This window comes from Solanum dulcamara, chromosome 6 (assembly GCF_947179165.1).
Source record: "Solanum dulcamara chromosome 6, daSolDulc1.2, whole genome shotgun sequence".
Classification (NCBI taxonomy): Eukaryota; Viridiplantae; Streptophyta; class Magnoliopsida; order Solanales; family Solanaceae; genus Solanum; species Solanum dulcamara.
The window spans coordinates 38,131,738-38,203,826 of NC_077242.1; the positions used below are offsets into that span (position 1 = coordinate 38,131,738).

The 72,089-nt window shown below is 34.8% G+C and overlaps 2 protein-coding genes, 1 long non-coding RNA gene and 1 other non-coding gene across 17 annotated transcripts; 1 reads left to right on the plus strand and 3 right to left on the minus strand.

Annotated features, from left to right (window-relative positions):
* The first annotated feature begins 14,125 nt into the window (after positions 1-14,125).
* LOC129893491 (thioredoxin-like 2, chloroplastic) lies at positions 14,126-20,208 on the plus strand. Its single transcript, XM_055969031.1, has 4 exons — positions 14,126-14,655; positions 16,479-16,659; positions 19,013-19,179; positions 19,817-20,208. Exons 1-4 carry the CDS (start codon positions 14,452-14,454, stop codon positions 19,952-19,954), a joined length of 690 nt encoding a protein of 229 aa, XP_055825006.1. The 5' UTR covers positions 14,126-14,451; the 3' UTR covers positions 19,955-20,208.
* Positions 18,410-18,625, minus strand: LOC129893698 (small nucleolar RNA U3). The gene has a single exon (XR_008767576.1). It is a non-coding gene; the product is annotated as a small nucleolar RNA U3 (small nucleolar RNA).
* An 8,209-nt stretch (positions 20,209-28,417) lies between the features above and the next one.
* LOC129893492 (uncharacterized) lies at positions 28,418-32,666 on the minus strand. 7 transcript variants are annotated; one of them, XR_008767492.1, is made up of 4 exons: positions 32,585-32,666; positions 31,762-31,817; positions 31,214-31,645; positions 28,418-31,078 (listed from the first exon to the last, which is right to left on the minus strand). It is a non-coding gene; the product is annotated as an uncharacterized LOC129893492 (long non-coding RNA). The 7 variants fall into 7 exon arrangements; XR_008767491.1 differs by having other exon boundaries at positions 31,762-31,895; positions 32,585-32,619; XR_008767496.1 differs by lacking the exon at positions 32,585-32,666 and having other exon boundaries at positions 28,418-30,390; positions 30,985-31,078; positions 31,762-32,544.
* A 12,092-nt stretch (positions 32,667-44,758) lies between these two features.
* Positions 44,759-48,878, minus strand: LOC129893493 (uncharacterized). 8 transcript variants are annotated; one of them, XR_008767499.1, is made up of 6 exons: positions 48,690-48,878; positions 48,555-48,615; positions 45,651-45,707; positions 45,207-45,563; positions 45,056-45,115; positions 44,759-44,989 (listed from the first exon to the last, which is right to left on the minus strand). XR_008767499.1 is itself a non-coding variant. In XM_055969034.1 (4 exons), the coding sequence occupies exons 1-4, from the start codon at positions 48,758-48,760 to the stop codon at positions 44,906-44,908; spliced, it is 231 nt and encodes a 76-aa protein (XP_055825009.1). In that variant the 5' UTR covers positions 48,761-48,878; the 3' UTR covers positions 44,759-44,905. The 8 variants fall into 8 exon arrangements, 3 of the variants coding, with proteins under 3 accessions (XP_055825009.1, XP_055825008.1, XP_055825007.1); XR_008767501.1 differs by lacking the exon at positions 48,555-48,615; XR_008767498.1 differs by lacking the exon at positions 45,207-45,563.
* Positions 48,879-72,089: the final 23,211 nt, after the last annotated feature.

A 72,089-nucleotide genomic window follows, 5' to 3' on the forward strand; every position in this document is an offset into this window, starting at 1 on the left:
TTGATAATATTGTTCCCCCTAACTTTGCCTATAAATAGCCTTGATATTGTGTAATTGAATACACAACTCTCTCAATTCTCTCTTTCCCATTCTGTCTTCCTTTTTTATCTTTTGCCTACTCTTATAATTTAATTACTTGTATAATACGTTATCAGCACGAGATTTCATTATCTTGAGCTATTTAAAACAAGTAAAGAGGGTAAAAAAATTTATTTTTCTAAAATATCTCATTTTTCTAAACTTGAATTTGTTGCCGTGGATATATCAGGCAATGGCTACTCCTCATAGGCTCTAGATGCTGAAATACACCTGGATTCGATGGGTCCAATAGACACCATCAAAGATGATAACCAGACATCTAGCCAGAACCATTTCAAAGCTATGATATTTCTCCGCCACCATCTTGATGAATGGTTAAAAATTCAATACCTCACAATTAAAGACCCCTTTAAACTGTGGAAAAAATTGAAAGAAAGATATGACCACCTGAAGTTGGTCATTCTTCCACAGGGCGCGTCATGATTGATTCAATTTGAGGTTAGTAGACCTTAAAAGTATAACTGAATATAATTCTTCCATATATAGAATTATATCACAGTTAAATTTATGTGGAGAAGAGGTCACTGGAAATGATAAGTTTAAAAAAATATACTTCACATTCCCTCACGCGAATATGCTCATACAGCAGCAATATTGTGGAATGGATTTTAAAAAATATTCTGAATTACTTTTACATCTTTTTTTTGCTGAACAACATAATGACCTATTAATGAAAAATCATGAAAATTGACTTGTTGGTTTTATGCCACTCCCAAAAGTGAACCAGAAAAATTATAACCAACGAGAAAAAGGTTGTGGCCCCAATCGTGGTCATGGTCGTAAAAGAAATTATAATCATGATGGTCGTCTTGCACCAAAGAATAACCACCAATATAAAAAGAAGGGTGAAAATATGAAACTATGCAAAAGAAAATTCAGAAAGTGTATGTTATAGATGTGGAAGAATATAGATGTGGAAGAATGGGGCACTGGTCACGTACATGTCGATCCTCAAAGCATCTGATTCAGCTTTATCAAGCATTCTTGAAAAAGGGTGAGAATAATTCAAAGGCAAATTTTATCTATGAAGATAATATTGAGTCTATGCATCTGGATGTAGCTGATTTCTTTGAAATTCCTGAAGGAAAAATGATTACCGATGAGCCCGCTATAATTTAGACAATTTTCTTTTCCATTTGTTTATGCTAGTTGGTATTTTTGTATTTGCTAGTTGGTATTTTTATGTTTATGCTAGTTGGTATTTTATGTTTTTCTAATCCCTGTAAATAAATAAAGTTTGTCTAATAGATTTGTTTAATAGTAATATTTACTTTATTTATGTCTTCTTTTTGAAGAAAATATAAATATTGCTCAAATTTTATTTGGATCAATAATTAATCATGAAGATATTTGTATGATTGATAGCGGAACAACATATGACATATTCAAAGATAAGAAATATTTTTCTTACTTGCTTAGAAAGAAAGTAAATGTTACAATAATTTTTGGTAATTCGAAATTGATTGAAGGCTCCGGAAGAGTTATTATATTTCTGCCTAAGGGGACAAGACTTGTTATAGAAGATGCGTTGTTCTCTTCTAAATCCACAAGAAACTTGTTAAGTTTCAAAGATATCCGCCGAAATGGATATCATGTTGAGACACTAAATAAAATGAATATTGAATACATTGGTATAACCAAGAGTGTCACAGACTAGAAATATATTTTGGAGAAATTATCAATCTTGTCTTCTGACCTATATTATGCAGAATTACCAACTAATTTAAATATTTTTGTGCTATGGCATGACCGAATTGGTCATCCTGGATCAATAATGATGAGACGAATTCTTGAAAATTCAACTGGACATCCATTAAAGAGCTTGAAGATTCTTATAAATGATGAATTTTCATGTGTTATTTGTTATCAAGGCAAGTTAATTGCTAGACCATCATCACTGAAGGTTGGCATCGAATCTCCTGACTTTTTAGAAGGTATACATGAGGATATATGTGGACCTATTTATCCACCTAGTGGATTGTTTAAATATTTTATGGTCCTAATAGATACATCTTCAAGATAGTCTCATGTGTGTCACTTATCATCTCGCAACCTGGCGTTTGCGAAGTTATTGGCACAAATGATAAGATTAAGGACGCAATTCTCAGATTATCCTATTAAGGCTATTCGCCTTAATAATGCTGGAGAATTTAGATCTCAGGCTTTTGATAATTACTACTTATCAGTTGGGATAAGAATTGAACATCATGTTGTTCATGTTCAGACTTAAAGTGGCCTCGTAGAGTCATTTTTTAATCGCCTACAATTGATAGCAAGACCACTACTTATGAAAATAAAATTGTCCACTATTGTTTAGGGTCATGCTAACTTACATGCACTAGCACTCATTCGTCTCAGACCAACTAATTATAATAATTACTCTCCGTCACAATTAGTATTTTGTCATAAGCCAAATATAGCTCATCTGCAATTTTTGATTGTGCGGTTTACGTGCCTGTAGCATCACCACAATGCACTAAGATGGTCCCTCAACAAAGGTTAGGCATATACGTTGGGTTTGACTCATCCTCTATAATTTGCTACCTTGAATAGTTAATCAGAGATTTATTTATTGCTCGATTTACAGATTATCGGTTTGAAGAAACGAATTTTCCATAATTAGGAAAAGAGAAAAAGGAACTCAAAAGGGAAATTGAGTGAAAAGTTTTATCACTATCTCATTTTGATCCACGTTTTCCTATATGTGAGCAGGAGGTCTAGAAGATCATCCACTTATAAAAAATAGCAAATCAAATGCTAGATGCATTTACTGATTTGAAATAGATAATGTCACGCCCCGAGAGGGTACCCTAGGCGTGGCCGGCACTCAGAAACCATCTCTGGCTTCCGAGAGAACCACTTGGTCTCATTACTCATTTGTTCATCAGCGGAAGACTTAATAATACTAATGTGGGATTGTCATAATCAAAGGAAAAATATATAATTCTTAGAAGAAGTAGTTTCTAAGGAGAACTACTCCGATTACATCATCAGACTCTGTCTATGAAGCCTCTAATACTCTTAGATGGTGCCAATGACATGTCCATGGCTACCTCAAAAGAAACATCACACTCAACAATAATAAAAGGATAAGGAGTTCCTTCGAATACAAGAAGGACTCACCAAATAGCTGAAAAGAAATGATCTTCAACGATGCGCCTGTTGAGGATCTCTAACACCTGTATCTGCATCATAAAACGATGCAGGTCGAATGACGTCAGTACGTGGAATGTACGAGTATGTAAAATGGCAGGAAGGTAAGGACAGATATCAAGAAACTCCTCTCAAGAAAACTCAGCTCAGAACTCAACATCATCTCAACATGAATATGTAATGCAAGTTTAAAATATAATAATAAAAATAATAGTAATAAGCAATGCTTACTCAGTTGGGAGTTTCTCTAACCGACAACCATCACTTATGAGCTAGCGATGATACAACGAAGCGATGTCGTTGCCACATCCATCCAATACCTTGCCAGGGTAAAGGACATCACCATCTTGGATCCATTCATCAAAGTCCTCTTTTTGGGACTTAAGAGGCATAGCCTCCATCCTACGCTGGCTACGTAGTTCTGGGGTTTGAGTCAATTAAACTCTTACCCAACTCGGTGCTCAATACTACTCCCAAAATATGTGCTCATATTAAACTTATCATCTAGTCTCATTGGACTTTAATTTAAATCATCAAACTCATCTCATTTCATGTTCATCAATCATTATACTTCCAAAAACATCATTTACATCTCATCAAAACATCTTGCTCAAAATATCATTTTTCTCAAATTCATTCAAATTCAACTCTTTTACTCTTTCAAAACTCAATAAAATACATATATAGTATTAATTCATATAACTCTCTTTTTATCAATAAAAATAATAAAAAGCCAACATCTTTACTCAAAACATATGTAAAAATATTCATGAACATCAAATCAATTAGAATTCATGGGAAAGTAGCCATGAACAATAATTCCAATAATATGAGAGATAACAATAATAATAATATTAATGCATAAATATATCAAACTCAATAGAAGAAGAATTAATTCATCTAGAATTCAAGATTTGAATAAAACTCAACTATAACTCAATTATAATAAATTTAAATATTGGGCGCATGGACGAACTCAATCCAATGCTATGAAAGCCTTACATACCTTAAATCCGAAGGTTTACTCCGAATTGGAATACTCTTGGATCCCTAGCCTTTTCTTCTCGCCGGAGCGTTTTGTGTACTACCCGAAGTATAAGAATAACCGGAGTAGTATTTTTATACTACTAAAACTAAAACTATATTTGAGAAGAAGTATATAGAGAGAAGAAATGCTTAGGAAAGCTTGATGAATAAAATGAGGAAATAAGGTGGGTATTTATAGGTGGGAAAGAGGGACCTAACAATAAATAAAATAATTATAAAGAAAATCTGAAAATTTAATGGAATATATTGATGTCATGGATGATGTTAAATGGAGGATAATTTATGTCATGCATGATGTCAAATGCATCTAGATATTTCCATGGTAGGTAAGATGAGTTCTTTTTAACAGAATACTCATTTTCGAAGCTACGTTTGAATAAGATAAATTCCTTATTAGGATTTGGTTTGTTCATAAGAATTGTAGTTATAGAAGTCTAGTTTCATATCGTTCAAGAATCAACCAATTTGGAGCAACCTACAGTGAGATATGAATTTTCTTCTATCAACACTCAATTTCGTCACAGCACTATATCTTGCAAAGATTAATTTATTTGACCTACTTATACTCCGAATTTGAAGTTATGTTCTTCATGAAAGTTGTAGGTAAGGATGTTGTGATTACCCAGAAATTTGAATCACCTAATTTGGACCAACCTATGAAAAGTTATGCCCAAAATACAGAGGCTGTATTATTTTTGTCGAGAATTGAAATACCGACATACAACATTTTAGGGGTTGTTACAATATCTCCCCCTTGGGATCATTCGTCTTCGAATGAAGATGAAAATAGGAGACATAAAGAATGAATATCATCAATACATCAACTCCGATACTCAAATGTTTAATGACTCAAACTCAAGAATAAACATCGACTCAAAGGTAGAAGTAAGGAATATTACCTTGAATATCGTCATCAGAAGGCATAAATAGATGAGGATAGTTAGCCTTCATATCTTCTTCAGCTTCCCATGTAGCCTCTTCAACAAATTGATTTCGCCATAGGACTTTGACAGATGCCACTTCCTTAGTTCTTAATTTGCGAACCTGACGATCAAGAATTTAAACTGGAATCTCTTCATAACTCAAACTCTCTTTCACCCCAATGCTCTCAGCTGGGACAACAAGTGAAGGATCTCCCAAACACTTCTTAAGCATAGAGATGTGAAACACGGGATGAATAGCAGCTAATTCTGGAGGCAACTCTAATTCATAGGCTACGTTACCTACCCTCCTCATAATCTGATAAGGACCAATGTAGCGGGGACTAAGCTTCCCTTTCTTTCCAAATCTCATCACACCCTTCATGGGTGAAACTTTCAAGTATACCCAATCGTACACTTCGAACTCTAAATCTCTTCTTCTAACATCAGTGTAGGATTTTTGGCGACTTTGAGCAGTCCTCAACCTCTCTTGTATGGTTTTCACCTTCTCCATAGCTTGGTGAACCAAGTCTGGTCCAATCAACTCAGCTTCACCAACTTCAAACCAACCAATTGGTGATCTACATCTCCTCCCATACAGAGCTTCATAAGGAGCCATTTGAATACTCGAATGGAAACTATTATTGTATGCAAACTCAATAAGAGGTAAATGATCATCCCAATTACCTTTGAAGTCAATGACACAGGCTCTTAACATATCCTCCAAAGTCTGTATCGTACGCTCTGCCTGGCCATCTGTTTGCGGATGAAAAGCAGTACTAAGGTTCACTCTTGAACCCAAGCCCTTCTGAAATGACTTCCAAAACTGAGCAGTAAATTGAGCTCCCCTATCAGAGATGATAGACAAAGGAACTCCATGCAGTCTAACAATCTCTCTAAGATACAGTTTGGCATAATCCTCTGCAGTGTTCGTAGTCTTAACCGGCAAGAAATGGGCCGATTTGGTCATCCTATCCACAATCACCCAAATAGAGTCATGTTGTTTGCGGGTTCGTGGTAAACCGGTAATGAAGTCCATATTGATCATTTCCCACTTCCATTCCGGTATCTCTATATTCTGAGCCACTCCACAAGGCCTTTGGTGCTCAACTTTAACTTGTTGGCAATTTGGGCACTTGGACACAAACTCTGCTATATCTCTCTTCATTCCACTCCACCAGTATACTTCTCTCAAGTCATGATACATCTTTGTTGAACCTGGATGGATGGAATACTTAGAATTATGGGCTTCTTTCATGATTCTCTCCCTAATACCATCAACACTTGGAACACATAATCTTTCTTGATATCTCAACACTCCATCTCCCCCTTTGGTAAAAGCCATTACCTTCTGCTTGTGAACCTCATCCTTCAGTTGAAGAAGAATAGGGTCCTGATCTTGCTTTTCTTTCACCTCTGCAACTAGAGATGATTCGGCTCCATTTCGTACTATTGTACCACCCTCACTAGAGTCAATAAGTTGAACTCCCAAACGCGCAAGTCTATGCACTTCCTTTGCCAACTCCTTCTTTTCCTCTTCCACATGAGTTGTACTTCCCATAGATAACCTGCTAAGAGCATCAGCAACTACATTTGCTTTACCTGGGTGGTAGAGAATGCTCATGTCATAATCCTTGAGCAACTCTAGCCATCTCCTTTGCCTCAAATTCAGCTCCTTCTGGCTGAATACATACTGCAAGCTCTTATGGTCTGTGAACACATCCACATGTACACCATAAAGATAGTGACGCCAAATCTTAAGAGCAAATACCACAGCTGCCAACTCAAGGTCATGAGTGGGGTAGTTCCTCTCATGAGTCTTAAGCTGCCTGGAGGCATAGGCAATGACCTTACCTTTCTGCATCAATACACATCCCAACCCAACTCTTGAAGCATCACAATAGATTACAAAACCATCCATTCCTTCGGGTAGGGATAGTACTGGAGCAGTAGTCAATCTAGCTTTCAACTTTTGAAAACTTTTCTCACAAGCATCAGACCATTGAAACTTAGCCTTCTTCTGAGTCAGCTTAGTCAATGGTGAGGATATGGATGAAAATCCCTCAACAAACCTCCTGTAGTAACCAGCCAAACCTAAGAAACTCCTTATGTCGGTTAGAGAGGTGGGTCGGGGCCAGTTCTTAACTGCCTCAATCTTTTGAGTATCAACTTGGATTCCATCCCCAGATATAATATGACCTAGGAATGCTACAGACTCAAGCCAAAACTCACACTTTGAAAACTTAGCATACAACTCCTTCTCCTTAAGAGTTTGAAGGACAATCTTAAGGTGATTAGCATGCTCACTCTTACTTCTAGAGTAGACCAAAATATCATCGATGAAGACAATTACAAACGTATCTAGGTATGGCTTGAATACTCGGTTCATGAGGTCCATAAAAGCTGCTGGAGCATTTGTCAATCCAAAGGACATAACAAGAAACTCAAAATAACCATAGCGGGTTCGAAAAGCCGTCTTCGGGATGTCACATTCTCTCACTTTCAACTAGTGATAGCCTGATCTGAGGTCTATCTTAGAGAAACATGTGGCACCCTGAAGTTGGTCAAATAAATCATCTATTCTGGGGAGAGGGTACTTGTTTTTAATGGTGACCTTGTTTAGTTGTCGGTAATCAATGCACATTCTAAGGGACCCATCTTTTTTTCGCACGAATAGGACAGGACCGCCCCAGGGTGAGACACTTGGCCTAATAAACCCCCTATCTAGGAGGTCTTTCAGTTGTTCTTTCAACTCTTTCAACTCAGCAGGAGCCATCCTATAAGGAGGAATAGAGATAGGTTGTGTATCAGGAAGGATATCAATACCAAAGTTTATCTCTCTATCAGGAGGAATTCCGGGTAGATCCTCAGGAAAGACTTCAGGAAACTCATTCACAATGGGAACTGACTCAAGAGATGGAGTCTGATCATTAATATTTTTGACTCGAACTATATGATATATACATCCCTTAGAGATTAATTTTCTGGCCTTAAGGTAGGAAATAAATTTACCCCTAGGCACTACAGAATTCCCCTTCCACTCTAAGATAGGCTCGTTTGGAAATTGAAACTTGACAATTCGGGTCCTACAATCAACCGAAGCATAACAAGAATAAAGCCAGTCCATACCAAGAATCACATCAAAATCAACCATGTCCAACTCAACTAAGTCAGCCATGGTATCCCTATGATAGATTGACACAGTACAATTTCTATAGACCCTCTCAGCTAAGATAGAATCACCAACAGGAGTAGACACACTGAAAGGCTCAAGAAGACACTCAGGAAGGATCTCAAATTTACTAGCCAAGTAAGGAGTCACAAAAGATAATGTAGCACCTGGATCAAGTAATGCATACACATCAAAAGAAAGGACTCGAAGCATACCAGTAACAACATCGGGTGCGTTTTCTTGGTCTTGGCGACTACCCATAGCATACAGGCGGTTGGTTCCCCCACCTGCACTTGAAGCTGCACCTCTATGATTACCTCTATTCTGTGGAGCTGCAGAAGAAAACTGAGCTCTACTACTTCCATCTCCCTGCCTTTTTGAAGGACACTCATTCTGGAAGTGACCTATCTTTCCACATCCGTAGCAAGCATTGGTGCCCACACGACACTCTCCCAAATGGAGCCTCCCACATCTAACACATGGTGGTTTTCCTCTAGAACCTTGAGCCATACTTAATTGGGACTGGGAACCTTGAGATCGAAAGTTTTGGTGACTTAGCGATCTCTGATCATACCTGGTATTAGGTGTAAAAGCATTTGTTGGGGAAGGTGCATAATTGGAAGACCTTTTCTGAAAGAAAGACTTGTTACCCTTCCCTTGCTTCTGCTCATTCTCATGCCCAGCAGACTTAGCCTTCTTGCTTAGGTGTTCTTCTCGGTCCTTTTTCTTGTCATCCTCAACCTGCTGAGCATACACCATCAATCTACAAAAATCCATGTCAGAAATCATTAGCATTGCCTTACATTCTTTCTTTACATGTTTGCCTAGGCCAGAGACAAACTTCCTCATCTTAGACCTCATATGAGGAATCATTTCTGGGGCATATTTGGACAATTGAATAAACTTCAAACTATACTCTTTCACAGTCATACTCTCTTGCTTGAGGTTCACAAACTCCTCGATTTTTGCTTCACATAGCTCTTGGGGAAAAAAGTTATCAAGAAATGCTCTTTCAAACTCATCCCAAAGAGCAGGCTCTGCATCTTCACCTCTACTTTCTTCCCACTGGTTATACCAGACATTTGCGACATCCTTGAGTTGATAAGACACCAACTCAACACCCTCAATCTCTATAGCATGCATCGCTTTTAGTATCTTCCACATCTCATCAATGAAATTTTGGGGGTCTTCATCAACGTTAGAACCCGTGAAGACCGGTGGATTCATTCTCAGAAAATCTCTGATCCTCGTGGCAGCAGACGGCTCTTGATAACTAGAGCTAGGAGTTGGTGAACTCTGGCTACTATTTCGAGCAGCCACCAACTGGGTGAGCATAGCAATTGCTCCTCGAAAATCATCCTCAGAAGTAGGAGTGGTCTGAACAGTAGGTACTTGGGGTACCTCAGTAGACCTTGCAGGTCGGCCCCTAGTTCTCCGTGGAGGCATCACTGACTGTGGAACCTCAGTGCTGGGAGCGTTCCTCTGACTAGCTGAACGTTTAGGAGGCATGTCTGAAACGTGTAAACGCACGAATTAGAAGGAAAGCTTTTATAGAGTTAAACTCTATCGCACGAACTCAGATTATGAAAGAAGTGAAATAATTCCTAATGTCCTATAGCTTCCTGATTATAAGTGTGGTGCACGACACACCTATAAACAAGACTCTACTAGACACGGCTTCATAGACACCCTAGGACTCTTGAACTCTGTGCTCTGATACCAAGTTTGTCACGCCCCGAGAGGGTACCCTAGGCATGGCCGGCACTCAGAAACCATCTCTGGCTTCCGAGAGAACCACTTGGTCTCATTACTCATTTGTTCATCAGCGGAAGACTTAATAATACTAATGTGGGATTGTCATAATCAAAGGAAAAATATATAATTCTTAGAAGAAGTAGTTTCTAAGGAGAACTACTCCGATTACATCATCAGACTCTGTCTATGAAGCCTCTAATACTCTTAGATGGTGCCAATGACATGTCCATGGCTACCTCAAAAGAAACATCACACTCAACAATAATAAAAGGATAAGGAGTTCCTTCGAATACAAGAAGGACTCACCAAATAGCTGAAAAGAAATGATCTTCAACGATGCGCCTGTTGAGGATCTCTAACACCTGTATCTGCATCATAAAACGATGCAGGTCGAATGACGTCAGTACGTGGAATGTACGAGTATGTAAAATGGCAGGAAGGTAAGGACAGATATCAAGAAACTCCTCTCAAGAAAACTCAGCTCAGAACTCAACATCATCTCAACATGAATATGTAATGCAAGTTTAAAATATAATAATAAAAATAATAGTAATAAGCAATGCTTACTCAGTTGGGAGTTTCTCTAACCGACAACCATCACTTATGAGCTAGCGATGATACAACGAAGCGATGTCGTTGCCACATCCATCCAATACCTTGCCAGGGTAAAGGACATCACCATCTTGGATCCATTCATCAAAGTCCTCTTTTTGGGACTTAAGAGGCATAGCCTCCATCCTACGCTGGCTACGTAGTTCTGGGGTTTGAGTCAATTAAACTCTTACCCAACTCGGTGCTCAATACTACTCCCAAAATATGTGCTCATATTAAACTTATCATCTAGTCTCATTGGACTTTAATTTAAATCATCAAACTCATCTCATTTCATGTTCATCAATCATTATACTTCCAAAAACATCATTTACATCTCATCAAAACATCTTGCTCAAAATATCATTTTTCTCAAATTCATTCAAATTCAACTCTTTTACTCTTTCAAAACTCAATAAAATACATATATAGTATTAATTCATATAACTCTCTTTTTATCAATAAAAATAATAAAAAGCCAACATTTTTACTCAAAACATATGTAAAAATATTCATGAACATCAAATCAATTAGAATTCATGGGAAAGTAGCCATGAACAATAATTCCAATAATATGAGAGATAACAATAATAATAATATTAATGCATAAATATATCAAACTCAATAAAGAAGAATTAATTCATCTAGAATTCAAGATTTGAATAAAACTCAACTATAACTCAATTATAATAAATTTAAATATTGGGCGCATGGACGAACTCAATCCAATGCTATGAAAGCCTTACATACCTTAAATCCGAAGGTTTACTCCGAATTGGAATACTCTTGGATCCCTAGCCTTTTCTTCTCGCCGGAGCGTTTTGTGTACTACCCGGAGTATAAGAATAACCGGAGTAGTATTTTTATACTACTAAAACTAAAACTATATTTGAGAAGAAGTATATAGAGAGAAGAAATGCTTAGGAAAGCTTGATGAATAAAATGAGGAAATAAGGTGGGTATTTATAGGTGGGAAAGAGGGACCTAACAATAAATAAAATAATTATAAAGAAAAATCTAAAAATTTAATGGAATATATTGATGTCATGGATGATGTTAAATGGAGGACAATTTATGTCATGCATGATGTCAAATGCATCTAGATGTTTCCATGGTAGGTAAGATGAGTTCTTTTTAACAGAATACTCATTTTCGAAGCTACGTTTGAATAAGATAAATTCCTTATTAGGATTTGGTTTGTTCATAAGAATTGTAGATATGGAAGTCTAGTTTCATATCGTTCAAGAATCAACCAATTTGGAGCAACCTACAGTGAGATATGAATTTTCTTCTATCAACACTCAATTTCGTCACAGCACTATATCTTGCAAAGATTAATTTATTTGACCTACTTATACTCCGAATTTGAAGTTATGTTCTTCATGAAAGTTGTAGGTAAGGATGTTGTGATTACCCAGAAATTTGAATCACCTAATTTGGACCAACCTATGAAAAGTTATGCCCAAAATACATAGGCTGTATTATTTTTGTCGAGAATTGAAATACCGACATACAACATTTTAGGGGTTGTTACAGATAATTTAGTCACATATTCCTGCAGTAAATGTGTCTATCTGGATTGACATTCCAAAAGGACCATCTACTAGTTTCATAGCTTCTGAATTCCAAACACGCTTGAAATGTGGTATACCATTGGGTTCAAAAAAAATCAAGAAAAAGAAGCGCGAGAAATGAGAAAGATGACACTATAAAAAAAATTCCTAAAGAAGCTCAAGATCTGATTAATCCTGATATTCCTGAAGAAATCAGTGAATCCGAGACTCAAGTGAATGAAGAACTTTCAATGAGTTCTACTGATGATGGGATAAATTTAGATCAATCGAAAATTATTGTGGATAATATTTTTGCATATAATATTGCAATTAATCTTATGCAAGATAGTGAGAATCTTAAGCTTAAATCTGTCGAAGAATGTCGACGAAGATGTGATTGGCCAAAGTGGCAAGAGGCAATTCAATCAGAATTAGACTCACTTGCTAAACGTGAAATTTTTGGACCAATAGTCCAAACCCTTGATGATATAAAACCAATTGCCCGTAAATGGATTTTTGTTCGAAAACAAAATGAGAGAAATAAAATTGTAAGATACAAGACATGCCTTGTTTCAAAGAATTCTCTCAAAGACCCAGTGTCGACTATGAAGAAACATTTTCACCTGTTATGGATGTGATAACTTTTCAATATCTCATTAGTTTAGTTGTACATGAGAATCTTGAAATGCATCTATTAGATATGGTTACATCTTATCTTTATGGTTCACTTGATAATGAAATTTATATTAAAATCTCAAAAGGATTAAAATTACCTGAAGCATGTAATTCTAAGTCTCGGGGGATGTTCTCAATCAGATTACAAAGATCATTGTATGATCTAAAACAATCAAGGTGTATGTGGTATAATCGCCTTAGTGAGTACTTGATAAATAAAGGTTATATAAATGATGTTATTTTTTCTTGTATTTTTATTAAGAAAATGAAATTAGAGTTTGTTATACTCGTCATTTATGTTGATGACATTAATCACATTGCAACCTCTGAAGAGGTCCAAAAGGCAATTGAATAGCTAAAGAAAGAATTTAAGATGAAAGATGTTGGAAAGACAAAAATTTGTCTCAATTTACAAATTGAACATTTTGAAGACGGGGTCTTCATCTACCAATCTGCCTACAGTGAGAAAATTTTAAAATAATTTTACATGGACAAAGCACATCCTTTAAGTACTCTCATGGTTGTTAGATCACTTGAAGTGAATAAAGATTCGTTCCAATAAGGTTTTTAATGAGACAGTAAGCAATGCATATTGAGAATAACTATATATATATATATATATATATATATATTTGCTCTTTCATTAAAACTTTTCTTTACATGGACATCCAAGAGGGAGTATTATAATATAAAATGAGTGGATGATCCATTTTAAAATGGGACCCACTAACCTTTTTCTTCGGCCAATGATCTTTCTACTTAATGGGCAATTTAATCATTTGCTCCATCTTACCCTTTGTAACTTCGGCTATAAATATCCTTGATATTGTGTAATTGAATACACAGCTCTCTCAATTCTCTCTTTCCCTTTCTGTCTTCCTTTTTTATCCTTTGTTTACTCTTATAATTTGATTACTTTTATAACAACTAATATATTATATTCACCAATATTCTTATACACCTTATCTAACCACCACTCATGTACTAACTTCACACCAACACCAAGTTATCAATCTTCCTAAGGACATTTCCAAGTAGAATAATAAAAAGAACCTACTTGGTCAAGTAACCATCAAAGTATGGATAAAAAAAGAAACAAAAAAGAAATATCTATGTAGATTGTTCTCTTCGTAAAATTTGGTTCACACAAATTATTCACATGCATTCGCTCCTTTTATGTTTATGGGTGTGTGGTCAAGCCTTTGCAAGTAGTTGAACAGTAATACACCATTTCACACAGTAATGCTAATATCTCTTCAGAGGAAAAATCAAACATCAACTAGCCCTTCAATTCAATGGATTTCGTTTTCCAAATTACTGAGTTTCCATTGATATAACTTCAGCTGTACTCAATCTTGTTTTTGTATACATAGGGAACTAAGATTCCCCAAAAAGAAAAAGCAAAGCAAGATTCAGAAGAAGAAAGAAACATTTAAAAGATCTTTACTTCTTTTTTTTTCTGAACTTGTGTTCTAAGGCTGATTTAATGGGTTTTTCTTTTAACTCTTTACGTTTTTCTTCTTCTCCCAATTCTTCATTGTTAACTTCATTCTCTTCGTGTTTGAATTCTACCCAATCAAATCAGAGGTTGCATAAAAGGGGTGTTTCTTTTTCTGATTCTCCATCAACTTCTGTAGAATTTAGTTCCAGAATTGCCTTCACGCCCAACAAGCGATTTCCTGCTATTAAGGTAAAGATTCCACCGTTTACTGAATTTTCCCTTTAAATTGAGGATATTGTTTACGGGTGGACACTAGTTCTGCTTAACTCATTCGAGTTTTGAGGTCTTTTAAGCTTCAAATTTCTTTGAAAGTTGTTCAGTTAGCACTTGTGGGGGGGTATCGTGTTGTCTTTTTCCTTCTCTTGAACACCTAATTGTATTCAAACATTGACATTAGGTATCTTTTTGTTATGCTGATTTAAAATAATAATCACTAAATTAGGAGTCGAGGTGCATAGGATTAGTCGGATAAGTTAGAAGACAAGGTTTCAGATTGTATAGTCAAACTGCACGCAAGCTGGACACCGCTGCTATCCTAATACACGAACATGCCTATGATTAATCATCACTTAGTTATCAGGGACTTGTGTAATTCATCAACTTTGTCATTTAGCATAATGTTCTCTAGACTTCATGTTTCTTGATTAATGAAAGGACAGGGTTTACCAAGTTGAATATGTTTTGAGAATGGAACACTCTACTGAATGCTAGTAAAGCAGTGAAGTTATAGCATGGGTGGGCGACTAACTTTAGCATCAACATTCATAGCGGATCAAATTTTTGAATGACAGAACTGACTAACTTTCTGCTAAGTGCTTTTTGTCATGTGAACTAGTTCTTATTTCATAGGTTAATGCATCACTGTAGCATTGACTTACTACATTAACCAAATGGGTGCACCCCTGCCGTAAAAAGTGAACATTCATAACTGTCTTTTGCTACTTCTTCTTCTATCCTGTGATAGATTCTTTTTTTTTTTTTTTGAGAAAAGGTTAGTTAGATTCTGGATTCTTGAAAGATCCAGGAGATAAAGTTTTTACTGGTGAGGTTTGAAGTATTTTTCCCAGACAAGTTCAGATTAGAATGACTATTGGAAATTGACTTTGAGTAAATTAGCTAAGATCTTTTGTTATACTGGCTGAAAAAGGGAATTGAAAAGGTTGGGTTGGAAGAAGAGCTCCTTTAGTAAGGATCAAACTCATTCTTGGGAGTGTTGATGATGAGTCAGACATTGGTCTGCATTGATAATACGTATGGAAGGCATGCACTAGTAACCATGGCATGCTGTAAATGACCCTCTCTAGTATTTATGTGCGTTGTTTTTGAATTTCCAAACTGATCAAACTTAACTGGTTTACGTGTGGGCTTCCTTGTGCCCAAAGCTTAAAATGGAGAACTTGAGATCATCTCTCCTAGTTCATTGAATATTCTGGCTGGTCTGAAGCAGTTACTTATGAAATTGGCTAAAGGTAGCAGCCTTAGATGCCAAACCCAATTTGCATCCTTAATGATACTAAGAGTGGTTTCTGGTCATGCGGTACAGTGGAGGCACATTTGACTTGATGTTTGCTATCATATATCTAATTCTTCTGCATTTGACTATGCCATCTACTTTTCGCATTATGATCATCGAATAGGTCTTTAGTTTTCAAAATTAACTGGTGGGTAAGAGGGGACAATTAATACCTCCTCTAAGGTTACTATCTAGGTTCTCAGTTCTGCTCAAACAATCTTATTTATTTGCTAGACCATCATATAATGATCAAAAGATAACTCATTTAGAACAGTGACAACACGTTTCTTTATCATAGTAACTTTGATGTAGTGTGTTTCTATTTCTTTTGAGACTTTGATGGACTGGTTTGAGCAGTTTTTTTTTTTTTTTTTTTTTTTGTATTTTATGAATAAGTAAATGATGTCATCTTCATGAGGACTTCTATCTTGCCACATACATGTCAAATCCCTAAAAGTATTCTTTACACATTTTGTATCTTTTGTTCAATGCTTTTTAGGCACACGCTACCGCTACACGAACTGAGGAACCAAAATGGTGGGAACGAAATGCAGGGCCTAACATGCTTGATATTCATTCGACACAAGAATTCTTGGATGCTCTGTGTCAGGCTGGAGATAGACTTGTTATTGTAGAATTCTATGGAACATGGTGTGCTTCCTGCAAAGCACTATTTCCCAAGTTAAGCACTTCTTGCTGCACTTGTTACAAAAACCTATAATTTTACGCCACCGTTGTTATTTCTAATGTAAAGAGAAAGTTTAAAGAAGATAGTTCATCTGTTTTAACAGCTTTTAAGATTCTTGTGGTAGCTGTCTACTCATATTGTTGGAGTCCCACCTAGGTTGTGCCAAGGGCTAATTAGTCTCCTTATATGGTCTTGGCAATCCTCCCCTCATGAGTTATCTTTTGAAGTTGATTTAAGCCCGTCCATTTCTTTATTATGGTATCAAAGTAGGGCCCATTTTAATTCTCGTTCACGATGTTGGGCCCACAAGTTAATATTGTCTATGCTCAAAATATCAATCCGTGAACATGCGCGGGGGGGTTGCAGAAGCGCCACATCGACCAATAATGGGGTGGTCTATCTCTTTATATTGTTTGGGCAATCCTCACCTCTTGAGCTACTTTTGGGGTTGAGTGCCTAGGTCCATTTCTTATCGTGGTATCAGAGTCGGGCCATCCCAATTCATTGTTTTCGAATCCAGCCTTGGGCATGCAGGGAAGTCACACATCAGTGAGGCCATGGGCTATTTTGTCTCCTTATATGGTCTTGGACAATTCTCCCCTCGTGAGCTAGCTTTTGGTGTTAAGTAGGTCCAAAGTCCATTTCTTTATCACATATGAACTGGAATTATTACAATCTGCTCATATGTCCATTTAGAATATAATTCCCTGACACTAACTTGGTTGTGGTGCTCTGTAGTTAGAGGGAAAAGAATCATTCTCCTTACAAGTTTTTTTCTCTAGTGGGTTTTGTTTTTCTTCATCTGGTAAGATTTGTGTTCAGTATAGCAGATTGTGCTAGTAGATTCTGGACAATATTCCAGTAGCCATAAGTGTGGAAAAAAACAAAGGTACCTAAACATGTAGGGGCACTATAACAACTCTGAAAATGATTCAGCTTCATTTACAAGATCCATTCTGCACCACAAATAAAAACAAAAAGTGCAGTTTTCCTTCAGCTTTTGAATAGAGTTGTATTTCCCTTGTGGGTTTTGTGCCTAAACTCGGCCCTTTACGATAATATAAAATTTCTGGGGAAAGCTATTTCTTTACATCTAAAGTTATTGATCGCAATATCCAATTAAAGTTAGCACTGTTTCCATAGTGTCCTGTTTAACCAGTTAAATTTTTCTTCACTCACTCTCTCTTATATTTGTTCTCATAAGATCTCAAATTTAAAGTCTATAACAGATTTTGGTGCTCCCAAAACAAAATCATCATTTAATATGCATAGAATTACATTTCCATATTGATTGTCTAAACAGAAGAAGAGACTATTCCAGCATGTCTCTGATTTTAGTTACTGAGAGCTTGCATATTCTAATATAGCAGACAGAATATTAGAAGGAAGTAAAATATTTCTTGCCACTAAAATCGATTCTTGATACATATAATATAAAGGATTGTGCAAAAGCATAACAAGTTTCAAACACCATCATGTTTCTTGACTTTTAATAGTGGTCCATTTCCCTATATAGTTTGGCTGAGCTACAAGAACAGGATGATGACTTTTGAATCAGCTTCTTTAAGGGTGTATTCAGTATGAAGGAAAATGTTTTCTTAGAAATATTTTATAGGAAAATAAGTGGGTTTCATACTTATTTTCTTTTGTTTAGTATGTGAAGATACTATAAAATCATTTATATATAGTCTAGACAAATTCTGAGAGATGAGGGTTGGGTTGGGGGTGTGGGGTGGTGGGGATGTCTGTCAGACAGCCATTAGACCATCCCGGCACCATGATCGGAGCTGAGAACGATCATCTAAGTCACCATGACCCAAAGAAGGGCATGGTTGCTGTTAATCAAGCTCTGGTCAAATGGCCACGATTCATCCACCAGACATAGTTTCTTGTCTCCTTAGAAATCAAGGATACAGTGGTACGAGCCTATAGAACAGATCCTGCTCAAGTAAGGTGGGAATGGGGGCTATGAGGAATGGGGGTGAAGATTTGGGGTGTTGGAAGGTGGGGAGGGCATAATTAATGTCAAATCCCACTTCCCTATTTCTATTAAGTAAGTTATTTTCCTCTTTTTTAAGCAACTTATTTTCCTAGAAAAAATATTTTTCAAATATTTTAACCAACCTAACATGAGAAATCGGAAAACATTTTCCTCCATTAAAAGGACGATCTCCTTACCCAAGTCTTTTGCATTCCATATATAGTTTCCTGTGCTACTGATGATTTTCATGATTACTTGAGTTGAACAATTGTTGAATCTGTTTTCAAGCCATTTTAAAAAGATAACTGGTCTTTACGATTGCTCTCTCCATTTCTAGAATTTGACATTACATTTTTCACTTTGCAGTTCTGCAGAACAGCCCAGGAACACCCCGAAATCATGTTTCTGAAAGTCAATTTTGATGCAAATAAGTCAATGTGCAAAGCTTTGAATGTAAAAGTCCTCCCATATTTCCATTTCTACCGCGGAGCTGATGGACAGCTAGAGTCCTTCTCTTGCTCACTGGCGAAAGTAAGTTGTCTGATAATTAGCTATCTTGTTCTTCGATTTCTGTGATTATCTATTATTTCGTGTAGTTTGTTTGTAGTACTATTTGTTATAGTACTAGTATGTTACTATCTGTTGTTTTTGTTACTATCTATTTTCTATTATACTTCCATTATGTCTTTTCCTAGTTTGTCTTTATCTTGAGCCGGGGGTCTATTGTCTATTGTACTTCCATTATGTCTTTTCCTAGTTTGTCTTTGTCTTGAGCCGGGGGTCTATTGGAAACATCTTCACTACATCACCTCTGAGGTAGAGGTAAGGTTTGCGTACACACTATTCTCCCCAGACCCCACTTTGTGGGACTACACTGGATATGTTGTTGTTACTAGTTTCACTTGATCATGACTGACAGAGTGAATTACCAGGTTGAAGGAAATCTTGAGACTTATCTTTGTCTTTTTTAAATGCTTTTTATTGTTTCATTTTGGATGGAGTATGAATCTACCTCTATCACTCAAGAATTTGAATAGAACCATTATTTTCCGTCCATGTTTACTAATAAATCTTAGGTTATGCATGGCAAATTATTGGCAGTCCTTTGAGGCTAACCAACATTAGCTTCTCCATATGGATAACCTTGTTGTGGTAATCTTTTATGCAGTTCCAGAAGATAAAAGATGCAATCCAATTACATAACACAGACCGCTGCAGTATTGGCCCGCCAATAGGAGTGGGAGACCTCACACTTGAACTCCTTTCTGGGACAAAGGATATATCCGCTGCAGCTTCTTCTACTTAGAGTTGCTTGTGTGTTTCAATCTCTATATTAATAGCTTGCGTTCGAGCAACCACGAAAGATATTTACGATGGTTTCTATGTATGGTCATTGTCACTTTTTGGTTGCTACGTACATTTTGCACCACTCTAGTTAATGATGTAATTATATGCTCCATTCTTTGATACCATTGATACTTGCAGCTTATATGGGATTATTCAATGTAATTTTGTTCATTATGTGGACCATTTGAGTCAAAAGCACTACTTCTTGTCATTCATGATTCTTCTCAATCTGGGTTCATGCTATAGTGATACACTGATGGGTGTAATGTACTCAATCAAGACTTGAAACTAAATTGGAAGGTCTTATGAATTTGTACAATCAGTTAGTTACAAGTTTGGGAATGAAATACACCAAATCCTAGATTGACTACCTAATGCAATGGATAAAAAGAATTAAGGAGAAGAGAAAGGAGAAATAAGTAGAGGAAAGGAGGCAGGGAAGAAGATAGCTGATGGAGAGGGAGGGGGGGAGAGAAAAGACTAATTATGAGAATGAACACGTGCCTCTCACGTGCCACTAATTAGATTGGTTCATGATAGTGGACAGGAGGCAGATTCTGAATTTGAACTTTATGAGTTCAGTTTTAAAGATTTTTAGCATTAATTTTATTATATTTTTAAAGTTATAGATTCATTTCTACTATATTTATTGTAATTGTAGTGGATTTTTTTATGGATAAATTTATACTCTATGCCGAAGTGCTAGTTCATATGAATCTGATATCAACGAGCTGCATTCTCCCTGCTAGTGGGTACCATTAATGATTTGCTTTTAATTTATGGGCAATCTGCAGATAGCTTTTACGGTTCCCCCGCTTTTATTTCATGCCAGATTTATTAATTAAGATGAATGTACTCCTGTGTCGACTAACACATTCATTTTTTTATTTTTTATTTTATAAAATAAATAAACGAGACTAACACATTTATGCTCGAGTTAACTTTGCTTTTTTTTCTCATCATAAGAGAGCCTAATGGATGATCGCATGCAACACACACACACAGAGAGAGCAAAGGGCTAACTGTATTTTTGGTAAAATAAAGTTCGTCACATCTGAATTTCTTTACTGAGCAATAATCAGTTAAAAATATTCAAAGGAAAGGTAACGAATAATTTGCAATATGGTTACTTTTATAAACTAGGCGTGGGATGCCCCGTGCAAGGCACGAGTACAAGAAATTTAGATCGACTGCTTATTAGTACCAATTCATACTTTATAAAAAACTGAATTTCATTTCATGAGTCCAGATTGAAATATAACTGAAATTGGCCGAACAAAAAAGTTAAGAGACGAATAAACTTATCATAGAAATATGTTTCTTTTTTTCTAAATATGAATACCAAATACTGAAACACACATAGCAAGCAAGCATGCCACAGGATACTCGGGTAGTAGAATATTCTTGCTTGCAGGCAGAGCTTAAGTTGTGTTTCTAGAGAACACATTGTTATCTCCTCTATTAAAATTAGTAAATCAGAAACAGTAAAGGGTTAATTGTGTGACTTATGTTGTCTAGGTATACACCAAAGCTCGACGGTTCAAACATATCAAATCTACTGATTGACCGAGTATATCTGATATATGTTCACTATGGAAAGTTCAAAAGAAAACCTACTTATCCAGATGCAATTAATCCTTACTTACGAATCACACAGTTTTTCATGCATATGTTTTTAACAATAGTCATTCCCCATTCATGTGGGGATTGTTGGTTTTAAATGAAGTGTGAGTGGGAAAGAATGAAAAAGAAAAATTGGGAAATGTGGGAAAACCAAATGAAGGAAAATGAAAAGTCATTTCTTCCTCATTGGTAGAAGAAAGGAAATGTTTTATCCTAATATAAGGAAACACTTCCTTTAACTCATAAAAGGTTAAGCAGAGGGTGCCCCTTCGCGCCGTCGTCATCGTTGCTGCTTGGCTCGGCTTTGGCTTTGGAAAATGATTGATTGATAATTTTTTAGATAATTTATTTATCAATCTCATTAATTAATTTTCTTTTTCTTTAACATTAATCTGTGATTATTTATTAATTAATTAATTCATAGAATTAATTTGAATTAATTAAATAGCGAAATTAATAACGAAATTAACTAATTCTTGAAACTGTGTTAATTTGAAATCGCAGATTCGGAAAGAATCTGTTCCTTCTGAATAGATATTTCCCTTTGCAGAAAGGACCTATTCCTTCCAAAAAAATACTTCCCTTCCTAAAAGAAACTTTGCACCATATTGGCTATAAGATAGAGAGGCCTCCTCTTAGTTTTGAACATCGAAATTTCTTCCTCTTCTGCATATATTTTCTTACAAACAAAGTTGTGTCTTTGTGTGATTACGTTGTTGCTTTCTGAATTCACTAAAATTGAAAAAGTTTGAGGCACCGCTACTTCTTTAATGTTCTATCTGTTTTATTCCGGGAGAAAATAATACATAACCCTGTTTAAAGTGAGGGATTAAATTTCTTAAGGACACACAGTGAATTCTGTGGACTCAGATACTTTTTTTTCTTTACATCTTTACTGTTTCTGATTTACTAACTTTAATATAGGAAATAACAAGCTTAAGGAATTTAACATTTTTTCCTATATCTGACAGTTTTGGAGATTAAAACTTTTATAGTTTTCTACTCTGTCTGAATCTAATATTGATTCAAAGAATATAAAAAACTTCATCAGTACTCAAGATTCATTCAGCTAACGATTGGAAGAATATAAAAACTTTGTCGTTAAACTAGAAAGAAATTGTATATTTCTGTTTCATCTTATATTCTGTTTGGGGGGGAGGATACTAAAATCGAAACACTTTCTACTCCAGTGATTAATTTGGTTCGAAGAAATAAAATCTTCATCAAGTTAACTAAGTTTTTATTTTTCTCAGTTTGAAGAATATAAGAACTTCATCGAATTGAACAAAAATTCATATTTCGTTATTCTGTTGTTTAACACTACTTTTATTTTGTCAAACAGAATGGGAGATACAAATGTATCAAGTTTCGAAGCAAACACAATGCCTTCAACCAGTAGAACACCAATTTCTACAGCAATGGCTAATGTAGAAAAGCCTGGAAAGTTCACCGGTATTGGCAGCAGAAGATGTTATTCTATCTGACTACACCCAGTCTACAACGGTTTATCAATGAAGATGTTCTGTGGTAGAGGAAAGAACTCCTGAAAACAAAAAGTTAATTGTGACCAAGGCATGGAAACATTCTGATTTCCTTTGCAAGAACTACATACTCAATGGATTGGAAGATGATTTGTATAACATCTTTAGTATTTGTAAAACCTCTAAAGAACCCGGGTATGCTTTTGAGAAGAAATACAAAACTGAAGATGCAAGCTTAAAGAAGTTTGTAGCTGTAAAATTTTTGGACTATAAGATGGTTGATATCAAGATTGTCATGTCTCAAGTCCAACAACTACAAGTCATTATTCATAATCTCCTGGAAGAAGGTATGATCAAGTTCAATAGTTTTATTATTAAAATTGTTGAATGTGTTGTTGATTTTAAATTATCCACTGCAGGTATGATCATAAATAGGACATTTCAAGTAGCGATATTGATCGAGAAACTGCCTCCTTCATGGAAAGACTTCAAAAATTACTTGAAGCACAAGCGAAAGGAGATGACTCTTTAAGACTTGACTGTTCGTCTCAGGATCGAGGAAGAAAATAAGGCTGCCAAAAAGAAGGCTAGAGGAAACTCAACAAATATGGGAGCAAATATTGTTAAGAATGGTTTAAATAAATCAAAAAAGAAGAAAAAACCTTCCGGACCGAAGAACTATCCTAGTAAAAAAAGTTCAAAGTAGACTGCCACAAGTGTGAAAAAACTAGACATAAGGCTGTGGAATGTCGTGCTCCCAAGAAAAAAAAGAAGAGAGGTCAAGCTAATATGGTTGATACAAATGGAGATGTTGAAAACTTGTGTGCAATGCTGACCGAATGCAACCTAGTAGGAAATTCTAAAAAATGGTGGCTTGATTCAGGAGCCACGTCACATGTTTGTGCGATCCGAAAAGCCTTCGCTACTTATTCTCCTGTTGCTCCTGATGAGACTATCTATATGAAAAATTCTGCAACGGCTAAGGTTGAAGCATATGGTAGAGTATTCTTGAAAATGACATCCGACAAGGTGGTGACGTTAAACAAAGTTTTTCATGTTCCAGAAATGAGAAAGAACTTGGTTTCAGCCGGTCTTCTAATCAAAAATGGATTCAAGTACGTTCTGGTTTCAGACAAAGTAGTAATTAGTAAGAATTAAATGTATTTAGGAAAAGGTTATCTCACTGAGGGCTTTTTCAAACTGAATGTAATGGTTGTTGATAATAATAAAGTTCAAGCATCTTCTTACTTACTTGAGTCAAATAATTTATGTCATTCACGCTTAGGACATGTCAATTATAAAACCTTGTGAAAACTGATCAACTTAAATGAATTGCCTAACTTTGAGTGTAATAAATTAAAATATCAAGTGTGTGTTAAATCTAAGTATGCTAAGCATCCTTATAAATCTGTTGAAAGAAATTTCAGTCCCTTAGAATTGGTTCACACAGACATTTGTGATATGAAGTCAACACCAACTCGTGATGGAAAAAAGTATTTTATAACTTTTATTGACGATTGCACTAGATATTGTTATGTTTATTTGTTGAATAGTAAGAATGAAGCAATAGAAGCATTTAGACACTACAAAACTAAAGTTGAGAATCAGTTGGATAAAAAGATAAAAATGATAAAAAGTGATAGAGGTGGAGAGTATGAATCTCCTTTCGCATAAATATGTTTGAAAAATGGAACCATCCATCAAACTACTTCCCCTTACTCACCTCTATCTAACGGAATTGCAAAAAGAAAAAACTGAACTTTAAAGGAAATGATGAATGTTTTACTTATAAATTCAGGTTTACCACAGAACTTATGGGGGGAAGCCATCCTTACAGCAAATCGATACTCAATAAAGTTTTCCACATCAAAACACAGTATATTCCATATGAAAAATAGAAAGGAAGAAAACCAAATTTGAAATATTTCAAAGTGTGCGTGTGTCTAGCCAAAATTCAAGTTCCTAAACTTAAAACGGTAACAATAAAACCTAAGACTGTGGACTGTATTTTCATTGGATATGCTACAAATAGTAAAGCATGTCGATTTTTAGTTCACTAGTCCAAAAATTTGGATATTCATAATAATACGATAATAGAATTAGATAACGATGAGTTCTTTAAACATATCTAGTGATCTATCTGTATAAAACTAGACTTGAATTGTCTAGTGACAGGTCTAAACGACCTCGAGAAGAACCAAAAGAGAATGTGCCTAATAATCATAATCTAAGATGTAGTAAACATCAAAGGACATCTACTTCATTTGGATATGATTTTGTAAGATTTCTTGTTAAATAAGAGTCTCAAACATTCAAAGAAGTTATGTTCGCTGCGGACTCATCCTTTTGGAAAGAGGCTGTCAATAGTGAGATTGATTCAATCTTGAGTAACCATACTTGGGAATTGGTTGATCTTCCTCCAGAAAACAAATCTTTGGGTTCAAAATGGATTTTCAAAAGAAAAATGAAAGTTGATGGAACTATTGACAAATACAAGGCAAGACTTGTCATCAAAGGGTTTAGACAGAAAGGAGGCCTTGATTATTTTGATACATACTCACCTGTGACTATGATTACATTCATTCGGATGTTAATTACACTAGCTGCAGTATATGATCTTGAAATCCATCAAATTGATGTAAAAACAGTTTTCTTAAATGGAGAATTGGAGGAAGAAATTTACATGAAACAATCCGAGGATTTTGTTGTTCCTGATAAAGAAAAGAAAGTGTGCAAATTTGTTAAGTCACTTTATGAATTAAAACAAGCACCCAAACAATGGCATGTGAAATTTGACCAAACCATATTGGCAAAGAGATTTAAGATTAATGAGTATGATAAATATGCTTACATTAAAGACACTCCAAACAAAGTTGACATTGTTTGTTTATAAACTGATGATATGCTAATAATAAGTAACAACATTGCAAACATAAATGCTACTAAGCGTATGCTTTCTAGTAAATTTGATATGAAAGATCTAGGAGTTGTTGTTTTGATATTGGGAATTAAGATTCACAAAACTCCTCAAGGTCTAGCATTGTCTCAAACTCATTATATCCAAAAGGTACTTGAAAAATACAAGTAAACTTCAAAAGTGCAAAAACACCAATTGATGTGAACCTTGATCTTGCTAAGAATAAAGGTGAAAGTCATGCTCAATTGGATTATGCAAGAGTGTTAGGAAGTTTAATGTACATCATGAACTATACACGGCCAACATAGCTTGTGTTATAAGTAAATTGAGTCGATACACATGAAATTCCAACCAAAATCATTGGATGGCAATGAAATGAGTTTTGGGGTATTTAGAATACACTCAAAACTTTGCTTTGCATTGTAATAAGTATCCAACAGTTGTTGAAGGATATAGTGATGCAAATTGGATTACTGGATCAACTAAAACTAAGTCCACAAGTGGATATGTTTTCACCATTAGTGGAGGAGCGATATCTTGAAAATCATCCAAACAAACATGTATAACTCGCTCTACAATGGGGTCTGAGTTCATAACCTTAGACAAGGTTGGTGAAGAAGCAGAATGGCTTCAAAATTTCTTAGAAGATACTCCATTTTGGCCCAAACCAATGGCTCTTATATGCATACATTGTGATAGTCAAACTACAATAGAAAGAGCTGGGAGTGCTATGTATAACGGTAAGTCTCGTCACATACGACGAAGACATAATACCGTTAGGCAACTACTCTCTAGTAGAATTATCACAATTGACTATGTAAAGTCAAATGATAATGTGTCGGATCCACTTACATAAAGCCTAACTCGAGAGGGAGTTGAGAGATCATCAAAGGGAATGGGACTATGGCCGAGGACAAATCATCGTGGCGGTAAGTCTACCTAGAAGACTAGAAATTCCAAGATCTAAGTTCAAGGAGATCAAACAAAGTCATTGATGACGGTTCAACATTGTCAAAATATTTTTTTATGATCCATTCTCATGATGCGACAATGTTCAGTAACAAGAATAAGGCATTAGGATCTTTTAATGATATCTAAGTTTGATATAGGACATATCAAATGGTGTTTCTACAGGATAACACATTTAGATATCACCTATGTAAGTGTGAAGTGTAAGCCACTTCAAGGAAAATTTGATAAGACCAGTTTTCTACGCACTTATGAACTAGGAAGTGTTCATGGCTGAAACGAATAAAAAAATGAAAATCAGAACCAGTTAAAGGGTTAATTGTGTGACTTATGTTGTCTAAGTATACACCAAAGCTCGACTGTTCAAAGATAACAAATCTACCGATTGATTGAGTATATCCGATATATGTTCAGTATGGAAAGTTCAAAGGAAAACCTACTTATCCAGATGCAATTAATCCTTACTTACGAATCACACAATTTTTCATGCATATGTTTTTTAACAATAGCCATTCTCCATTCATGTGAGAAATTGTTGGATTTAAGTGAAGTGTGAATGGAAAAAAATGAGAAAGAAGAATTGAAAAATGTGGGGAACCAAATGAAGGAAAAATGAAAAGTCATTTCTTCCTCATTGGTAGAAGAAAGGAAATATTTTGTCCTTATATAAGAAAACACTTCCTTTAACTCATAAAGGGTTAAATAGAAGTTGCCCCTCGCATCGTCGTCGTCACTTGGCTCGGCTTTGGCTTTGTATTTGGATTTGACAAATAATGTGATTGATAATTTTTTAAACAAAATTTATTTATCAATCTCATTAATTAATTTTCTTTTTCTTTAACATTAATCCGTTGATTATTTATTAATTAATTAATTCATAAATTAATTTGAATTAATTAAATAGCGAAATTAATAACATAATTAACTAATTCGCAAAATGGTATTAGTTTAAAATTGCGAATTTGGAAAAGACCTATTCCTTCTGAACAGATATTTCCCTTCGCAAAAAGGACTTGTTCCTTCCGAACAGACACTTCCCTCAGTTGGCTATAAATAGAGAGGCCTACTATCATTTTTGAACATCGAAACTTCTCCCTTCTACATATATTTTCTTACAAATAAAGTTGTCTTTGTGTGATTACGCTGCTGCTTTCTGAGTTCGCTGAAATTGAAGAAGTTTGAGGTACCACTACTTTTTTAATATTCTTTCCATTTTATCCTGGGAGGAAATAATCCATAACTTTAAGTACAATGAGGGGATTAAATTCCTTAAGGACACAATGAATTTTGTGGACTCGGATACTGTTTTTTTCTTTACATCTTTACTATTTCTGATTTACTAACTTTAATACAGGAGATAACAAACATTAAGTCAGATGACAACATTTGAACCTACAACAATACATACACAAGTTAATAAACCATACTCCAATAGGGAAATGAAAATTCCATTTCAAAACCAAGCTAAAATAAGAACATAACATTAGTATAGGTAATACTCGTCAGTTAGGAAAATAAAGCCAGCATCTCAACGCAGTTTACCGTGTACAACTACTCCTAAACTTTCTCATTGAGATGCAACACGACATAGTAACAAGTTCAAATATCCTAGACCATTCATAGATGTGGAATGAATATTTAAGCTAATTTTTACCAGCTTTCAATTTCTTGATTGAGAGTATTGGATGTTGAAACTTCATTGTTCTTTACTGCAAGAAAAACAAAATGGTGTAGAAATGGAGTGCAGCCAAACTTACACTATCACTCTAGTTAAAGCTAAATGTTAGAAGTCTTGTTTTTGAATTAGAAAATACTAAAAGTAAATGAGAAGCGAAATTTCTTTCACCTTGCGATACACGTTCTCATTGCAGGCCATGAAAAGTAAGATGGTATAGTAATGGAAGTCCAACCAAACTTACACTATCACTCCAGTTAAAGCCAAAGGTTAGAAATCTTGTTCCGGAATTAGATATACTAAAAGTAATGAGAGGCGAAAGTTTTTTCACCTTGCCATATAAGTTCTCATACCAGAGTCATGCCAGACTGGACATTTTTGTCTCTTTCGGGTGAAATAGCAGCTGCTGTAGGAAAGAAAACCTTTCATCAAGCCTTTAATCTATCAAAAAAATAAGCTAACATGATGTATCCCTTTAAGCATAGGGGAGTGTTCTTACTTGAAAGCTTTAGACCCTGGGAACAATGATCAATCTGACTCAGTTCCAAGTTCGTTGGGCCAATTGATAGGCTTATCTATGCTTTTTGATTAATTCGGCTCAATAATCTGTCGTCTAGCCTAAAACTTCATGTAATCAAATATTATATCATCATAGTTAACACTTCTAGTTTAACAAGTGAAAAGGTAATTTCCAATTAGTACAGAAAATTCAGTTGTTGGAATAAGAAACATTTTGAACATGTTCTCAGCGAAGAAAACTTGGTAAGGCTCAAAGTTAGAGAAGAAGTAGTACACCACAGAAACTTGTTACCAAAAGAAAAGGATCATTTTTATAGGTTTTTTGATATTATTAGCTGTACTTCAAATACAAATGAAATAACCCAATGCTGTATAGGGATGACTTCTGCTCATACAAAGACGACACAACATACCAAGTGTAATTCCACACGTGGGGTCTTGGGAGAATGATATGCAAACCTTACGCCTACCTTGTGAAGGTAAAGAGGTTGCTTCCAAGAGACGCTCAACTTAAGTAAAGCATTTCAAAGTAGGTATGAAAAGGGAATACAGTAGCACATTTAAGAGTTCTACTAGTATAAAGAAGTTGCCTAACTTCAGAGTTCTAAAGCTGGTGCTGATGTTGCATATTGAAGAAAAAGTAAATTGTTTTAAAAGGGGGACATTGGATTCTCCCCGCTAAATATTTACTTTCTGACATGTGTTCCACAATTAATGTATTTTGTTTCTGCATATTTTTATTACTCTTAGCCCTTTATGCAACAAATATAGTATAACAATTTTATGAAACCTCAATCAAAATGAAATGGCACTTCCAGGAACCATGACTTGGGAAAATCATGAGGCTACTCATGATGTGGTATCTGTATCCGTTTTCCACATGCACACTGGACCTATTTTGATTCTGCTCAACGTCTCCTATATAACTTCAACCAAAATAAGTACTTTTAGACAATGCATTACTATAAAATAAAAATAGATTTTAAATTCAACAGGATAGTAAATCAGGAACTTAGTGTGAATGGTTCCAAATATTTTCACATTTTCAGATGTATAGGATATGTACCTCTTTGGCAAACACATCAAAAAACCTCTGTCGTCCATTAGATATCATTGTAGCATAAAGAAATACGGCTTTCGCAATTTTCTGTGGGGAAAGATCCAATGCATAGAAAACAGAAGAACCTACTACTGCGACCTACCAAAATTACCTGAAGGAGAAGACAGAGAAGCATTTTATACTGATGATAGGTATTTGGGATTATATAACAGGCTCAAAATGGATCTGCTTCCTTTCCTCCTCAATCGTACATCAACAAAGAGAGAGAGAGACAGAGGGCCAATCGATTATGTCCCTTTCGCATGACCATTTGGGGATATGAGCTTTATTTAACAAGAGTGAAACTAATTAGACGGAATGCCATCTATTGAAAGTCAACAATCTTCTTTCCAGTAATTTTTTTTGAAAGCTCACAAAAATATCTTGATTCAGTTTCCCACATGCCAGTAAGGAGAAAAAATGCATTATGTAAAAGCTACTACAAATCAAGCAACTGAAACATGACATGACGTAAATAGTAAACAATGTAGATCCAGCTGTCACATACAATCACGACAGAAACACGACATGAGGTAAAGAGAAAACATTCTAGATCCAGATGTCACATAACCATAAAAAGTATCATGAGTAAAATCCACAAGAAACACTTGGTCCATTTCCGTGATTCTTAATAGCCAGAAGCTAAAATATGAAAAGAAAAATTCAAAATTAAAAGCAAAGTACAATTAGATAAAAATAATGCTACCTCTTAGAAAATCTGCAGACCAGCAATGGCAACCTCCATGGTCTTTCCCAATTCCATCGTTTTCTATTCCTGACTCCAAAGCCAGCTTATGTTTCTACACAGCACAGACCATCTGAATTAATCAGATACTTGTGATACTCAATGAAACTGAAAATAATTCGTATATCTAGATTCTTTTGTGAAGTTCTATTAAGAAAAATGGCAAAATACTACATAAATGTCACCTGACCTAATATAGTGGGAGAACGATCAGTTGTGAGAAACTTGTAATGTACTCGAAAACGATCACTTCTCAGGCCTATTTCCTGAACTTTGAAAAGTAACTACCCAAGGACAAAGTAAACAAGTCATATGAAATGTCGAAATTAGCTCTGAGACATTGATTTGGTTCATGTGCAAGTACAATTCCATGAAACAGGCTGCAACGGATAACGATTTTTGTGCCAACTTGTTGTGTAAGTTTCAAACCATGATTCTGCAATATCAGGGGTGTATGCCTCTAGCCAAATAGAATTTTTGCGTATTGTGATAAAAAAAAATTGTAGGTTAGCCATTTGCCTCATTTTTTTCGATTTTGTTTCTCCTCTTTTGTAGGATGTTCTTGCAGCATATTATTTTCCTTGTTCAACCAAGTTCCATAACCATGTTAGGATCACCTGGTCTGGGGAAAAGGAGGAAAGAATAAAATGTGTGAATAGGTAATATATATATATAGATATTACTAAAAGCAAAATGATTTATGCCTAACCGAACAGAATGAAGATGAAAAAATCTTACCTTTCATTTTCATTGCAGCCTCAAAGATTCCTTTACTTATAAGTTCAAGTTCAATCCTAAACAATTGGTAGTACGCGATTCAGGTTCCTTCACACCCAAATGAAAATTGGAGGTGTCGAGCAATACCTACTAAGCTAAATTACAAAGAGAACATGTAGCTGCTAAATATGCGCCAATTTTATGGAAATTCTTCCCTACTTTAGTGAACATTAAAGAACAAATAAGCTCAAATTAAAAATATAAGTTCACATATATAATAAAGAATAAATTCCAATTATCAATTTGTCAATCCAACAAACCCATTTAGCACCTTTTAATTATTTTTTTATGTATGCCTGATTTTAACACATGTTCTAGGCAACAAATGTTTCAGTTATATCGACCAAGTAAGTAAATGTGAATTGAACTTGAAATAGCACAAAATTGTATCATATTAAAAAAGTATATAGAATAATAAGTAGGAAATCAAAGTGATAATCCCATTGGAACACACAGAACTTTGCAACAAACAGAAAGCAAATAACAATCGGAGGAAAAAGTGAACCAGAAATTAGTACTTGGGAGCATAATATAAATTTAGCATCACATGAGAAATTTTCCCTAATACACAGTTATAAGTATGATTAACATATACCACTTCAAGAACTTAAGATTAATAAAAGAAACTCATGAATGATAGCCCAAAATATCTTAAATCAGTCAATTTCTCAGATTTGATTCATCTGAATGCCTCAGGAAAACAAAAACTTTGAGGGTATGTTGGGGCGAACGTAAAATTATAGAATTAAACATACGAAATAAAGAAAGCAGAGAAGAGGCATACCTTTTCCTTGTTGAAAGCTTTGGGAGAAAATTGAGCAGGAGGTAACAAAAAAGTTCCCAATTAAATAAAGGCAATATTGACGTGGTCAAATGAAATTAAATAAAAAGTGGATTTGATTAGAATAATTTAAAATTTGGGGATATATATTAATATTTTAAAATTTTTGGAAAGGCTTCCCTCACTTATTAAATTTTAAATTTTGAAATTTTTCACTTCATTATATTTTTAATCTTCATTTCTCTCTCCTTTTTTCACTTTTTATAATTCTCTCTACCTCATCTTCTTCTTTTTCTCTCTCTCTCTTCCTCCATTTTTTTCTTCTTCTTCTTTATGATCTTGTTGCCTCCATTATCGCTGCTGATGTTCATCGTTTTTCATCGCAACTCTTCTTCTTTTTCTCTTTTTGGTTCTTATTTATACAAACTGTTTTGCTTTAGAGATTTTTTTTTAAAAGTCATTGAAGAAAATCTGCAAAAAATCAAGTAACTATGATAATTGTTGCATCAACTGCTGAAGTTGTTTTAGCAATTGCTGAAATTATTATAGCAACTACGACAGTTGCTGCGATAATTGTTGCAACAACTATCGTAGTTGCTACAGCAAGTATCGTAGATGCTACAACAACTTCAGCAATTGTTAAAATTGTTACAACAACTTCAGCTAAGTTGCTCTGATAACTTCGACAGTTATTTAATTTTCTGACAAAAAATGAGGTGAAAGAACGGGTGATTATGGCAACAAAAGAGGTGTTGGTAACAACGAAGGTGGAGGTGGTGGTTGTTGTAGAGGCGACAGTGGAGGAGAAGGAGGTGGCAATGGTGATGGTAGAGGAGGAGAAAGAAGAGGAAGTTGTCGTGGTGGTGGAGGAGGAAGAACTGGTTGTTATGGTGAAGGAGAAAGTAGTGATGGTGGTGGAGGAGGAAAAAGAGGAGAAAGAGGTGTTGATGGATGAAGAAGAGGAAGAATTGGTGGTGGTGGAGGTAGTGACGACGACAGTGACAGCAGCAAAAGGGGAGGAATCTTGGCGGCAAAAGGGTGAGTGGGTGAGTGAACCTTTGTGTAAATAATAAAACTTGAGGGTTTAAAATTAGTATCATTAACACTAATCAAAAAATTATCACCAATATTCAATTTTTAAAACTCTTATCACTCTTTTAAATTCTAAGTCTTTTTTGTCACCCTTAATTAAAAATCCCAAGCTTTGCGGAGCTAGAGTGAAACCCGTCGTCTCCAGACTTGGCCACAAAATGAAGCTGCTATTTTCTGTGGAACATAGAAGCAACCCTTTTTAACAATAGAAGATGGTGGCACGATTTAAGATCGAGCACGTAGGATGTGGATTGTGGAGTACGTATGTTAACTCAAAAGCTATATAAGAGGGAGTTTACGGAAATGCTCTTGGTGGTCCAAAGAAACTCCCTCTTATGTAGAATGACTAGTAGGGTAGCGCATATGCAAGGCACGGGCGAATGTTTGTCTTGAAATGTAAATAAAGAAGGTATCATTACATATAATATTAACATAAACTGTTTTGCGGAAATGTTACACAGGGAAAGCAAATATTAACATTGCAGTCGCATGAAAAATTTCTTAAGTTGGATTTTTAAATTGAGGCCCAAAATTTGGCTGCCCCATACGGGGCTTTTCATTATCTGTACAGAAAAAATAGAAAAATTAAATTGATATGACATAGATTTTGTGTATATGTTAACTATGAGTAGAGAGATAGTCATGTTTGCATACCTTTTTACTATGAGTAGAGATATTCTGGAAGCATTATATGTACAAAGTCAAAAGTCTGCATTCTCTTTCCCTGTGAAGTAGCAATTGTGAGAAAATTATAGTTGCGAAGGAATATCAAAGTAAATATTCAATCTCTGTTGAAGGGTTGCGAGAGTAATGAGTGATACCTTTTTTTATCTCTGCAAAAATCATAAGTAATTTACAAAAACATCATATAACCTATAAGAAACTATATTAGTATTTACACTTTGTTGAATACTTTTCAATTGAAAAAGCTACAGCTATGACAATGAAACACAGAAACTCTAATGGCCAAAGAAGACTAAACAGGATAAAATAATTATCAGTAGCAAACAAGCAGGAAGAAAGAGGTAAAGAAAAAGTGGAAAATTAGTCCAATGTAAATACTAAGAGCAGTCACGATTGTGATAATGTAATAAGTACCAGCCTGGTCATGATTATCTTAAGCCATTAAAAAAATTGAGCATTTGTTTGCGTAGTAAAACACGATATATTTTGGACCAAATAACAGAACAAAGCCTAACAAAATAATAATGGTAATTACTATTACAAAAAGAGTCGCGATGTTGGCATTGTAGCTGATAGGCGATAGATGAATAGAAAGTAGATTAAGCACAACATCATAGCCTAATATGTCAGGGGAAGAACATAGATCAGAAACTAATATTGTAACAACGAAATGTGAAGAAAAATAAATGACCTTTAGTGGGTCTTTTGTGGAGTGGCTGGCTCCAGTTTCTGTTTCAGTTTGGCTGAAGCAGGTTGTTCGGTAATGTGTGGCAATTCGACTTTCTATTTCCTTTTGCCTCCTTGAACATCGATGGTACTGGACGATGGAAGAGAATGAGCAAAGTTTTGCTTTTCAATGCATGATTGGATGTACAATTTTACTGTTGTTGTCTGGGGACTACGGGAAAATGCTTTTTTTGCTTGAACCCAAAAGATTTGTTGCTAATGTTTGTCTGGATATCTTTCATAGATGGATAGTTGTCCTGGGAGGAAACAGGATCCGAAAAAATAGAGTCATTAACAATGACACTTAAAAGAAAACAAAAGAAAAGAAGAGAAAATCACCTTATATTTTATTCTATATAAGAGACACAAATATAATCAACATACTCTTATGTGTAAATGCATCTAATATGTAAGGATATTGGGAATAGCTTGAAGACAATCTGTTTTTTTTCATTTTTTAGAATAAAAATAGTTCAAGGAAAAACAGGAAGAATGTAGTACATATTATCATATGGGACTGAGTAAGTATCAATTACAACATATATTCCTTTCATTTTCTTTTATTTGTTAATTATACTAAAGCCTTGCAAGTGCTTCAGAGGGGGCATTTGCAATCATATGTATAGTTGCAAACCTTTGAACAGTTAAAGATGGATCGGAGAATAAAACAGTTACTTGAAATTGCAGGTCATTCAAAATCAGAAATGGATAGCTACAGAATAAATTTTCCAGTATAAATGACAAACTTGTTCAGTCATTTGGGCAAATTAATAAGCGGCAAAGGAACCGATAATGTAACGTTAAAGAATGATTAGAAATAACACCGGATCAGAAGCTCTTTTGTAAATCTCTTCTGCAGTAAGGGACAATAATTTTTCTGCTTCTTCATCCATAATCATACCAATTGTTGAAACCAATTGTTGAACCGGAGTGATCTTCGAGATGTACCTCAAATCTGCACCTATAGAAGCATATTTTAAAACAGAATGATTAGTTATTTCGAATGATAAGTTGAGGGAGTTAGTGTAAATGTATGGACAAATATAGATTATAAAGTACCTAGGGACAAGCATGCTTTTTTTATCGCAGTTCATACAAAAAATTTCTCTTCACGTCTTGTCCACAGTTTTAACATACCAACACATACAAGCTTTTAAAGTCAGGGGAGAAGGTAATTGTTGGTTCGATTGAAAATATGTGTCCCTGTATTAGGAGGATGATTAGGGTGACCATTATTATAGTAGTTTACTACTGAGTTAAAAGGGTAGTGATGTACTAACATCCTTTTGTGAGGCAATGTTTGCAATAGGTATTACTTCTTCATCCACTGGAATGGAGATGAGAAATTCTGATCTGGATGTACTTCTTAGAGTAAAGGAAGTAAGCATTTGTCGGTTCTTTGCGACCCTACTCATAATTCAAATGGTAATTGTTGAGGATATTAAGGCAAAAGGATAATGAGAGTATATAGGGAGGTAATGTAATACCATTGTTGTAGTTGTTGACGTTGTGGATAAGGTGGATCAATTTGAATTGTTGTGTTGAATTTTGTTGTTAATGATACACCTATATTAAACATATAACGCAGAAATAAGTTACGTAAAAATTAATAAAGTGATACTATAAAAGTTGCTTTGTTATATGTGAGTTGATTTTCATTAAGAATGAAATAATCAGAGCACTTTACGAAATTTCAGATAAAAGTTTTAGATCCATGAAGAACAACAGTATATCTTCCTGCTTTTGTTTGGGGTTGGCAGTTACCCAAACACTACAAAATTGCTTAAAATCACCAAAAAATAAGTCAATCCACAGAAGGTCTAAAGCACTTATGGAGCCTTACAAAAGGATGCACATCAGTTTGGAAGTGAAAGAAAGATTTATTTTCTGTAAGGCAATATTTTATTACAAAAGGGGAAAAGGTATTAAGAAGGTATATAATGGTATAATAAAATCAAAAAGGCCCTGAAAGAACTACAGTTTACATATTTGTAAACAAATTCAAAACACCACAAATAAAAATAAAAAGTGCAGTTTTCCTTCAACTTTTGAATAGAGTTGTATTTCACTTATGGGCTTTGTACCTAAACTTGGTCCTTTACGATAGTATAAAATTTCTGGAAAAGCTATTTCTTTACATCTAAAGTTCTTGATCGCAATATCCAATTAAAGTTGGCTCTGTTTTCATAGTGTCCTGTTTAATCAGTTTTTCACTCACTTTATCTTTTATATTTGTTCTCATAAGATCTCAAATTTGAAGTCTACAATAGATTTTGGTGCTCCAAAAACAGAATCATCATTTCATATGCATAGAATATTAGAAGGAAGTAAAATATTTTTTGCCACTTAAATTGATTCTTGGTATACATAATATAAAAGATTGTGCAAAAGAATAGTAAGTTTGAAACACCATCCTTTTTCTTGACTTTTGCTAGTGGTCCATTTCCCTATACAGTTTGGCTGAGCTACAAAAACATGATGATGACTTTTGAATCAGCTTTTTTAACGGTGTGTTCAGTATGAAAGGAAAATAATTTCTTAGAAATATTTCATAGAAAAATAAGTGGGTTTCTTACTTATTTTCTTTTGTTTAGTATATAAAGATATTATAAAATTATTTATATATAGTCTAGACAAATACTATAAGAGTTGAGGGTTAGATTGGTGGTGTGGTGTGGGATGGTGGGGATGTGACTGCTAAAATCATAGTTATAAACAAACACAACGTAGAAGTTTTTACTACAAAGCGTTAGAGGGATGCAAACAAATAATTACACAAGCAGAGGCTTTTATGTAAGCTGTAACAGTTCAGTGACTTCAAATATGGTAGGAAAACTAATAGAAGAAAGTTTCAATATCAAACATTGAATTTAGCTGGTGTAACTCCATTATTAAATTTTTTACAAATTATGAAGTAAAGTATCAGATCAGATGATGTACTTTAAATATGTTGTTTATTATGTTTCTTACATTCCCTCATTCTCCCATCCTCAAGTATGAGGTAAAGTATCAGATCAATGTGAATTGATGGGTGAGCTTTTGTAAAGTACGAATCTTCAAGAGTATATTTAACCTTTGAAATGTGCTTGTTATACGAACAGTTTAGTTTCATATTATCTTCGGCTAGTGTATTTTTTTCCTTGACTAACATTGAGGGACTCATTATAGATCATTGTAATAACCAAAATCAGTTTTGCACAAGCAGTGAGTATCGAGATGAGTAAGGAAAAATGCAATGAAAGCATGCAATACAAGCTTAGAATTACGTGAATAGGTAAAAAGAACAATAAGAAGACACATTTGTCATCTTCATCATTGAACAAAGGGAAATCCAAGAAAGTCTGAGGATGCATAGCAAGGTTCCTCACAAAAGCCACTACTTGCTCAGTAACACCAGCTATACCTCTATCGGAATCAAACCTCTTATCCTTATGTTAGCATGTAAGTATAATGTAATAAAATATGGGTTCAACAAAATTAATATTTTTTGTCTTGCAGGTTCCACAGCCGAAAGAATATATAAGCAAGTACACTGCTAAACAAATCATTATTTTCTTTTGAATTAAATTTTCAAGTGGACAGAAAAATTTTGCAGTATAAATAGAGCAAACAAATCATTGTGCAGTACAAATGAAGTGACACTAAAACTATATAATAATCGTCAAGAGTGACTGAAGAGTAATATAAGAAAAAAAAAGTTGGGGTGAAAATTAAAAGGGGAAAAGGCGAAAGGATTATTGGTAATATTAGGTTTTTGTAGTTTACCGTTATACTTTGATACTCCAACATGTCGGTCAAGGATTACAGGATATTGATGGAATTGGTGCAAGAATTTTTTACCTACGTCTTCTATAATTGCCTCTTCCCATATAGTGAAGGTAAAAGTTTTTTTACTGCAAAAATAAGAAAATTTATTAATGAATTCTTGTAACCTTTTTTCCTTACTCGAAACATATCTTGATGGAGAACAGTTGACAATAATTGCGAGTATGTCTATTGACAATAGTGTTGAAGGTTGGTTCATATATATTTGAAGTGTTAATTTGACAATCTATATTAGAGTTCAATTGAATTATAAAAGGATCATATGAAACATACCATATTCCATTTTTTCTCATATCTGTTATCGTTGCCTGAAGGACTTGAAGTTTAATATCTTGAAATGATGTTACATTAAGCTTTGTAGGCAGTGGTAATGCATCCAAATCATCTTTATCAAGTGGATCAATGATGCTCTTTTTATTCAGAACCCAGTCAAATGCATGCACGGATTTTTCATATTTCAAATATGGTGGCTGCACCCGTGCTCCTATTATGCGGTAGGTGTGGTAGAGGTTCATCTTTTTTTGATAACGGGGAATATCGCCATAGACAATGGCCTTTACCTAACCTTCCAGTAAGCAGGGGGTATCACAATATTGACAAAATTTAGAAGGCAAAATAGGATGATAAATGGATTTGAAGAAATAGAATCCGAAATGATGCAACAGCAATGAGAACAAATATTAGTATGAGCAGGAAGGTGTATAAAATTTATTTTTTCATCTCTCTGTAGCTATAGTTTTTTTATATTTTGGAACTTTAATCAAATGCAGGCTGCTCTGATGTACTGCATATTATTACATTACACTTACGACCTTTTGCTCCTAGACGAAGTTGAAAAAGTAGCAGTAGCTTGGTTTCTGTGTACTTAATTCAAAAAGACTAGAGTGCTATTAAGGTAAGGCATACCAAAAAATTTCTATAACCAGTTCATACCATATGGTAAGTATCAATTACAACAGACAAAATAAAAACATATGCTTTCTTTACTCCCTTTTATTTGTTAAGTATACTAAAACAAATTTTTCCTTTCACTTTTCCATTTTCGTGGATGAAGGGACATTTTATAATTTCTGCCATTATTGCCCTTATCATTAAGGATTTATATAGAGAGGGAACAAAGGAAGTGTTAATCTAACATTCATTAAAATTTTAATCTATGTGGGTCCTCACCTTTTCTTTCCAAAAGAAGATTATTCTCTCTTATCTTTTAGATGACCATACTAATAAGTACGTCAGACCTTTTAGATGACCATATTGGAGGAAATTTTTCAACATAAATGATTAACTTGTTCAGGCATTTAACAGAATTAATAAGGGGCAAAGCAACCAATAATGTTTGTATTAGAAGATCATTGACATTTAACGTCAAACAATATCTAGCTTCGTAAAAAATACAAGAATAAACTCGCAAATTCTATCAGAAAAAGGTAGAAATTATAAAATCTATTAATATGAGGTATGTGAAGTATGTGGCAGAAAGTGGTACAAATATTTCGCAATTTGAAAAAATAAAAAGGAAGGAAAAAGGAAAACATAACCATCAACAAAAATGGCAATAGAAGTCTAACAGAAGGAGAAAGTAAGGTTATAACCGTTCATCTTGCGCAATGATGTTTAAATATTTGATTCTGTTTTCCTTGCTTTCTTCAGAGCCACATATATCCACAATCTGTATCTTACAAGTCCAATTTCTACTTTTCGGAGCTATTTCATATATATGAAGATTTGCCGTCATTTTCTGATGAAATTAGGGAAAAACAAAAGGTTAGTATATAGTGAATCATCAACAGAAAAAAAAAAAACAGAATTGACAGCGAGAAAACTCAGGCAATAACTTACATAAGGTCATAGTATTATATTCTCTATATAATGGAATAAATTAAGAGAATGCATTTTCAATAATTTCGTTGTATACTATATTATAAGTAGACCGATCATCATGACTGTGTTTGGTTGTTGGTTGAATTAATATTTTAACATTGTCAAAATTTTATGCTCGAGATAAAGCAACATAAAGTTTATCATGCGAAAATACAAGTTCACGTAAATAAATTCCAACAAAATCAAGTGTTTGACCTTGAGATTTGTTTATAGTCATAGCAAAACATAGTCGAATTGGAAATTGTGTTCTTTTAAATGGAATAGGTAGTTTTGCATCTTGTGAAGATAATAATGGTATTCGAGGAATAAAAACATATTTTTTCTTTAAAATCATCACTTGCGATTGTAGCGCTAATTACTTGAGTTTTAAAATTAAGAAAAATTAATCGTGTTCCATTGCATAAACCCTCGGAAGGATTTAAGTTGCGTAGAAGAATAACAGGGCAATTTCGTTTTAAAATTAGCTTATATGGAGGCAAACCAGGAGGATTTAAAGTTTGCAAAAAATCTTCATATTCGGTTTGATCCTTTGGTTCAATAGTTTCATCAATTCCAATAAATGTCATAGCATCGTTTGAAAATTTATGAATAAACATTTCATTAATTTCAGCAACAAAATTATTTTTTGTTGTTAATATAACACGAGATATTATGGAGGACATATTTTCATTGATCGAGTTTAAATTTGGGTGAACAGCGTTGAACAAAATATTTAATGAATCTTTCTCATTTGTAAAGGGAATAAGAAAAGATTGTGGAATTTTAATTTTGCCTTGTTCGTTTGTATTTACTTTGCCATTTTCGATTTTTAATAAGTATTCACGGAATGTAGTATCCGTTCTTGCGCGCATATTTTGTACCAATCGATATCTTTCAAGCTGACTCCAGATGGTCGAATTTAACAAACTTTCATTAATAAAGTCTTTTTTTCCCGTTTTGTAAAATAGGTAAAGTTTGTCTAAAGTCACCCCAAAACAATAATTTTTTCACCAAAAAGTGTTTTTATATTCATAATATCGCATAAAAATAAGTCAAAAGTTTCGACAAGTTTTGTTGTTGCCATTGATACTTCGTCCCATACTATTAATTTTGCATCTCGAATTAAAAAAGCAAGTGAACTTTGTTTGCTAATGTTACAACTACAATTTTCATGTGTACAGATAGGAAGTTTGAAACGGGAATGAGCAATTCGTCCTCCATGAAGTACGGAAGCTGCAACACCAAAAGTTGCGATGGCTAAAGCAATAAATCCTCTAGATCGTACAGTAGCTAATAAGACACGATATAGGTAAGTTTTTCCCATTCCTCCAGGTCTGTCAATAAAGAAAGCTCTGGATTTATTTGAAAATATTCAATTAAGAATAGCATCATCTATTTTTGTTGTTCTCTATTTAAATGCGTATAAAGCAATAAATCTTCAGCAGTAACTATTATATTTCATTCCAAATAGATGTGTGTAGGTTCTTGCATTATTACTGAAGATGTGGAAGGGTAGAAATCTGTTGATATGAGTTTAAATTTAGCTATATTATGACCCATCGAATGTAAAATATTATCGATTTGATGTAAAACTAACAAATGTCGTCTCTTTGTATGTTGCTATATTTGTAAAATCTTTTCTTTTGGATTAGCGGGGTTACAATGTGCTAATAGTGTTGCAAATAAACGTTGTAAACTAGGTGGCATTTGGTAGTCAGCAGCTTCGGACATACATTCAGCTAAGTTATTGTCACATGCAAGTAAGCCCCTTTTTTGGGCAGCTCTCTGAATGTGTTATAATATATTCTGTTAACAGTCTTTAAATCTTTGTATGATTTTGGGCCTCTTGTGTTCATCAATAAAAGTCGAAGGTAGTATCTTTCTCCTTCTATTGGATGATAGCTGACAACACGACCAATGACATTGCCTTGTTTTCTTTGGGTTCGCATTCTATCGCTTGTAGACCAAACGAAGTACTGGAGAAAATCTTTGTACAATAGGTGGAGTTCAATTGCTACTTTGTTCGTCTTATTCATTAAAAAGAATTTTGTTAACATTATTCTCCTAATCGCAGGATTATTCAAGACAGTATTTAGATCTGCAGTTGTTTTAAGTGAGACAAATTGTTGTTCTTTGAGATGAAGTTGAAGATGATGAACTGCGGGACTCATTTCGCTAATAGGAAATGCAAACAAGTGCCACATAGCTTCAGGTTGTGAAACCTATCTAGCTGATTGGTAGTCTTTGATTTCATCTATTTGTATAGTAGAGTCATTATCATGTATATGAAAAGCAATTTTGTCATGTCCTTTGCAAATATATTTGTAAATATACCTGATGGCCTTAATGTCTGAGAAAATTTCAACTTTATAAGGAAGTTAAATTTGGCCAAGATATATGGGCTAACCCATGAGTTATCAAGATATTGAGTTCTGATTTTGAAATATTTGTCGTTGTCTCGTCTTTTATAAATTGGATAAGAATTCAAATTTTTAGATATTTCAGTTGCATAGCTTTTGGGATATTTAAATTTACAGTGTCTTGTTTTTTTCATGCAAGGACTTTTAGAATTTAAATTTCCACAAGACCCATGCATCATATGTTTAATAACCAAAGAAAGTAAATATTGATTTGTGGTTGGATCAGGTATTTCAGCACAAACAACTTTGTCATAAGCCTCATGTGATAATAATTTGTAGTCATCTGCAAGTATAAAATCAAAATGTACGTGGGGAAGACCACGCTTTTGAAATTCTATAGTTTACATATAGGCAAAAAATTTCCAAATGTTTTTTTTAATAATATCTAACTTTAATTCTTCAACCTTTGCTCTGAATATTCGACTTACTAAATCTGGTCTATTTTAAATTTCATCAGTTGATAGCAAGAAATCCTGAATCTCTGACCATGAAGAATTATATGTCAAAGTTAGAAAGATATCAGGTTTTTCAAACTGTTGTACTAAAGCAATAGCGTCCATCTAGCGACGGCGCATATCTCGCAGACCTCCAGTAAAGCTAACAGAAGGAATGTTTTTATGCCAATATTTGAAGCATCTCTTTCTCTTTGCCTGTAAACATCCACTAGTCTCGATAATACTTCTAGTCTAAATAAATCTTGGTTGAATAACAAAAAGTCTAGTCTTTGTGTTTCAGCTTTAATAAATTCATCCACTGAATATTGCTGAAATAACTTACCAAAATGTAAAGTTGGATTTTCTTCATCATCTCTAATTTGAAGTTTATAACAATAATACTCACGACATGAGACAATGATTTTTTTTATTGTTCAACAGTAAGAAGTCCATCAACGGAGGACCAATTAGATACTTGAGGAAGTTGATCATCAGTAGAAATAGAATGATTCGAGGAAGAATTTCGTTGTAATTTTTGAATGCCACAGTGCACCCTTTTTCTCTACGTGGAAACAATAGAGAATATTGTAATGAGTCATAACAACCGTAGTAATAGTGTACCAATTGGGTAGTATTGCAGTGAGTGTAAAGCCGAATACGGGGTGTAGTAAGAATATTATGTGATTCACCATTATGGGGTGTAGTAATAATATTATGTGATTCATCATTAATCCATATAGCAGCAACTTCTGGGACAGTCGGTAAGTTGTGTGTTCGTTGGTCCCAGGTAGAATCACATTTAAGTGCAATATAGAAAATAGATAAGTTTGGAATGCATGTTAAGGATTTCAAAAAGACACAATATGGGATTAATCTTTAGAATGTCAATTAACTTTGTAACAACTAATCAAACAGTATTTTCAGAGAACATCTTGTTAATTATATCAGCCTCATTATCATACAAGTAAATCTGTAAGTTTCTTACTTCATTATCAGCAGAGAGTAGACCATTTATAAAATGATACATTTGTCCCTGAACCTTCAATGTATATATACCTCGAGTTTTTTTTGCTAATTCTTTGTCGTACTTTACTCCAAGTGAAGTAAAGGCAAACATATTATTATATGTTCGGATGTAAGTATGAAAATGATTAGATTCATCACTCAAACCGAAATAGAGATCCTTTAACATTGGAGGCAGTTCATGTGAAATCAATTTTACAGCACCGTTACCATAACAGAATCCAGGAGATTCATATTGAAGTTTCCTGACAGTGCAAAATTTACAGTTTGGAACTTTCTTTAAAAGAGAAGCGGTAGAGGTAGTGAGTTGATATTCCAAGAATGCACTGGAGATGAGACGGGTTCTGCAGAATGAAAATATAATTTAGTAGGAATTGCAGAAGTAACATAATAAAAAGGCAGGAATAAACCTTTGTTAAGTAGCTGTGCCGGACAATAGCCAAAGTGTTCATTACATGTTGAAGCTGATCCTGTAAGAGAATGGATGTCAATGCAATGGAAGTAACCAACCAGTTGCAGTTTTTGAGTAGTTAGAAAATCTTAAATTTAGTTGTTGCTCACCTATTTCATAAACGCTGGGACACCGATTCTATTGTTCGTCAGACGAAATTGTAGAAAGTTTATTTCTATTGAGCATAGAAGGGAAGAGTGAAAGTGTATTCAGAGGTTCAAAAGCAGTCTGAGGTAAATGGCTCTGTGTTCGAGCAAAATATTGAGCTTGACGTTGTTGGAGAACAGCAGCCTTTTTTTCAGTTGGCATTTGTTGGTAAGCAATTCGGCGTTTTAGATTTCTCTCGGACTTTTTTGAGGTGACTGATTGTTCAGTTTGAGGTGAATTTATCATTCGTTTGTTATCAGACATTTGATGGAAAGATTATTTTAGAGTATTCTTGTTGAATTGAAGAGCCTAACGTATATCTAAAAGATAGAAAAAACATAAAATGAGAAGTGCAAACACAGAGTATTATAACTAAACATATGGAAGAGGGAAAGGTAATGACTTACGACTGTTGATGAAGAGCAGAGGTGTTAGTATATGATGAGCTAGACCAATTTATTTTCCTACAACCCAGCATGAGTAAAAAACAAAGGTAAATTTAAAGTAATTATCCATTATATTCAAATAGGAGAGAAAATCAATAAGCAGTTGGTAAGTATGATTCGAGAGCTGCGAAGCTATACTTTGGAGGTGAGGGAAATGTTGTTTTGTGAAGATCTACAGGGGATCTTAGTGGGAGCACAGAAGGAGATGCATGCATCTTTTGTGTGGTTATTCCAGCAAGTATTGTCAGATACACCAACTTTAATGGCATATGTGATGATGCTGTTGGCTAATTATAGTGTTCATTCAATGCGTAGTAGTGTTGCTATTGCTGATACACCCCCAACACTCACAGAGACCGTTTCCAAGAGAGTGAAATGATAAGGTATGTATAGATGAACTTAGTCGAATAGACACAAAACCAACAGAGTTGGTAAACGATGTCTCATTTAAGTTACAGTTAATGCGAGCAACAAAATATGTACAATAAGTCCTATGGCATGACTGGAATGTCAAGCACATAATACAACATATGTAAGCATTTGACTATATTTCCATGGTAGTTATTGAACATAAAGAGAAGACTCCTTCCCAACAATTCCATAGTAGTTACTAAAGAGATTCTTTACGTTATAATAATTCAGTCATATAATAGTATTACAATGACAAATTCATTAAATAAAGTATCCATTATGAGGCTAAGTTGTGATGCTCAAATATGGTCAACCACAAAGCATCTCTTCAACCTATTATCTATTTATTTGAAACTGGTACCTCGTTGCGGGAGAAAAAGAAGTTCTTCAACCGCTTTATTTTTGCAGAGCAGTCCAATAATATGACTAAAAGTAAACAACAAAGGTGTGATTTTTTTTTCCATTTATTTGGTGTCCAGATTTGGCCTAATTATCATGGTCATGCCTTTGGTATCTCATTCTTTTCTCAACTACAGAAGAAACTATCATTTATAATGAAATTGGCAGTAAAAGAAGATAGAAATGTAGAGAGCACAGTGGATCTAAACCTCGCAGGTTCACTGATTGTAGAACTTATGGACCACGATATAGTAAACAGATAATAAACATGTCGATGTAAAGGCACAAAAAATGAAAATAAAAACATGAACTCTGAGAAGCTATCACACAGACTCAATCTAGTAAGAGTAAAAGTTGAAGTTAAGAAACGTATCAAGAGAACGGTGCAAAATTAGAGAAAACTGTGATCCACCTATATATTTATCATCTGCAACTTTCTGCCCTAAAAATGTAAATGAGAATCATCATCATTCATCATGCCAAAGATATAAATTTATTAGTGAAACTTTTACTTCCAACTTTAAAGGAGAATAAGTTAGTTTCATATAGTAGATATAATTTCCAAAATATAAAATTTGCCCTTCAGATCTAATTTAAATTAATGTCAAGAACCAGACATGTCAAGCATGAGCTGCTTCTTAGCTCAAAGAACAATATTTAGAGCATCATATGGTGCAATGTGGAAAAAGGTAAAAGGTATGCATTACAGTAACACAAATACTAAATGAATTTATTCAATTGCAAGCTAAAAGTAATATCTAAATGTAAGTACATTGGTTCTAAGCAAGAACACATTTTATTGTTATTACCATAAGCTCGTGTACAACATTTTAGTTGTGAAATCAATATTAGCTGAGAACAACTAACGAAACTTAAATACATATATGAAGAACTCAAAAAGTAGCTCTTAAAATAAACGGCATTTCATGTTCTTTAAAGTTTCTCCCAGCAATAAAAGCATTTAAGAATAAATTCTTACATACTAGATGTGTGTGTGTGGGATTCGAAGAATATAGAAGTCCATATATTGGATGTCAATACTTGATTCACATGTTGTACATGCCAATCTCAATAAAGGAGATATATATTCGTAACATAATGAAGTAATGGTTCATTGTGTTTATGGGCTCGTCGATCGATCGGATAAGGTAATGTGGTAAGATAACTTTGATTTTAAATCCTTTATTATTCAAAAGCCTGCTTACATATTTCCTGATCAGCTAGAGCATGTATAGTTCAGGGACTCAAGGAGAATGTGTTTAATGATTTTCAGATTACATTACCTATATTTTGAGGTTACTGAAAAGTGTCACCTGTTTCTGCTCCCCTGATAAAGCCACTAATCATCCGTAATGAGTAAGAAGGAGCAGCTGCAGTTGGGTGTTTATCCTATGTACGACTACAATTTCAAGTACTACATATACGTATGAGGGGAAGGCATTGACTAATCAGCCTCTAATCTCAACAGATGGGGCCTGGGGAGATGGGTAGGCTGCACACACATCTTATCCCTACATTATGGAGGCAGAGAGAATGTTTTTGAAAGAGCCTCAACTCACAAAAACACTCTCAGATCAAATAACTCATAACAACACGATTTTAAAAAAAATGACATACAAAAGCAAGGGGAACATAGCAAATAATAACAAAATCATCACATATGACCGGCTAAGGTTATGACAGGTGCCAAAATTTTCGGTGTCACTTATTTCTATATTATACTATACTTTATAGCTTAGTAAAATGTTTTTGTTGCATCTTTACATTATGGTCATGTCTTATGAAATTAAAGAACACATAAATCCAGGCCGTGCCCTGCAAGGACACACCCGGTTGACACCCTTTCAATAGATCTTGCGTTAGTGGAAAGGTGGAGTTCTTAGAGCAAATCCAGCAAGCTAACAAACCAACAAAATAAAAATTAACTTCAAGTTGAAGGGGAACGCATAAATCCAGTAAATGAAGCGAAATTTAGCAAATCTAAGAGGCAACACTTCAGATTGAAAGGAAAGCCCACAATATCCATGAACAGAAATTAGGGGAAAGGAAGTGAACCTTTTCCTTGTTCCAGCGAATCAAGCCAAAAAGGCACCTCCGATAATAAAGTTTTGCAAATCTACGAAGCACCACTTCAGATTGAAACGTAAACCAGAATATCCATAAACAGAAAATAGGGGAAAGGGAGTGTACCTTTTCGTCCTTATTGTTGGCAGGAGGAAAGCTTTGTGGAATTGAGATGAAAGGTGAGTGGTACTTTGCATGGAGCAGAAAAGCAGAATTGTTTTGTATACAATTTTGGATCTAGCGCATGGATTCGTAAGAACAGGTGGCAAGGAAAAAGAGGAATTGGAAAAGTGAAATTACGGGAGTGGCCTTTTGGTTGGCCGAAGAAAGTCCCGCTTATATTGTATAGATATCATGTCTGGATTTGATATAAACTTCTGGTAACTAATTCACATACATAAATTATAAAACAATATTATGTTTTCTTATACGTGATACAATGCGTAATAAGAAATACATACAAATAGAATTATACGAATAAGAGCATTTATCACAACTTTTCAAAATAAGATGTTTCTAAATCCTTTTACTAAAAAACATGATATATTATATACAAGTAAGATTTTTCTTATAGCATATAATTTTAAAAGTTTTACAAGAATAAAGCTTATTCTTGATTGTAGTATCTTTATGCGTAACAATTTATTATGTAAATATATAATGGGGATAATTTCAAATCTGTACTAAAAAGTTCTTAATATACAAAAAATATACCCAAAATAATAATAAGATGAAATATAACCAAATTCTTATTTAGCCACAGTTAAACCGTGGATCATAAAAATATATATAATGGGGAGAATTTTAAATATGTACTAAAAAGTTATTAATATACAAAAAATGTAGCCAAGAAAATAATAAGATGAAATATAGCCCAATTTTTATTTAGCCACGGTAAACTGTGACTTAATAACGTTGTTTTTACTTTTTATTTTCCACGATTTTGTAATGACCTCCAAGGTCATTTTCGTATTTTTAGGTGATTTTTCTGTTTTACCCCTTCCAGTAACTTTTTTATAGGTCTTATGTGATGTTGGGATGGATAGCACGCTCCCCAAGGTGTTCGGTTGAATTTTGAGGTGGTTTGACCATTTTGAGGCTTAAGGCTTGAAAGAGTTGACTTTAGTCAACATCCCGAGATTTAGGAGTCGTATGAGAATTCTGATGGTTCCATCAGCTCCGGAAGGTCCACTTTGATCTAGGAGGAAGGTTGGTTTGGGTTTGGAATCTTCGTTTTGAGTTTGTGTGATTTATCTTTTTAACTTTAAAGTTTTGACCAAGTTTTGACTTCGGTCAACATTTTGAGTAAACGTACTTGGATAAAAATTTCGTCAACATGGTTAGCTCTGGAACACCGAGTTTGATCTAGAACGACCTTTGATTCGATTCTGGAGGTACTCGGAATGAGTTTTAGGCTGGTTGTGCATTTTGAATGCTTTCTTTGGAAAGTGTTGACTTTGGTCAACATTTCAATGAGACGACCTCCGTTGAAAAATCTGTCGATTCCATTGAGTCTGGAATGCCGTTTCTAGTTGGATAGTATAGTCTGTTTGCGTTCACAGAGTTCTGAATGAATTCTGGACCTCCATTAGAGAAAATCCCATTTCTCCAAAGTTCAACACCAGCTAAACTGCTGATGTAGGTAATTTTGTTCTTCGTGTTTGTGAGCTAGGGGTCGCGATCTCGAAGGAATGGCTCTTTGATCATCACGATCGCGGAGGTCATTTTGTTTAGGGCTCGCGATTGCGGACTTGGGTCCCACGATCGAAAAGAGTAAATTCATTGGCTTCAGTGAATTAAATATCCATTTTCAGCAGTCTAAGTACCATTTTGGGACTTAGAAATAGTGTGATTTGGAAAGAAAAACAACCATTTTTGATTATTTTTATTTCGGTGTGTTGAAAATTATTGCGGGGACGTTCTGAGACCCTTTCTCGTCCTAAAAATATTATAAGTTTCGCGTAAATTTGTTGTTTCCTTGCATTTTTTGTTATTCTAGGACTTGAAATTGGTGGGTTGTTTTGAGCTCTTCCGATGCTCGGAATGTGCCCATTTTGGCGAAACAAGTTTCTTGAGCTAATTGGGACCTTGTGATCGAGTTGGTTTTTTGATTTTATGCATGGATCCTAATGTCGAGTCAAGACCCGATTTTGGCTCCGTTTTTAATTATAGTAATATGGGTATCGTTGGCTTTGCTTTGATGTGTTCTTCGATAATTTGATATAGTGGCATTGTTAGGAAGCGGCCTAGAAGGAAAAAGATGAGGTTTAGCGGTTCGTGTGCGGTTTCAGCTTTGAGGTAGGTTATGACTTTCTCATGTTAGACTTGGCTTGGTTGGAATTGATATATTTTGGGTGGCAACGTGTGATTAAGTTGGTGATTCAGGTGTGATTAGGTTGGTGATTCATGTGTTGATATTCTATTGAGCATTTTGGAGTCGATGATCATCGTCTGTATCTAGTTTGGGATTTTAGCCATTTAGCCATTTGACCGTGGCTAAATAACTAACTTTTGTTTTACCTTTTTAATAACTAACAGTTAAGTTGTGTATATGTAATGTATCAATGTTGTATAAATAGTGTATAAACATGTATATATAATGTATAAATTATTATGTAGTGTATAAGTAATGTATCGATATATGTATAAATAGTTATGTAGTGTCTATATATTGTATAAATATTTATGTAGCATATATGTAATGTATTGATATTGTATAAATCGTGTATAAACATGTATCAATATCGTATAAATGGTATATAAACATGTATATATAATGTACAAATAATTATGTAATATATATCTAATATATCGTTATTGTATAAATGTGTATAATCATGTATCGAATTATATAAAAAATTATGTAATGTATCAATATTTATTTGCCTATCATCCATTCTCACCTTAATAAATAAAAAAATAAATGAAAAATAATATAATGCTATAAATATTCATTTTTTCATAAAAAGTGAAACAATTAGAAAAATATTTTTTTTATTTAACGAAAAGAGCAAGAAAATAAAGATAAATAACAAAAAAGTTTTTTTGTTTAAAAAGCGTTATTTAGTCATGTTTAACTGTGGCTAAATAGCGATAAACTGCGGCTAATGTAGTAACTACATCAAATATGACCCTTTAATCCGAACTGAGCCAATTTGGGTAATTTTGTAAAGTTTGATAAAAAAGTGGTGAACAAATATTATGTGATGTCACCTGGTGTAATTTTTCCCATATAATATCTACTAAATCCAAATGCTCTTGAATAGCATGTTATATATTTGTTGTCCAATCTGTATTAGTAAAATACTTAGAACAATAACTTTGCCAAACTTCGTAAAAAACAAAAATGTTTATAGTATATTTTTAAAATCAAAAAGTTGAAACCAATAAAGAAAATACAATCTGCGACAAAACAGAAACAATATTGAAAATAAGAAGATCAAGCCTACTGAATGCATAGTGTGTCCTCAAGAAAAATATTTCTCTCAAATACCCAAGGTTAATGGAATATATCCTCCTAGGAAAGAAAGATCTTACTCACCGATGTATTGGTATCTAAAACCACGGTTTAATCGAACCATTTAAAGGTAGTAAAGTATACTAGAATTTGTTTGTGTAGAATAAGAAGAAGTTAAGAAAAATTGTTGTTTCAAAATGCCACGACCCAAGCTAGATCCTAGACATGATATGATAATTAGAATCCCGAGGGACTCTAACCAAGCCTCTTAGCATACATGGCATGGAATATAATAACATAAAATCAAGAGTAAGCACATATGCAGAAGATAGTCTCAAACATAGAAATCTCTATACAAGAGAAATTCCAAACATCAAAGTCGAAATGAACAAAACATACTCATCTAGTCTGACAACGCCTCTACTAATATAGATGGGGGCATAGGACAAGTCTTAGCTCACCCAAAACATAAGAAAGTATGAAAGTAAAGAAATGACATAATAGGTTCGCCCTTAGTTCATGAGGGCTCACCAAAATAAGTAATTCTTGAGTAGAAATTTGAACTAACCACAAGGATGGGAAGGAACGTCGTGAACTATATTATGAAATAATATAGGAAAAAATATGTGTTGGTACATGAAATGTACTAAGTATGTGAGAAATATGCATAACGTGAACAAAACAGACATAATAAGCCTGAACATGAGATGTATGACCAACATAACTTGAAAAGCTTGAAGTAAATCAGAAAACCATGAGGTAAGGTCAATGCATCATAAAAATACATCATTCAAAAGCTTGTAAGAAAACATAGTCATTTTGTGGAATATGGACCGTAAGCAACAATAAGACCATGCGAGCTATAATATGTAATCCGGTGTACCTCCTACACCGAAAAAGAAAAGCCTACTTGCCATGGTAGACTCCGTATCATTATCATCATGAGCTATTTGTGAATCCACTAACTAAGTCATTTAAGACAACCAACGGGGGAACGTAGTTTAGGACTAGAGGTTGCTACTAGAGACTCCCTTATAATGCCACCACCTCAAGCCCTCTCGGTGCTAAGTCAAATCCCAATAGAATAGATAAAACCAATTATCAACATATCATTAGGAAATGCAATAATCATACACCAATCCACATCATAAAAATCATATAAGAGTATATCATTTAAATCATAATTCATAACATTATTCATATTGACACTAACCTTCTAAGCATCTAAATCATGATTTCATTTATATTGTGTAAAAAACTTCACAATTCACGATACATACTTGAAACATAATTCATCACTTTTGTAAATATGCATAAATCCTTCATAAACTTCATGATCATAATTCATAGTGTATTAGGTGAAAATCATAGACATAATGCATGGTTCGATTGAAATCAATTGAAAATAATGTATCTTAGTAAATTTATGCATAATAAGGTAGAATAACATTAATTGAAATTAATTAAAAGTGACCTATGAAGAACTGACATAAAACACTCATTGAATTGGGTGAAATTGACCTTGAAAGATAGGGATCTTTTGGGACCCAATGGATGAAAGGAATACATTGGTGAATTCCCACATACCTGGATAATCAAGGTCCTAAAAGCAATGGAGATTGAAGGACTTGAAGCTTGAACCCTAACTTTGACTTGGAGAAGAAACCTTGGGAGAGAACCTTGATACCTTAGGTGATTTTAGGTGAATGAGAGGGAATAGGGTTAATTTGAAGGGTTTGGGTAGTTATAGGATGTCTAAAATAGTCCAAAATGATGTAGTTTAGGAGTTAAATGAGATTTTCCAAAATAACCCTAACTACGGAGTGACCTACGGATGGGACCTACAAACCCGTCAAACTCCTTCATAGAACCCATCCTCAAAACTGACCAAAATCCTATGACCCTTGTCCTACCAGTTGTGGAGTGTTCTACGAGTTTTAGGACTCGCCCATATGAGCAGTGAACCAAAACAATAGCTATTGAAAATTGCACATTGACCTTAAGACTGCCACGTATGGGTCGTCGAGTGATCTATGGATCATAGATCCTTCTCATCCTTCCAACTTTCAAAACTCTCAAAAATCAAATCTCTAAATTTCTTCTATGGGTCATTCCTATGGATTGTAGAAATTTCTACAGTTCATAGGACCCTTTCGTCAAGTGACCTCATACTTAGTTAATTTTCCAAACCTCAAGACTCTTGAAATGACTCCTCTCTTACGGTTCGTAGGTTCAACTAGTAGGTTGATTTCATGCTTAGTCATTTTACTAACTCCTTAGGCCCAACCTACAACTGCTTTCTACAGTCCATAGGACCCTTTATGATTCGTAGATGGGCTCATATAATATAAACTCGCAGAAGCATTTTCTGCAATGTTTTCCTTATTCCGACTTTCTAACTTCCGGTGTTGTATGATCCTGAAAGTAGGAAAGTGGGAAAATATAGTTTAAAAAGGAAATCACAGTAAATTAAAGCTTTTTGTATTTTTATGGATTCCTCCACAGCTGTGAAGAATACCATAGACCATGAAGGGAAATCGTGCTAGTGCACTGATCATGCGAGTAAAAGAAAGGAGGTTCACGGAAAGCTCTACAACTCGTGGAGAATTCCATGGACAATGGAACCTAGAGTTAGACCACCCATCCCCAGGACTTGGTCATGGAATTTGTTATGATCATCATTACGACTCGTGGAAAGTTTCATGGGTCTTGAGGGGGTCCGTGTAAGGGAAGCTTTGGAAACCCAAGTCACTGCCTACTCCACGGAAGGGTTCACGACTCGTGATCCCGTAGACAAGCTTTGAAGCCAGTCGTGGAAGTGGTCCCATCCACCAATTTTCCCCTTCAGGACCACGACCATCACCACGAGCTGTGGTGACCTTCACGGGCTATGGTGACCTTCCATCCAGGTGATCAATCAGTTAAGTTTTAAGGATGTTTTGGTGTTTTTCCTATTCATTCATGAATTTATTTGGACAGTTTTTTGGGATTTATCCTATTCTATTAACTACCCTAAACCCTCCTAATTCTTTCATTCACTCCCTAACATCCTAATCATAAATCTACTCTCTAAAATTCTCTCCCAAAGTTCATCTTCTTCCTCAAGTAATTTTCAAGGGTGTCATGCTCAAGTATCCGCTTCAACTACAATTTAGGGCTTCTAAATTCTAATATATGTTGGAATTTATCTATGGATCCTTCCATTTATGCAGTCCCAAGGTTCTTCTTCAATTTTATTTATGACTTCTTCTTCTAAGCCCTAATTTTCATGAACTTGCATTAGGTCATCTCAATTATGGTCTATTTCATTATTTTATTGATCTAATTATTCATAGTCCAAGTTACATTGCATAATTTCAAGTTGATTTCCATGGACCCATGCTTCATTCCATCTTTAAGTATATTTTAAGAATTTATGATCATGATTTATAAAGGATTCCTATGAATGATTTATGAATGATTATCAAAGGTTAATGAAAGAATCATGAAATTAATGAATGATGATAAAATATGAACTTAATGATATTTCAAGCAAAGTATAAAGGTTGTGTTGGGTTTTCCTCACACACTCATGTTAAAAAGGTGAAAGACTTTTCACCTAATCACAAATTCATAGTGATTGAAAGGCTTTCTCATTCTTATATGAATCAATAATGTGAATGAGCTACTATTATGACTATTTTATGATGATGGATTGATATTATTATTTTCTTTCCTAATGATTTCAATGACTATATTTTATGATACTTCCATTGGGATAATAACTAAGCATCGAGAGGACTTTAAGGTGGGATTCAGTTCGAAAGCGATCCAAGGGAATCCTAGTACCAACCTTTAGTCCCTATCTACGTTGTCCGTGTAGGTTTCTTGCCAATACATTACCTTTCCCTCTTCCATATGTTTAGTTATAATACTCTGTGTTTGCACTTCTCATTTTATGTTTTTTTCTATCTTTTAGATATACGTTAGGCTCTTCAATTCAACAAGAATACTCTAAAATAATCTTTTCATCAAATGTCTGATTGCAAATGAATGATAATTTCACCTCACTGAACAATCAGTTACCTCAAAAAAGTCCGAGAGAAATCTAAAACGCCGAATTGCTTGCCAACAAATGCCAACTGAAAAAAGGTTGTTGTTCTCCAACAACATCAAGCTCAATATTTTGCTCGAACAAGAAGCCATTTACCTCAGACTGCTTTGAACCTCTGAATACACTTTCACTCTTCCCTTCTATGCTCAATAGAAATAAACTTTCTACAATTTCGTCTGACGAATAATTGAATCGGTGTCCCAGCGTTTATGAAATAGGTGAGCAACAACTAAATTTAAGATTTTCTAACTACTCAAAAACTGCAACTAATTGGTTACTTCCATTGCATTGACATCCATACTTTTACAGGATCAGCTTCAACATGTAATGAACACTTTGCCTATTGTCCGCCACAGCTACTTAACAAAGGTTTATTCTTGCCTTTTTATTCTGTTACTTCTGCAATTCCTACTAAATTATACTTTCATTCTGTACTGAGTATGTAAATCATAGACATAATAAGAAAATTACAGTTGATGTACGATTGCAGGGAGCAAGTATAATATTTAACCATTTACCGTACTCGCATCGTATAAATGAAAGTCATACATATTACCATCATGTACTATGCCCAACCTATTTTGGGAACTCGGTGTGCCATCTACATCATTCTGTCATCATATGCACATATATATTATTAGCGCTGTGGAACATATACCACAATTCATGTATATAGTAAGTACATGCCAAGGAACGTACGACCCAATCTGCACATCGTATAATAATACCGAGAAACATTTGGTCCGATCCACGTATCATATAGTAATACCGAGGAACGTTCGGTCCGATTCAGATATCATATAGTAATGCCAAAGAATGTTTGGTCCAATCCAGATATCATATAGTAACGCCAAGGAACGTTCGGTCTGATCTAGATATCATATATACGTACGTACCCGACACTTTAGTGAGGGACTCAGTGAATCATAATTGTAGGACCATCATAGGGTCAGGCGCCACTACCACCTTATCACATCACATTATCATACATATATATATATATATATATGTACTCGGGCCTCTAATGAGGAACTCGGTGAGTTGTTCATGTCATTGCATTATTATTTCCTCATATAGCGTACCCAGCCCTTTAGTGAGGGACTCGGTGGATAATACAGTGAACTGTGCATGATTACATACCCAGCCCAAGACTCGGTGATAGAAGGGTTACTGTATACACGAGTAGAGTAGTGAGTAACCATATGCATTTTAGATTGTATTTGAACTCGATGGAATACTCAAAATTTCCTATCACTCAAAAACCAAGACAAGAGTCATGTAAAGTACCTTTTAATTGCCACTATGGATTAGGTCAAAATGGAACTTTTGGAATCATATTCCCGTATCAAGTCATCATCAAATATCTTTTAGGAATTAAGAAATTGGCTATCCTAGTGGCTATAACAAGAGGAACTTCCTTGGAATCATATACACTTCATCTATTTTTTTCATAAAGATCAAGTCAAAAAGAAAGGAAGATTAGCTTTACATACTTACTACTTTCCAATGTATAGAAAAACTTGAGAAGCAATATCTCAATTATTGAAAAAGTTCAAACATTAGAGGATGAGTAAGAAATACTTAGGAATGGAGTCACCTCCGAGATTGTATCATCTTTTATGTACATCTAGGACATGCCAAAAAAGAGAAAGAATAAGCTTTACATACTCTCTACTTTCTCTCATGGAGTCATCATATGCATATATCATACCTGACCCATCATGGCTCGGTGATTAATTATAGCATAATAGCATGATACTTATATCAAAAGCATACCAAAAGGAAATAAGAATAGCTCTATTTACTCATGCCAAAGACATGCCAATAGAAAGGAGATAACGTCACATACTTACTACTTTCCATCATATAGAAGCCTTGAGAGGCAATAACTCTACTAGTATAGGAATTCTACAATCGAGAAGTGAATAAGACTTATGAGTCATACTTGGGGTTATATGAACAGAATTATCCCCACATTTTGTATATCAATCACTTAAGGCTAAGACATCCCAAGAGAAAGGTTCACATACCTTTTTCGGGATTAATTGAAATCCAGCTTGCCTTGATACCTCCTTAAACTATTTGACATGAAAGTAATACTAAGATTAATAGCCATTCAATTTCCAATATCCCAATCTATAACCAAGTACTAATAGGAGTCATTTCCTTATCCATTACCCTTGACTAGTTTGTTACTAGTTCTGATGCTATTGAAAATCGGGCAACATTTCTCCTGTAACTTCAACATCCCCGAGGTTTCAACTCGGCCAAAGTGGAAAAATCCATAAAAACAACAACAACTAGAAGCATATATACAAGTAAACCACCTCAAAATTACACAATACAACTCCAAACAACTAGCTCAAAACTACGATACAAAAATAGAGTTTTTAATATTTATTTCATAAAATCTTTTACCATACCAAACAGAGGGTTGTGTGGATGAAACCAGAAGAACCCACACCCTTTTTAAAACAATTTACATCCCTACAACACGCAACCCAAACATATGCACCCGCATCACCACAACGACAACCCACTACTCGACTTCGATTTAGCTATAACCACTTCAATTTAGTTTTTTCTAACATCAAGCATACTTATGAAATTTTTCCACTTCAAACCTTATTTAAGACATGTAATATACCTCATAAAAACATCATAAGCCCCAATTTTAAAGGGAAGCCCTTACCTTGCCCGAAACTCATCAAACTCGTCGAAACTTGCCTTAGAAGTTCCTTCAATGCGACTAAAACTTTGTAGTTGTTTGCTATCCTTTTGGGGCTACTTGAAATCATAAATTTACATTAATAACACCTTCATACCATCATGGTACACCCTATATAATTAATTCACAGAACAAAATTGGAGAACTCTCCTTTTTCTCCCCAAAACCGTAGCACTCTTTCTCTAGCTTCAAGTTTTCTCTTCTCTTCTTCTTTCTAGAATTTTCTTTTGATAAAGATGAACTAAAAGATAAGGATAGGCTAAAAGTAATCAAACATACATATATAGTCTACTTTAGGGGGTGACACATTTCAACCCCTAAGTGGTGACACATGTCAACCCTAAGTGGTGACCATGTCAAGCCCTAAGTGGTGACACATGTCAAGCCCTCATTGGGAAAACACACCCCTTTCCTGAAATCACAGGCTTCCACGTGGAATGTGGGGAGGGGTCCACCACCCTTGCTACAGCTGATGCCATGTGGCACTTTCTCATTCAGCCATGTGGCACTCTCTCATATTGCCATATGGTACTCTCTTTTCCCTCTCGTGGGTTCATAATCTCATCTTACTTTATGAACCTATGTAATCCTTGCTATGTAAGCTTGGTATGTACTCCAGTAGCTTAAGTATGTAAGATTTCCAAGTTGGTAGCTTACATAAATAAGTCGTGTCCTACACCTCATTATTCGGTCTCCAACTTCTTTTGGATTCTTATAACTCTATTTCCAATCTCTTCTACTATGAGGTATCGCATTATCCTTTTCTTAGAGTTGTTTGATAGAGTTATATATTATCCGGCTCACATGGTAACTCTTAAGAAGCTTAATAGTTCTTAAGAAGGCTTAAGAAGCTTTAATAAACTTTAGAAAACCTTAAGAAACTTAAGAGGCTTACGATCCTTCCAAGAACTTAACAGCCTTTCAAGAGACTTAAGAACGCATTCCAAAGTACAAAAGTATGGGGTGTAATATCATAACCCAACTCTGTAGGTCATGCCTGATGCCTGAGTTGGGCACCCATACGTACTCTTAGCCCCACTTAGCGTGTTAGCAGAATAGATAAAATTAGGAGTCAAAAGAGGGTCTTCTTTCATGACCCAACCCCGTGGGCCGCGATTGGGGTCTGACCTGGACCCCCGTATATGTATCTACCAGCTATAGTCAAGTTAAACCGTGTATGATGTGATACTATACACAAAAACCCCAATAGGTCAAAAAATGTTTTATATACCTGTAGCCTCTTTCACCGGTATCATAATATAAAAAGGCACGCAAGCCGACAAGGTTGCCCTGACATAAAAATATTTACAATGCGTCGCATAGGGTCAATTGAAACAAACTTACAAATAATTCACATGCACATGTTTATAGACCTCTAAGAGTATTAACTGTATCATATGGTGGGACAGGTCCCCCGCCATACCCCTGAATAAACAAATATATGTACTGGAAAAATAGTACCAAAAACTAGGCTCCGATACAATGGAGCTTTTCCCCAGAACCGCTAAGTGGAGTCCTAGGATAGCGGATCCCTAAAGCCCGCATCTGTACCTATGGGCATAAAATGCAGCCCCTCCCAAAAAGAGGGGGTCAGTACAATGTGTGTACTAAGTATGTAAAACATGGACTGTAATAAGTAAAGCCATTACCAAAACAAAAGGTGCAGAAATGAGCAAAATATCCATAATACCAAAATGCTTTTCATAACCACAGATAATATATGCAAAAAACAATATGCCATATCCGGCCCCATTATGGGACTCGGTGAACAAATTGTGGTCGCCGCCCCGTCATTGGCGCCACAGCACATCATAACTCCAGAGTAGAAAATATATCTGTAACAGATTATATCATATCAGATGGTCATATCAGATTATATCATATCATATCATATATGTACATGGCACATCATAACTCCACAAATCCCATGTACAGGTCATACCTGCCCCCCATGTCGGGGTACGTCGAACAATGCAGAGAAGTACGCACGATAACAAAACCTGACCCGAGTTCAGTGAAAAAAGCATTAAGGCATCCACGAGTGGAGTAGTGAGAAACTAAATGGACTATAAATCATTTTTTAGACTCGATGGAGTTAACAAAATGAGCTATTATTCGAAAATCAAGACAAAAGTCGTATCAAGTACCTTTTGAATATCACTATGAGTTATATCCAAATAGAACTTCTGGAATTATATACTCGCATCAAAGCGTAATAAAATGTCCTCTGGAAATCAAGAAATTGGCCATCCTAGTAGCTCTAGAAATAAGAACTTCCTTGGAACCATAAAATAAATTCATGATTTTTTCATAAAGACCATGCCAAAAGAAAGATTAACTTTTCATAGTTATGTCAAAACATGATAAGAGAAAGAATAATCTTTACATACTTATGCCAAAAATATGCCAAAAGGAGGAAACATTAGCTTTACATACCTCTTACGGACTACTCTTAACACGTTCGCCTTGTCGTCTCTTGAACCTATTTAACATGAAAGTAATTCTAAAGTTAGTGAACTTCGACTTTCCATCTTGTAATTCCACCACCAATTACCCATAGGAACCAATCCCTTATCCATTCCCTTAGACTAGTTCATTACTAGTTCCAAAGTTAGCGGAAATCGGGCAGCATCTCCCCTATAACTTGCCCTATCTAAACTTCCGTTTTAACCTCCAAACCTTACAAGCCAACAAAAAACAACAATCAGCAGCATATATACAAGTAAACCACTTCCATATTACACCACACAAACTCCAAACAACTCTCTTAAAATTATGATACCAAAATAGGGTTTTTAATCTCTATTTCGTAAAACTTTTAACCACATAAACCGGGGTGTCATGTGGATGAAAACAGCAGAATATACAGTCATTTTTAGTCATGTTCCATCCGTGCAATACAAAAAAATAACGCCCAATACAACACCACAATAACAATGACTCTAGCCAAACTTTAACCTGTTAAAATCGCGTCAAACTGGCCCCTACATGACCTGCAACGTTCTTTAGTCGTAACATGTATATTTTAATGTTTTCAATCCGTATTTATACCTTCATAACATGTAAAAACCCTTACCAAAACATGGGAGAAGAGAGACAAGCCATACCTTGCTAGAACTCGCTAAAACTTACCTCGGAAGTTCTCTTAACATGCAGAAAATTAATGGGCTATTTGCGTCCCTTCTTCACTGTCCTAAATAGTAATTTTACACTATTAAATACCATCATGTATACTTGGTATACCTTAAATAATTAATTCACGAAATGAAAGTCGGAGGCTTACCTCAAATTGGCCAAATCTGTGGCTGCCTTCTTCCTCTCTCATATTCTTCTCTCTTTTTTCTTAGCTAAGAAAGCACAAAATGAGATATGCTTCAGCATAACATACATATATACACCTCTTTAGGAGGTGACACATGCAAGCCCCCTAGATGTGATACATGGAAGCCCCCTAGGGCACCACCTCATCCATGCGGCCGCTTATATGCTGCCACATGGAAGTGTGGGGTCCACCCCAAGTAGTTGAGTCACATATTTGGTCTAAGTAGGTGCTACGCCTTCTTCTGCCTCTTTCGTGGGTTTGTAATCTCATCTTACTTTAATAACCTATGTAATACTTGCTACGTAAGCTCGACACGCCCTCGAATAGCTTAAGTATGTAAGACATCCAAGTTGGTAGCTTATGCAAGCAAGTCGAGTCCCACGACTTGTTATTTTAGCCCCCAACTCGTTTCAAATCCTTATATCCCTATTTCCAACCTTCACTCTTATGGGGAATCATGTTCTCCTTTCCTTAGAGTTATTTGATAACATTATAAATAATCTTGGTCATGTGACAACTTTTAAGAAGTTTAAGAAAGCCTTTTGAAGTATAAAATTATGGGGCATAACATGTAACATCCTTCCCCTCTTTAGTACATTCAAAGTACTAACATATAATCTTTTGCCTACATGATATTACCATGTAGGAATCGGTGATCCTTCTCATTCTTCTCTACGTGGCTAATTAAGATTTGGTTTGAATGCAACTTTTGGTGAGTTCCCATATTCCAGACATAATATTCTTTTATCTTTCTCGCTTATGATATGTTGAAATCTTTAAACACTTACTATGGCATTTTTTTCTATTATGATTGAGGGTGAGCTAGGGATTTGTCTTAGCCTTGTTAAATCTAAAAGTTAGAGGTATTGTTGGACATATGTAAGTTGAAGATTTACTATTATGATTTCTTCTTATTTATTTATTGTCATTACCTGTGAAAGACTAAAAGAAAGCTAAGAGGATTATTTGAGGTACTTTTAGGCTCTTCATTCACATGTCATGTCTAGGCCCTAGGCTTGGGTCATGACAGATAGTGTATGCGTCGAGCTATCTTAAGGTGCATAAGAGCAACTACCCCATTCATGATTTGGAGTTGGCGGCGGTAGTTTTCACACTTAGGATTTGGAGGCATTACTTGTATGAAGTATAATGTGAGATCTACATGGACTACAAGAGTCTCCAGCACATTTTCATCCAGAAAAATCTCAACTCAAGGTAGTGTAGGTGGGTTGAGCTCCTAAAGGACTATGACCTCTCTATTTTATAACATCCAGGAAAGGAAAATAGTAGCGGATTCCTTGAGTCAGAAGGTAGTGGGTATGGATAGTCTAGCCTTTATTTTGTTTTGGAGCGACCTTTAGCTTTAGGCATTTATTATTTAGCCAAAACCATGATTTGACTAAATATTTTTGATTCTATACGGGTGTTAGCCTATGTTGGGGTTCAATCATTTCTTTTGGAGCGGATTTCTGGTCACCAGTTTGAGGATGAGTCTTTGGTAGCACTCAGAGATTGGTTTTGTCCAAGTAAAGTTAGGCAGGCCACCTTCGATTCAGATTTTTTAGAGGTTTGATGGTTGTATTTGTGTTTTGAGAGTTTGAATATTTTTGAGTCCCATGATTCTAGATATTCTATTCTTTCAGTCACATCAAAGATGTATCTAATTTCAGGTAGCATTACCAGTGGAGTGGCATTGGAGATATATTATGGAATATGTTTCCCATTGCTTGTGTTGACAGTAGGTGAAAGCCAAGAATTTGAGGCCTGATGGTGAGTTTTCTAGAGTGGAAGTAGGAGCGCATTACCATGACTTTATTATAACATTGTCTCGACCTTTTATAGTTATTGATAGTATTTGAGTCAGCGTTGATCGATTGAACAAGTTAGTACACTTCTATCCTGCTCCTACTTCTTTCAGTGCCAATAGGTTGGCTTATGTCTATATTTGAGAGGTAGTTCGTCTTCACGGGATGTCTGTATCCATAATTTCAGATAGGGTTTTTCAATTCAAGTCTAGCTTTTAAAGGACCTTTTAGGAGGAGTTGGGTACTTGTATTGATCTTAGCATAACTTTCCATCCATAAACCAATGGGCATTTGGAGCATACTATTCAGATTTTAGAGGATATGATATGGGCTTGTGTTTTGGAGTTTGGAGGTCAATGGGACCAGTTCTTGCCTTCGGCAGAGTTTTCAAACAACAATAGCTACCAGCCGAGTCTTCAAATGGACGTCTTTGAGGCTTTATATTGTAGGTGTTTTCGCTCTCCAATAGATTGGTTTAAGTCTTTAGATCCTAGGCCGTGTGGTACAAACTTGCTTCAAGAGGCCTTAGATAGAATTTGGGTGATTCAAGATGGGCTTAGGTCAGCTCATAGCAGGCACTAGAGTTATGCTGACAGTAGGCTTTGGTCCTTGAGATTTTGAGTTGGAGACTGAGTGTTCCTTGGAGTATAACTCATGAAGGACATGATGAGGTATGGGAGGTAGGGAAATCTTAGCCCCGGGTATGGGCCTACCTCTTGATTTTTAGCTATTCATCCACTTTTCCATATTTTTATGCTTCGTCAGTATCTCCTTGATGAGCCTCATGTGCTTTGATATTTTCACGACCCAAGCTAGATATTAGTTGTAACGTGGAGATTGGAATCCCGAGGGACCCCAACCAAGTCTCTTAGCATATCATTTGTGAGCATACATAAGGTAAGTAAAATAATAAAGCAAGGCATAGACGCGAAAATAAAGTCTCATCAAAGGATAATAAGCCTCAAACGCAAATGAAAGACAACATAGACTCCATAATCATCCTTCATGCCTATACTAACTAGATGGGGGCATAATACAAGATCCTAGCTCACCCATGACAACATAAGAAAGTCATAATAATGGTGAAAAGAAAAAATGCTTGTCCTCGAAGCATGAGGACTCTAGTAAATATCAACTCTAGCCACAAGTGGGAGGTGCGTGATGATCATCTGAAACTATATTATGATATAATGAATGCAAAATAAATATGCATTATTACATGGAATGCACTAAGTATGTGAGAATGATGCATGAATAATGAATATAGGACATTGCCGACCATTATCTTAAAACATAAGTAAAACTATGAAAATCTTTAAACATCATAATCATATGTTCAATGCATTAAAAATTCATCATGAGAACTTTATACCATTTCATATACCTTGTTGTGGGATAGGACCTTAACCGACACTTAGGATCATGCTAGCTAATACATGGAATCTAATGTGCCCCATATAGAGAAGGGGAGGCTACTTTGCCAAGGTAGACTCTGTGATGGTACTTTCTCTAACTCTGTACTATATGTGGATCCACTAGCTACTCCATATTAGCACTTTTAAACCTACGCGGACAACATAGTTAGGGACTTAGGTTGCTAGTAGGATTCCCCTGTGTAGCTACAATTCTCCTAGACCAAACCCTACCTTAAAGTCCTCTCGGTGCTTAGTCATTATCTCAATGGAACTTCATGAAAACATAGTCCTCATTACCATTAGGAATGGTTAAAATAGATACCAATCCAACATTATAAAATAAACATAAGAGTAACCCATCACAACCTTTGATGTTTGCTTAAAGAATCATTATAACATCACAGTTCCCCGTCATTCATTACTTTTCATAAGTCATTCATAAACCTTGATAATTATTCATAAAACATTCTTAGAAATCCTTCATGGGTCATTTTCATAAGTCCTTGAAAACATACTTGAAAATAGTATGTAACATAGGTCTTTAAAATTTATCTTGAAATCATGCAATATGATGTGAATTAGGCATAAATAGACTAATAGCAATGGAATATATCATAACTTAAAAGACCCAATGAAAATTCATGAAACTAGGGCTTTTTGAAGAAGAATTCATAAGAAATCATAAAGAGAGTTTGAGAAGGACCTTGGGAATCCATCGGTGAAAGGGCCCATAGATGAATTCCTACAAATCTTTGATCTCAGAAGCCCTCTTGATTGGAGACATGACTTGAATTTCCCGTTGAATTGCTTGATGAAGAAGAAGATTCTTGAGATAACACTTTAGAGAGAGGATTTTGTGTTTTGATTATTTTGGTGAGAATGGGAGGTTTAGAAGGTCTTAGGGTAGTTATTAGAATACAGTAAATTCACATAAACCATCCACATTCATTAATAAGACCATAGAAAAGGACCTAAACACCCCTAACTTAAACTGAAACTTCACCTGGATAGAGGACCCACCATAATCTGTGAAGCTCACCACGGCCCGTGGTGGTGGTTATGGTGAGTTGGGTTAGAAGAGGGTTCCTCCACAGAGACCACCATGATTCGTGGGAGTGTTTACGGATCATGGACATCGTACGAGGTGTGGACTTTTGAGGACTCTTGAGGGGGTCACACTGCAGGACAACACTACACTCTCGTGATGCTCCACCCTTTAAGTATCTGATAACATCCAAATATACTTCTTAAAAAGAAATATAAATGGTCATTCGCAATATATTGACCCAACTAATGAGTCGGGGTCTATCCCACAGGGAATGCGGAAGAAATAAGTCTACTAGTACTTATATTTAGCTGTAGTCAATATTTTATGAAAGTAAAAATGAATAAAGTAAATGGGGTTTTAGATTAATTTAGTAATTAGTAACATTATTCACAATAGCAAAGTAAAACATACTTAGAGTTTTGAGTAATATTTGGAAGAAGCTAGGATTGTGTTTCCCATGACGTCGTAACTCACTAGGTATGCCATATCTATAATTTTCTCTCAATGCGTAGCATTCATAGTCTCACAAGTTAAAGACACCTAAACGCCTTCCACCCCTTAAGATCAATTTCACTCATCCCCTCTCGTTCTTAGAGCGTATTACTAACTACTTATTTTTTACCTTAGAAAAGTATTTTCTCCCAAACTCAAGTTCTTAGACGAAGGTTTGTAGCTTCAACTCTCCTATGTAGTTATTTTTTTTTAATCACTATCCCTCTCCCAAGCAAGTAATAAAGACAGACTAGTTTTATCGCGTGCACTCATTAAAAGAAAAACAAGATGAAGATAATAACAATATATGCATGTACATTGGTTGATAATTACATGTACTTAACCTACTATGTTATGCAGTCATGGTACTAACAATCCTAATTGTTGATAAAGCTATTCATAATTTGAAAATCTCAATTTAGAAATTATAGATAAAATCTTAATTATGAACTTACAACTTAAATAAAGTAAACTTGAAAGCTTGAAGAAAATTTATAAAGATAGAGAAGAAAAAAATAAACAATAGATCTTCCAAAGTTCCAAAGCTATTAAAGAGTAATTTCTTGGTTAAATGTTATGTAAAAACTAATTTTATGGATATTTATAGGTGTAGGAAAAAATTCAAAATAAAATAATTGAGTCCAAAACTAATTGGAAAACTCAAAATTCAAAAAAATTGAGTTGTCACGTGAAACAGTGTTGCACCGCAAATTGGCTCCCCTTTGTGCACTGAATTTGCTGCCAGTGATTGCCACGTGATAGTTACTTCTTTTTGCTTTTGCAATATTGATAAAATATAAATATATTATAATATTCAATTTAATACATTAAATTATTTACTTGATTTCCTTCTATAATCCCTCATATTTATTTCATTTTGGCTTCAACTTTCTTCATTTTTGCATTAATTTAATCTTACAAATAAAATACAATAGTTAGCATAACCCATAAAATTTATGCTCAAAAAAGACAAACAGAAATACTAACTATGAGGAAAATAATGACTACAAATGTGTATTTTTAGAGTCACATTAACATCCCACACTTAAACTTTTGCTCATCCTCGAGCAAACATTAAAGCGCATATAAAAAATTAAATTAGGAATACCACCACTTTGGTTGATACAAATAATTAAGCTATGTCACAAATCACAGTATCAAGTACACTTTATGATCATTATGCACGATATTCAAAAAATAAAAATTTTGAATCTCCTAGTCTCAAAGACAGACTATAACTCATCAAATTAGGTTTGCTCATCTACTCCATCAATGAAAGATAATAAAGTCACCTATCTATCATGAAACAATTGACCTCCAAAGAATAAATAGTTTACACAATCAATTTAAAAAATCAAATAGAAATTAATGATTAAGCATCAAAGAACAACTCTCTTACTCATAAAAGAATCTACATGTATGCATAAAAAACATAAGTTTTCCAATTATCTACGTCTCCACTAATTAAGTATGCTTTGAATATAATCAAATTGGACTTAAACAGATTATAATGTTGGTTAGGGTTTAGATAGAAAACTATATAATAGTGACTTAACTTTTCTAAGTACTTTGCATTTTCTTTTTTAATTTTTTTCTTCACCCATTATTTTCATCATTTATTTTTTTCAGCCCCATCTTCAATTATTTTCATAGGGAATTTTTATCATATCAAGAATGCTTCATTTTTTTATTTATTATTTTTTCAAGCAATTTTTTCATGTCACTCTCTTTCTAAGAGGGCCTTCTCCCAATTTTGCATCAAATTTTCTGTTTGGCTCAAGCGGTGGTGGTATAAATATAAATGTCCCAAATAATAGATATCACATTTTAATATCTTAGATCTTAAGTGAGGAATATAATTCTTTGATTTTGAAACAATAATTTCAATAATATAGACATATTGTTCCTCCTTCATAAACTCTTCCCTAGGCTCAAATGGCTGAATCAATATCTTATCATCCAAACATAATGTAGAAAAATAATTTGAATGAGGTTTAATGCTTCCTAACGCATGAATGGTATTATTATCTACACCCTCATATTTACACATAGTAGAGTTTTTAAAAATAACATTATATACTTCCTTGCAAAACTCTAGTGTACTCTTCTCAACAATGACAATATCAATAGAAGTATGATCAAGTAGCTGGCCCTCCAATTTTAGCTCCTCAAGTTGGTTTATAAGAATTTTTTCTTCCTCACACAATTTATATCTAAATTATTGGGTGTCAAATGCATCAACCTTTGTACTAAACTCAATATTCAAATTGTGAATATCCAAGTCAAACATCTCAACCTCATTAATGAGATCAACTCTTCTTTTTATAAGGTTTATCAGCACACATTTCATGCTCTCATGTAGAACATCAAATAGATCTAATGATTTTCTACAAGGATTCATACTATCAAAAGTACAAGAATTATAAGAACACCTATCACTCCACACTATTTCATATGTCATCTCAAAAAGAGTAGAAAATAATTTATAAAGAAAAATGATTTTAAAAAAAAGAATTATGGATTACAAGTAAAACTAAATACTAAACACAATTTCTAAACCATATTCTCCGGCAACGACGTAATTTTTGATAACGTCCAAATATACTTCTCAAAAAGAAATATAAATGGTCGTTTCAAATATATTTACCCAACTAATGAGTTGGGGTCAATCCTAGAGGGAATGCGAAAGAAATACGTCTACTAGCACTTATATTTAGTTGTAGTCAATATTTTCCGAAAGTAAAAATGAATAAAGTAGATGGGGTTTTGGATTAATTCAGTAATTAGTAAAGTGTTCACAATAACAAAGTAAAATAGACTTAGAGTTTTGAGTAATATATGGAAGAAGCTAAGATTGTGTTTCACATGAAGTTGTAACTCATTACGCGTAACGTATTTGTAATTTTCTCTCAATGTGTAGAATGAAAAATCAAACAAGTAAATGACACCTTAACGCCTTACGTCCCTATTAGATGAATTTCACTCATTACCTCTTGGTCTCAGAGCGTATTACCAACTAACCCTTATTTTTTATCTCAGAAAACTATTACCTCCCGAGCTCAAATTCTTAGATGAAGGTTTGTAGCTTCGAATATACGGAGTAGTTATCTTTTCATAATCACTACCACTCTCACGATGTCACCACCCAACCCATTGGGATATGCGAGCACCTACTCTAGGACCTAAGTAGGAGAAATATTAACCCCTTATATGAATTAAGAATTACGGAAGTTGTGAAAACACATTAAATGACAAGACAAATGATTCTATTAAAACAACCATAAATCACTTCTAATAGTTTTTGTGCAAGACTCCGATTAAAACCCCCCAAGGGTACTAGTCTAAAACAGGTATAAGAGCTTTACAGAAATATGACATAAGACAAATGAAAAGACACAGCTCCATTTACAGGAAAAAGAAAGTAGGAGCTACCGGAAGATCATCTGCGCCTTCACCTAAGGAACTCCACTGACCCTGCAACTAGACTATACCAAGTGGCATAGCAAGAGTAGTATCAGTACAAATAACACATACTGATAGGCATCATCGACCAATCTGATACCCACCGCATAATATATGAACAGGAAAATAAGAGAGATCATAACAATTAAACTTTATAAGCCTGTCCACCCAAACCTGCTATGAAACTCCTTACTCTCACAGTTATAGTCTTCACCACTATACTAACCACGGGTTCACTACCAACTCTGGTTTATGAACTTGAGAGTTATAGGCTATGGGCCCACTATACTACTACTCACTTCACCCTAACAATAACTAGCCAACAACACTAGCCGATCAATGGTTCCACACAACTATGACTTGTCTTGACCCAGTTATGTTACGATATAAGGACCTAGCGATCCCACAACCACACCTCATAACTAACTCCAATTTCTTGGAAACCACTACTACTACCACTATTTCTAATTGAAAACTCCAATGAGAATGACTTCCTGCAAACAAGCAACCTCTACCCCTAAACCCGACAATTAGAATATCACAAACATCACATCTAGGCCTCACAAGGTCCACCATCTTATGTATAAACAAGTCTATACTGACTCACTGTTCTTTACTAATAACATACCACAAATCAACAAAGTTCCTTTGTAAGTCCTTTTCCCTAGCTCATTAAGTGCTACCCTCACTATTACACAGTTTACAAATATCATCGGATCCTCTCATGTGACCATCCACACACACACATACTTGGCCCTTTTAGGGGACCCAACTCAGCCATAAATGTATCGGAACGTGACACCTGATTCAAAAATATATTGGAATATGATGCCCGATCTAAGAACATATTGGAACATGACACCCGATCTAAGAATGTGTTGGAATATGACACCCGATCCAATTATTTATCAGAATATGGCACCCGATCCAATTATTCAAACCAACCAAAAATTACTAGCAACAATAAATATTATATCACGAAAAATAGGTTCATCACAAAATAGGCCAGTAAGTAATTATTTCACCTATTTGGTAGCATATTCCCCTATTCATTTACACACATACATACAGTGAAGCAATTTAACAAGTACATGAACATAGACGGGAAACAAACCATCACCTAGGTTGCGAACCCCTAAGTTTTTTCATAAATGTCCATGTATTTTATATCAATGTACATACAACTATGAAATTTACAATTTTACCCATCTAAATGCAATAACATCATCGCCAATTTCTCGCTTTATCATTACACAACTTTCTTACCCAGGTCACTTCAGGTTAGACCACTAATGACACCCGAATTTCTGCCCATGACCCGTGACCCAGAGCTTAGTTATACTATTTCTCATTAAATTCCCTTTTATTTTACGCAATAGGTATAGATTTAACTACGCATAGCCTACCTAGGCACCAAGCAATTGGGGAGGGATAGTGCATCTCCAATCCTTGGTTCTAGATGTCTGATGGGTACGATAGATCTAAACTCTGCCAGTTGGAAACCTTCCGCGGCTAAGATTTCTTTCCCTTCTCTTCTCAAGTCAAGAGAAGCCTTTAGAGGCTTTTTGAAGAAACCCTTGCCTCTAACTTACCCTCTAGAAGAAGTGGGGAAATAATAAAATTTTGACTTAAGTTCTGTCCCATGTTCTTCCACTCTGGCAGTCGGTATCCTGCTAGAGTGGCATCATGGTAGCAGGACTTTCC

Excerpts from the sequence above, each read along its gene's own strand:
- LOC129893491 (XM_055969031.1), top strand. The coding sequence starts at position 14,452 with ATGGGTTTTTCTTTTAACTCTTTACGTTTTTCTTCTTCTCCCAATTCT. Across the intron at positions 14,656-16,478 it reads AGCGATTTCCTGCTATTAAG|GCACACGCTACCGCTACACG; the intron begins GTAAAGATTCCA and ends AATGCTTTTTAG. Across the intron at positions 16,660-19,012 it reads CTGCAAAGCACTATTTCCCA|AGTTCTGCAGAACAGCCCAG; the intron begins AGTTAAGCACTT and ends TTTTCACTTTGC.
- LOC129893493 (XM_055969032.1), bottom strand. The coding sequence starts at position 48,760 with ATGCAAAGTACCACTCACCTTTCATCTCAATTCCACAAAGCTTTCCTC. Across the intron at positions 48,616-48,689 it reads CCAACAATAAGGACGAAAAG|ATTTGCAAAACTTTATTATC; the intron begins GTACACTCCCTT and ends GGTGCTTCGTAG. Across the intron at positions 45,116-48,554 it reads TTCGCTGGAACAAGGAAAAG|GATCAGCTTCAACATGTAAT; the intron begins GTTCACTTCCTT and ends ATTCTCTTACAG.